The following is a 71,037-nucleotide window of genomic DNA, read 5'->3' on the forward strand; positions in this document are numbered from 1 at the left end:
CATCTTCCCATCTCCATGCTAGAGCCTATATGACATCAGATGTGCATTTACAGGCTTTTAGTGGCAGGAATTTGTGGGCTGTGCAAGCTTGTGCATGACCTACAGTATGTGTTTACAGATGCCATAACTGTGGGAAGAACAGTTGTTTTTGTTGTTGTTGTTTTGAGGAACTGCTGTGTTGATCATGACATTGAGACACAGGTTAGAAAAAAGGCTCAAATGAATTCAATCATTATTTGTTTTAGCATTTTTGTATCAAAAATAATGTGAATGCCCTTTTGATGCACTGTGGCAAGCTATTGCATTGCCTTGCATTAAAATTATTTCTATCTATCTATCTATCTATCTATCTATCTATCTATCTATCTATCTATCTATCTATCTATCTATCTATCTATCTATCTATCTAATTAATTAATCACATTTCATACACAGTGGTAAGACTCTGGATTATCTTAATATAATTATTATGAAATATAATTTAATTTATTAATTTATCTATCACTTTTCTTAGACAGTGCAAGACGTTGCATTGCCTTAACTTCATTTGAATTAATCAATCATTTATTGATCATTATTTATTCAATCATTGATTCACTTTTTAAAAAGATATTATAATTTTTTTATTTCATTATTTTTTCAATCAAATTTCATACACAGTGGAAAGACTTAGAATTGTCTTTAAATATTTCAATTATTTATTCATCAATCAAATTGCATTGGTTATTCAAGGTAAGTAACAGCCATAATAAAGAGGAAAAAAGATACAGGAGTCATTTTTAAGTGATTTAAAAATAATGCATTCATGGATTAAAATTGATACAAAAGGAATAAAAAAAAAATACATAGAAAAATAATATAGTGCTATTAGCAAGGTGCAACATAGTGCTCATGCAGTCACTGAATCCGGATATATTTTTATTATATAATTTATTTATATTTCCCTATCCTGACCATGTATTATCAAGAGGCAGTAGCCTATACCTGTCAATGATCTATCATCTCTGAAGTGCAGTGGAAAGTCAGACAAAACCTCTGTTCATCACACACATGCACACATAGCCACCTACACAATCATAACTGAGTTACTTCATGTCCTGTAAAAATAATCCCCTGTTATCCTGCTATTTATAGATCGCTCCTTCAAACTGACCAATCCCTCATGCTCCTCCCCTTCGCTTGTATGAGGATGATTTTACTATGATTCTTTGGCAGCTTGATAATCCTTCATCGTCGCTCAATTGCTCCATGAACCAGACCAAGACTGAATGTCTGACTCGATGCCTCCAGACAGATGTGGCATCCTCCATGAGGAAATTAAAGCTCAATGAATGAGCGCAGAATTCTCTTGCAGATGCTCAATCGTATGAAATATTCATCACAGAGTGACGCATTTCCAGTGGAACGCACATATTATTCTGGCCTTGGGGCAAATCTTGTCCGATATTTTAAACAGGCACACAATAAAACACGATTTTGGCCTTGGCACAGTCCTAAATATTCTATTTCATCCCCTGGCTGCTTTAAGGTCTCAAGAGCAATTTCTGTGAAGTAGATACTTGTAATAATCTTTCTTACTGTCCAGTTGCATCAACCCAATGTGCACACGGGCCTTTGTTCTGATTCCCCAACAATTAGCTTCAGATAATGAGGTCAGTTGTTCACATTTCTATTTGTGGAGCCTGTGCAAATGTCTTTTCATTTTGTAAGGGAGCGTGTAACACAGGGTGAGATGTAACACCATCAGTTTAACCAACTAGAAATTAGCTACAGCGATGACATCACTATCATACCAGCCTCCTCAGGTGAGAGTAAAAACAGTAGACTCTGGTTTATAAATTAAATTGGATAGCATATTAATGAACATTAAAAGACAGAACCGGCATCTAAATCATATAAATCTGATATATCCACACAAATGTTATCAAATATCATGGCTAACTTTACAGGAAGGTACTTAATTTTTTATATAAGTGTTTTCTTATTATTTTTAATCACAATAACAATGTACAAAATGATATATGTATATATATATATATATATATATATATATATATATATATATATGCCTCCATTTCTTTTACCACAATAACGTCACATACAATATATATATATATATATATATATATATATACATATAGCCTATATCTGTGTGTGTGTGTGTGTGTGTGTGTGTGTGTGTGTGTGTATGTGTATATAATTGTAAATGAACGTTCATGCCTTATTTTTTTTACCACAATAACATGTTATTTAAATTCAATTTTACATCTCATCTCTCTGACAGAAGTAAATCTCTATCTTTCTCTATATATACTGTAGGCCTATATGTATATGCCTCCATAAAAAAATCTATTTTACCACAGTAACTTTAAATTTAAATGAACAAAAAATTTAAATAGGCCTATCCTTTGTTTTTACATCCAACCATTGCACATGATCTATCATAGCCTACTGGAAAAAGAAGCAAAGCTTATGTTTCCAAATGTTTTAAATTTCTCACTATTTTAACCATAACTTTATGCACAACATTTTACATTTATATTTTACATACCCCCCCAACACTCTTTATACTTTAATTTACACAGTTTATGTATTAGTTGTATTTTCTAAACTACTTCAATTCATAGCAGACAAATCACGTCAAAGTTTAAGACGTAGCAGTTAGTTACAGACGTTGAAACTAATCGTTACAACAGTCTCCAGTCTCCCTGACCACTCGATCTGTTGCCCTGCGTCACCGAGGTGCAGAAACAATCCGCGGACCTGCCGCAGCCAATCTGAAGGGTCGTGATGCAACATCACCACATTTCACGCAAATCAGGGGAAGTGGCTGAAATTAAAGTTACCATTTCAACCCCGTACAGTAACCCTCTTAGTGTTGGGGGCGAGTGTGTGTGTGTGTGTGTGGTGGCAGGGTGGGGGTGGTCTCCCTGGTTGCTAAGGGCAACAGGGTGAGATAGATGGAGCCGCAGCTGCGCGTCTGTTAATACCAGCGCTCGACCCTCAACGTCCCCGCGCGCGCAATTCTCCACACACACTCTCTCACTCACTTACTCACACACACACACATACACTGATCTCTCTTCAGTCAAGGCATGAGGATGCGAGCGGGGATTTAGTTTCAGTGTCTTTTCCAGTCTGCAGCAGATTATTACCTTTCCTCTAGCACACGGGACGGATTTACACACGAGGAACAAGGTTTGCAGACTCTTTTCTAAGTTATATTTTTTTTGTTGTATTATTATGAGTATTTCTGTCGTGAAGAACTTCCTTTTGCATTTATGTGCCAAAATACATACGTGTTATTTTGAACGCTTCGCCTATGCAATGCATTTACAATGGATATTATAAGGAAGTGCAGAGATTTATTTGGAAAGGACAATAGGCGCGCAATGACTGCGCCCTGGATTTGAATTCGTAGGAATAGTGAATTTCAGTATTTGGTTCAATGAATCCGTTTCCAGCTTGTCTTGCTTTGTGTTTATGTTTATAAATAATGCCATCTGCTTCACTATTGCGTGTTTTCTCAAGCAACTGTTACGAGTTCATTCATTCATTCATACGATCAACTTCGCCAAACGTGCCAGACTGTCCTCTCGCATATTATCATCAGACGCACTCAAGTGTGAATTTGCTCCCAATTGCTTCCAGTCTGTGGTGTAGGCTATGTGTCAGTGAAATACCTTTTTACAAAGCAAAAGCACTGAATTGGATCCTAACCAGATTTCGAGAATAAAACAAGCATGTCTTTACCACAATAGACACGGAATGCGCGCGCGCTTGTGCGTGTGGCGCGCGGGTTGTTGTTGTTTTCCCGCTGCATGATGATTTCATAATTCCCACATTACACATTTACACGGTGACAGAAGTGTTAGCGGTTACTGGAAGCTTCGTGAATCGAAATATTTTTTAAATGATTCCACTAACTACTGTGAGGTACTATAAATTGGTGATCTGAATCAAGTGAGGTGAATGAGCATTGTTCAGGGTTGTTTTCCAGACACAACAGAAGTAGGATGTCTCCTGGAGTCTTTTCGACGCTTTTTTTTGGCAAATAACGTACTGCTCGTGCAACGCGTCAATTAAAACAACTTGGGTGATGTTGATATCAACTCATTTTTACAAAATGGAGGAGATGGTTAGGGACGCATTAGCAATGCAAATGAGGTTTTGAAGAGCACTGGCACCTGCTGTCTCGAGCATTTGCATTGGCTTTTCCCTCGTTTCTCATTAGAATTATGTTCTACTTCTGCAAAGCAAGGTTTGAGCCCACACTTAGGGCTTTATCGAGGGAGCTTCTCCAAGTCTCCTCTACTGCGTTTGCATAACAAAGGGCAAGGGTTTTGTCCATGAAAAGAGGGGACAAAACCGTCAAGCCTCAATTGTCCCAGTGTCAGTCGGATGGGCAAGCAGGGTCTTGTGCCCCATCAGTAAACAGACTCAGTCACGGCAAAATCCAATTAAGCCATGTTCTTTCCATCAGGCTTTTCACAGGGCAAAGAATATTGCTTCTTTTTATGCTACTGTACTAATTTTACGGTGCATACAGTCATAAGGTTCCTTGAATAAATCAATTATGTAACTATGTCACATGTGGTTTCACCTCTAGCGTTTTAGACCAAATACAACCTAAAATAATTTGAAACTGCAAGTGGATCATTCAGAGGAAGCATTAAATTGCTTTAAGCATCAAGAAAGCCTGACAAAATTTTTCTTTTTTTTTTTTTATCTTAAAAGAATCCTCTGTGTAGAAACAAAACCACCCCCAGTGTTAAGCGATATGAGTTGACCTAGGGTGAAGAGTTTAGAGATTTCTAAGATCTTTCATCATCATATGGGCAATGGCATGTGGACTTATTATTGCGTTTGCCATTTTCACGTCCTTGCATGACAACACATACGTGTGCATTTATGCAATGAGATAAGCTAAATGTCAACAGGAGATGTGGTGTATTCAGCTCAATATCTAAATGAGAGATTTTCTAAAGTACAAGAAAAACTCCAAATAGCCTAAATGGTAAAACACATCAGTGATCGTGTACACTGTGACTCCAAGGTGATTGGAGGCACCTTAAAGACAGCATAAGTTTGTCTAGTACACACTTTATTTTTACCCCATGTAGGACACAATAGTACAACTAAGATACATCAGTTTCAAGCATTAAAAAAAAATAATAATAAAAAAACACATGCTGATTGAAATACATGCAGCCAATTTAAAACTGATTGTTGTGTTTTCTTCTTCTAGCTTTGAAGTCCATCTACTCCATACGGAATATGATGCAGAATTGCCCATTTCTTATGGAAATAATTTGGATAGGAACACTCACAGAGCTGTTGGCTGATCATCAATGAACTCAGTTCCATAAAAGATTCAAGGAAATAAGTATATTTCAACGAGGAAGACCTGATAGTTGGAGTTTTTATTTTCGATATGGCGGCAACCGAGGCTAATGCAGAGCCTGTCCAAGCAGACATCGTTGAGAACAAGGCAGAGGTAGAAACCACAAATCCAGCCTCAGCTTCAACAGAGGAAGCCCCAGCTTCAACAGAGGAAACACAGCCTACTACTGAGGCACTGCCAAGCACAGAGCAACCAGCTGATAGCAAATCCAAGCCAGCCTCTGAGAAAATATGGGACTCTTTTTTAAATAACTTTTGTCTTGGAAAAGTAATGGGAGGGAAGAAAAAGAAGGAGCAGCAGACAGGAGCTGAGGATATTACTGGTGAGGAGCAGGATAAGGTCTCTACCCAGAACGATCAAGGGGATACTGCAGGCCCTAAAGAGCAGGAATCTAGTCAGCCAGCAGAAGCTGGCGAGGCTGCAGCTGATGGGCAGTCTATTGAAAAAGCACCAGAAAATGAGGAGGCTTGCCAAGAGCAAAAGGCATCTGGTGCCAAGCCAAAGCAAGGAGAGAAGTCTAGTGTTAGGGACTTCATCCGCAAGCCTGTTGCTAAAATTTTCTCGCACAAAAGCACAGACAAAAAGGAGGGAACAGAGGCACTCCAAAAACATGGCAAGGTTCGGTCAAAATCACTAGACAGGCTGGAGGATGCTGATGCCAGTACAAATGTTGCAGACCAAACAGAGGAGCCTCCTACTGCAGATGAGCCAGACAAGTCTAACCCCCAGACAACAAAAAATGTGAAGCGCTGGCACTCTTTTAAGAAACTCATGGCTCAGAAAAGTCACAAGAAAAGCACAGACGAGTCCAAGGATGCTGAGGGAGCAGAAGGAACCAGTGCAGATGGAGCAGGAGACAGTGGGACACTGGATTCCACTACAAAGTCAGAGCACTCTGGGCAAAAAAGGTGGAAACTAAAGAGATCCTGGACATTCCAAGGTCTGAAGAGAGATTCATCAGTTGTTGGAATCCACAAACCAAAGGACAAAGACTCTTCAGATGTTAAAGACGAAAATGCCCCAGAGGCTGAACAGGGGACGGAAGATGTAAAGGTAGCCAGTGACGTAGAAACACAGGAGAAGACTAACGCTGAGGGTGAGGAGGAGAAAGGAGCAACTGCTACTTCACAGCATGCAAAATCGGTGGACCAGCATGCAAATGAGATCTGGACCTCTTTCAAAAAACGAGTTATTCCCAAATCAAAGAGGGCAGCTGACTCTGGTGGAGTAGAGGAGGAAGCAGCGGGTGAGCAAGAGCAGACTGATGAACCACAGGCGGGTAAAGACTTAGGCAAGACAGCCAAGGCAAAAAGGACACACTTCAACCGTGCTGTGTCACTAAAGAACTTCATACTGCGAAAGGGGAAAAGCACCAGCATGGACATGGGGGAGGGTACAGCAGCCCAGAAAGATGGAGATGGTACTGGTGAGAGTGAGGCTAAAGACGTGGATGGCCTTGATGATGAAGCTGGGGCAACTGATGACCCACAGACTGGATCAGAGGAGCAGACTGCGGCTCCGAGTGAGAGCAATAATGAAGCTCAGGTGGCAGGCGAACACAAGAGTTCTGATGGAGAGGAGATGTCCCACACTAGTGCACCATCTGGTCAGCCATCAGACAAGTCTCACGTAGCAAATCCAGCACCAGAGGGTGGAGGCCAGACAGAGCCAAAAGCCAATGGTGAGAATGGATGCTCGGATGCTACATCAGAGGACACCGCAGCACACAATCATGAAGCAACAACCCAGAATGATGTGAAGGATGAGGAGACCAACCAGGAGACCATAGACTCTAGTGGGAAAACTTGTCCGAAGGATGGGAAGATCCTGAATCAAGACGGGAAGTGCGATACTGTCAATGCAGTTGCCCAAAGCGGTGAGTGTGAAGCTTCAATTGACTCGAGAGATCTACAGCAAAATGGAAATGACAAAGCAGAGTCTAAAGTAGGAGTAGGTACTAGTGTTGAGGTAGAGACTGGGGGGGATGGGGCCCCTCAATGTAAAGGGGCCCTTTCTGGGTCACTGAGAACCAATACAGATGCACAAGAGGAGGCCTTGAAGAGGATGTTATATGAGGTTGCAGCTTCCATTGTTCGTGCAGTGGTATCCTCAGCCACTGAACAGTTAGCCAAGGAGAAGGACGTTCTGGACAGTAGTTTGAAGTGTTTCCAGTCTGAGAACAATAGCAGTTACACAGACATTGACATCAGTTACTGTCACAGAGAAGTTGCTTTAAATAAGGGATCTCTGTATTGATTCTTGGCGATCCTGAGCACCTTCATCTGTGTTTGTGGGAACAAGTTTTGGTGTTGTAGACACGTCAAAAATATACTGCTACACTCCATAACCCTTTTAAAACATTGTGAATTTTAGGTTCAGTGAATTCTAAGGAAGATACAGGTGCTTTAATTGAGCTGTTGTGAAGTTATCCAAAGTAGCAATTTGTGTATTCTCAAAAAGTATTCTATACATAAAGTAATTTATTTAAGGAAAGATTACAGCATGAAACCACTAATAATTGAGTGTTTTTGAGGTAGAGGTTTTTCACAATCCTGTCAGATGCAGTTGTGTACCGTTTGCCGTTCTGTATTATAAAGTTGACAATTTATATTGGTGAATCTAATTGAACCTCTTCTCTGTGACAAAAATGTGTGTATAATTAATGAAAATTTTAAATGTAGAAATATATTGTAATATATTCTGAAATCTCTTCTGTTATCATTTACCAGAAAAAAAGGCGGGAAACGTGTGACGCCACACAAAGAGGATTAGATCTGCATGGGATTCGTTCAGCGAGGAGCTTTGCCCCCCCTCCCCCCAAAATATGGAGTAATCACATGTTTACGCCACAATTCACCATGGTGAGAGATGCAATCCACATAGTTTAAAAAAAATCTTAAAAAGCAATAATTCAGAATCATCAATCAGTGCAGTTCTTGCTACCATTACATTATTGTAAATGTTTTGCCTGTCTACTAGTGAGATTTTATATTGTCATAAATGACATTCCTTTGAAATGTTAATCTCAGTGATCACAAAGTACCGTGATCATAAAGACTGTTAGTTTTATATTAATTGCCATTCTGTTTGTAGTTTTCCTTTGACTAGATATATGTGATACAGACACATTTGAAATAACAGCCCGCCAGACTGCCCCTGAATTGTGAATTCAATATGGAATGTGCTCTAATCTCTGTGTTTTTGTTTTTAGACTATTATCTTGTGTACATGAATAAACCACCATTAAACATTAAGTACTTCTCTGTTTTTTTTTTTTTTTTTTTTGCAGATTATGCCATCATTGACAAATTTTAGAAAATGCTGACTAATAACAGATTAACTGGGTTTGCCATTTGGGGCAGTTGGGGCAATAGACTCAGCTAATGCAAATCAATGGAGAGAATGTTTAGTTTCTCTCCAAAAATACTGCTTCACAAATAGTGCATAATTTGCATCTTGGAAATGGGAACACACATTACATAAAACCCCTAATATGAACACTGTATTATGGCAAATGTCAATTTATATTGGATTACTTTTTAACTGTAATTTAATGTCCTACTCTATCCCCTTGATATTTGTATTGAGCTCAGGTGATTACGATCAATGTACCATCCTTGACAACCATCACACTGTCAACTATTTACACTAAATCATGCTATTAGAATGTTAACTGCAGCTTAACAGAAATCCTAGCAACAGGTTTGGTGCAGCATTCCCTATAGCTCACAGTGGGGTCAGGGTTAATGAAGAATCGTGTGGAAGTATTAACACGTAATGAGCTGAATTGGACAGGGACAAAACAGGATAGAGATGTTGAGACTGTACTGGTAAGTGCGTGAAATGGACAATCTGCATGACAGACTTTTGAATGTGGCTTTGAGAAGAAATCAATACCTATCGACAGCACGACCCGGGTGGACTTTACAGACTTAGCATATGTAGTCAAAGCATTAAGTCTCTTATTACATATCAAGAAGGGTCAATAACTTTTTACTGTTTGTTTTAGTATAAAAATACTTTTATTTACAACAAGCATTTGCATATGCTGCTAAATATACTGTGGCCAGCAGTTTAACTGCCAAAAAAAGATGAATTTGAATCAATTGGGGGAAAAAAAACCCACCTCCGCCCTTTGTTTTAGACAGTGTTGACAGACAAAACTCTTGCAACCTCATTTTCCCTCGTCATCTAACTGTACCCAGGCGAGTGTCTATTAACTATGACACAGAGCATTAAAAACTCACGTCAGATAAATCCATTGAAAGGCAATCTGCTTAATGGTGCACAGGCCTACAAGATGACACTTAATGGCCACTTTTACTGAAAATACCACCAGGTCAGAGAGGTACTGTTAATTTGTTAAAGCATACTGACGAATTAAAGAAAACCAGAAGAGAGAGCTTTTATCTTACATGTTTTCCCATCTTTATGTAATTAATAAGAGGATTGTTGTGCAAAAGCCTCTTAGTGAAAGAGCACAATGCACAAACTAATGTGTTTTAATCAGATTTTGTACTGTAGATATGTAAACAACAGTCAAAGGCAATTTACAGTTAGGACTTAAGAAACTCTTACACCATATAATCTGAGAAAATATAAATACAAACAGGTGATTAAAAATAAAACAAATGTCCTTTAGTGCATTACCCTCATCATCCCACATATTTACAGACATTGCTTATGAAAAGCTCATGTTTTGGGATAAAGCAGTTGTGCATTGTCATACACACGTTATGTACACATTACAAAAGATCTTCACAGATCTACTCCATTTTGGACATCTCAAATTTTGTAGTCATGATCTCCTGAGGAAGAAAAAAGAAAGAAAAAAATCATGAAAGGAAATAATCATTTAAACTGAATGAAAGTGAGTCATTTAAAAAAAAATGCTGTGCAATACAATGAAATTCCTAAAATAACCTATCAAATAAAAACCTATCAAAATCCTGCCTTTTTTGTAGTATGTAATCTCTGATCTCCTCTTTTAAGAGATTTGTCCACATTGGCTGCTGTTCAATACATGAACACATCCAATGTTAGCTTAAGTGAGCTCTCATTAGTCAGACAAAACCTCCAAAGCCTCAGCGCTCCTTTTGTTCCAAGCAGAAAGAAAACAACTGACAGAGAGGGAGCAGGGTAAACACTGTGACGTGACAGGCTGAGCTCTTTCTGCTCTACTTGGGAAGCTGAAATGGTGCCCACTGCTGGCCAATCAGAATATGAGACACTTACCTCGTCTGAGTCTAGCAGTGGTGGCAGTGCGCTGCAAAACAAAGAGAAGGACACGTCAATGACACGGCAGAGATTGCAAGTAGCTTTAGAGGCAAACTGATGACATGTTTGGGTGTACAAGTAATCAGTGACATACTGAATAATTCTATAGCGCTAATATCTATTTATCATTCTAACTATAATTTCTATACACATATGACTCCCTGAACTTACACATCAGCCATTGATGAGGGAATGTTCTCCTCGACCCATTTGAGATCTTCATCCTGGATGGAATAGAAAACAAATTTACCATGAGGTGAAGGCCTTGACATCACCAAAAATATGCAGCATATTTGAAAATACACAACAATAAGCAATTGTTTCCACACAATATGGTGTTTTTTTTTAATGTAAACAGCATGTCTAATCCTTCATAAGGCATTCTTATATATGGCAATACAACATGCTTATTTTCATGAAACAATTAAATTCGTTATGCCAAGTATTGTTATGAATTACCACTTTGCCGGGTTTTGCACTCCCATTGGTCTCTGGTTTCATCCCTCTCATTTTCACACCCTCTGTGAATTCAAGTTTAACTGGTTAGAACCGGCTAAACGCAGTCAAATGAAAGCACAGCAAACAAAGGCCGATAACCAGATCTGCAGACTTGATGGGAAGCATTCAAGAGTGCTGATGAAATGTAAACTGCATGTTTTTAAGTTGGCATGAAATGGAAAAATAGCCCTATTTTCTAAATGCACATTATAGATCTTATTGTAAACATTTCTCTATGTATATGTTTATTAAAAAAACTGACCTAGTAATTTTTTTTGTCAAATGACATAATTTGTCATAACTTCATAGCCAATCATTTAGTTTGTTTAAACCCATCCCTGCAAGCTTATGTACATCTGCCTCTACTTTTGAGCGCAACACCCACATCTCAACATCTAATCATCAACTGTGACAATTCTGTTTCATCACGACTTTAAATCAAATATATCCTATTTAGTAGAGAACGAAAGGCAGCTTGTGAAGATCCCATGTGCAGAATTATTTCTCCATCATCTTTAAATACAGGCCACTACTTCTGTCTCAAACCTGCTAATTTTTTAATTAAGACTCTTACCGAAGGCTTCATTCATTAGCTGCTCCTCTTCTTCCTCACTAATCTCATCCACCAGTGGACTGAAGGCATACCTGAAGGGTTCAGAAGGACAAGGATTGACAATCTTGTTTCTACTATTTAACGGAGTGGGGTTGACACATGGGTAGAGGTGAAGTGCTTTACCTCTGGTTGTTGGCTGACGGCCTCCATAAGAACATGATAACAAGCAGGATACTAGAGAACAGGAAGCGCCAGAAGGCATCATCTATCCATAGCTCTCTCCAGTCCTACAAGAGTAGTTGTGAAGGCAAGGAGGTGTCATTAAAAGTATATGGGTTTAACTAAAAACAGATGACATATTACATATAAAAAGAGATGGTTTACAGATTGGCACTTGGATAACTTGAAAGTCTTCGTTGTCCACACAATAAATATAACAGAAGCTGAAAGAGAAGCAGAATTTCATTTTGAGAGCATGTGGCAAAAAAAGAAAGCAAAATCACTATATGGAAACACTTTATTTCAAAAGTTTGTGCCAAGTAAGATTTTTAGGTTACACTTTATTTTAAGGTGTCCTTCTTACAGTGTAATTATACATTCAAGTACTGAGTAATAATAATTAAATACATGTACTTACTATATGGTTAGGATTAGGGTTTTTGCTTAGGGTTACTTGCATGCAATTATGCATAATTTATTGTTATTATAATAGTAAAAGGCATCTCTTTTGCTACCCAAGGGTGCATTTATTAGATCATTAATATTGTTTGTTTGTTTATAGTTACCAGCTATAACGGCTATATTCATGGCGATGAAAAAAAAATAAAATAAAAAAAAATAAAAAAACAGTTTTCAGATAAAAATTCTAAAACTAGTTTCACTTCACTGAAAGAAAATCTTTTATTATTAATACAGTAAAACAATAATATTAGGAAATATTATTACCATTTAAAATAACTCTTTTCTATTTTAACGTTTTAAAATGTAATTTATTCCTGTGATGGCAAAACTGAATAATCAGTAGTTATTACTCCAGTCTTCCGTGTCACATGATCCTACAGAAATCATTCTAATATACAGATTTGGTGCTCAAAAAGCATTTCATCTTATTATCCATATTGAAAACGGTTGCGTTGCTCAATACTTTTGGGGAAAACTAAATTTTTCTAAGGATTCTTTGATGAATAGAAAGTTAAAAATAACAGTATTTATTAAGAAATAGAAATCTTTTGTCTTACTGACCCCAAACTTTTGAACGGTAGTGCATCAGTAAGGAAATATCAGTGCTTGCAAGTTTTCAGTAAAATGATAGTTCAGTTTAAGGTTGTGAGTATTTATTAAAGGGTTGTAAACCAGGGAAATATAGCAAGCGCTCTCTCCACCTTCAAGACTGAGCCCTGAGCAAGCACTGAATTGAATGCTCCCCAATTACGGCTCACTTTGCACTTTGGATGGGTTTAAATCATGTAACCCAGATGTTTGACACAGACCAATCATAATTCAGTATGCGAAAATTACACAGATATTAATCACTGGCAGTTTCAATGCAGTACTGTAATCCTGTCAAAGACACTTTGCACAATAATTTAGTAGTGTGACGCATATGCTCACCAATGACAGCGAATATGAGAGTGTTGGTGAAGTGTCGGTAAAGGGACAGCTTGACCACATTTCTCCTCAGCCGAAGGAGCTTCATCGTCAGTCCTAGCTTCATCGTCTGGGCCAGGCTAATGAAGATGTGACTGATTGTCAAGGACTATATCTGATCACTAGGGCTCAGCGACTTCCTGTTCATACACAATCTAATGCAAACAGTTTACTTTGCAGTAAAAAAAAAAAAGAAACATGAAACAGAAAATGTAGAGAACTGCATAGAGTCTTCCTGACTGTAAACATGCACAGGTTTGCCCTTTTAGGTGTCCTCAAGCTTTATGAGTACAGAAAATCCCAGAAATCGCAAAGGAGAACAAAAAGAGGGGTGATCAACATCCCACATATGCAGGGCCACTGTTACACAACCCATTAAGAGAGAAAGAGGGACACACACAAACAGCAATGGAGAAACGTAGGATATCCACCAGCAGAGGGTAGAGTCGAGAACAGCCAAGGGGATGGCAGCCAGCAACACCAGGTCATCTTCAGCCTGGCAGAACAATATAGGGGGAAGAGAGAGGGAAAGACAGAGAGAGCCAGGGAAAGAAAGAGAAGAGCAGCACCATCACACACCACCATCAGAGGGACCTACAAAGGGCTGGGCGATTGCCTATTTATGATATTCAGTACCTGACTATTTATGTATTTGCTCTGATACGGCTTGAAACTGTGACCTTTATTTATTTATTTGATAACTTGTTATGGTTATGGCAAAGGTGAATTTTCAGCAGCCATTATTCCAGTCTTAAGTGTCACATGAAATCATTTTAATATGCTGATTTGGTGCTCAATAAACATTTCATAATAATATCAATGTTTAAAAGTTGTGCTGATTATTTTTGTAGAAACTTTTTTTTTCAGGATTCTTTGACGAATAAAAACTTGAAACATTTTTTTTTTCATCCCAAATGTCTGAACAGTAATGTATGCAAACATTACTATTACTAAAACAATAATATTTTCCTATTTTTAAGTGAATCGTTGAATCAAAATTGATGTACAGTTAAACTGATTAACAGAAATGAACAGATCTTACGAACTATTGTAATGATACATTTTTCACCTCCAAACAGTGTTAAAACACCTACTATTGTGCTTAATATTGCAACCAGAAACAAATACATCTTGATATTTATTACATCGCCTAGCCCTAGTACTGACACATTGCAAAACCATAATCACCATTCAGCCCAACAAAGGTAGATCATGCTACTATCTTTGAGGCAAGACTGAAAAAAGATATTTCACAAAGCATTATCCCAGCTGCACACCACCATCACATGAGCCAACAAAACAGAGAAGAGCACAAATTTCATAACGAGGCTTCCTAAAAAGAACTGAACAGAGTGAACTGTATGCACTTGTAACTGGGAAAAAAAAAAAAAAAACCTTTAGAAGCTGGATCTACCCAGTTCAATCTACTTTCTTTTCCATTTATCTGTCCCAATCTACACCATGCAGAAGTCACTGTAATAACAGCACAAAATGAACACAGAGTCTTAACAGATGATCGACTTGTGAAAGGATATCCACCATACAATACAAGAATCAATGAGGGCCATAACAATGTCACAAAGCAGCCTGCTTGAACCACCGTGCTCCTGCGAGAGAGAAACATTAAGCTTCACGTGATGTTTGGTGTAGCATCATCATTACGTTAAATTAGGAGGTTTGTCACAAAGGTGGACATGTTTCTCCACTGGTCACTATTTTTCATTTTTAGCTAAATTGTGTTCAGTTTCAGCTGTGAGACTCTCCTTACCGTGTTGACTCTCAGTACACCTTCTATGATGGAGAAGATAAGGTAGAGCAGTCCTACCCCCACCACCCTGTGCAGCAACGCTCCTAGTCTTGGTCTGCAGCAAAAAGGCGGAGTTATTGAAAGAGAAATGTACAAATCTATGCTGAAGATTACTTTTATAGCAAATGCTGTTATCAAATGTATTAAAGTAATTTTATTACAATTTAAAATAACTTTCTATTTAAAAATATTTTTCAGAATTACTCCAGTCTTCAGTGTCACATCAGTGAACTATCAGGAATCATTGTAATATGCTGACATTTTTCAGTATTAATTGTCGATGTTAAAACGTTTTTTGGATTTTTTTTAACAATGTAGTAACAAAGTGTAACTTTAGATCAATTTAAGTAATTCTTGCTTTATAAAAGTATAACTTAGACCAGATTTATATTACTGCCTCAATATATTACTGCTTCAAAGCAACTTACTTGACTATGCCATATCCAAGGCTAGCAATGATGACCAGCACTCGAGCCAGGGTTCTTTTTACAGCTGAAAGCACCTCAGCAAACACCACTGCACCATGAACTGCACATACAAATAATGCACCATAATGACTACATTCACTATAGTAACCTTATCAATGTTCAACAGCAAATTTACACAATCAATCTCATCAAACATATGCCTGGATTTATTATTATAATGGACCACAATACCATACTGTACATGAAAACAGTTTGCCTTTGTGTTAACCATAAAGCAGCTTTATTTTTACATTTACTAGATTATTAGATATGATTATATAGTTATTAAACAGCCCTCATTTTTCTTCACAATGTGCATGACCTATAAACAGAGCTGGGTAGTAACTAATTACATGTAATCTGGATTGCATCATCAGATTCCAAAAATTAATTACATGTAATTAGATTAAATCTGAATATACCTGTCATCAGACTACAGTAACTTTTTTTTATTGACTGCATGATTACATATTATTCACACAATAGCAATAAATTATTCATAATTTATTGATTCTCCTTAATTCCTCTTTTTTATTTTTTAAATGTTCCTTTCTAAAATAGCCTGCTGCTTATATACATTCAGAAAGTCTTCCAGTTTTATGGATTTGTAAGTCATTAGTCAGGTTTGAACACTGGATTTACAAAAATCATATCAGGTTTAAGAAGTGTTTCAACATTGCATCAACCACTCATGAACACGTAAATTTTTATTTGAATTACCATTACGTTATTAAATGACGTATTAGTATTTAGAGGGCTTTTGTTTTTGAAACCCTTTTAAATGCACACATTCATTTCATTTCTTATTTACATGTAATTTAGGCATTCTAAACTATTTTTGTCATATGAACATCTTTCACCTAACATATTTACTTGAAGTATTTTAAAATAAATATTAAATAATGAAGTAACACATTTGCACGTTCATGGTTCTCTAGCATTGGTTAACGGTCACATGGCATGCAAGTGTTTTATTTTGATTGACGTTATTTCAAAATGACTAATTTTTTTTTTTTTATGATTTAATTATTAGCTTTTCATTAAACTCACAATGCCCCTGCAGTTCATTTACTACCCACAGTTTGAGAAACCTTGATGTAATGTAATGTTTAATGCACTTTATGTTGTTCAATTACAACGAATGGAATATATTTTCTTACCCTTTGTATTTTTATATCAATATAGTACAAGATTATCCTATTCAAATCAATAAACCAAGTTAGATCAAGAATGAGTTAGGTCAAAAGTAATCTAAAAGTAGTCTCTTTATATTTCCTAAAATTTGTAATGTAATTGATAGCCTAACTAACTACAATTTTTGTCATATAATTTGGAATCAGTAACAGACTACAATTTCTAGGTAATCTACCCATCTCTGCCTATAAAATTCTGTAAAAACATATTTTGAGTGCAGTAAGTGATCTCATGTTTAAATGCCAACATTTTATGTTATCTTATGGACATAAAAACATCACATTTCAGCTGCAGACACACAGTGTGGTCTCAGTTCAAGTTATTAACAAATATTTAACGACACATTTTGAAGTTGTGTTACCTGAGTGGCCATCGTAACGGATACTCTGGAACTCTGCATAGTAGACTGCCTTCTCAAGCATGCCCAGGAAGATCACTCCTCCAATCCAAAACTGAATCCGAAGCAGGTCTCTCCAGTAACACGCAGAGAGAGCCAACCACAGCACGCCCATAATCACATAGACGATGCACATCACCATGTAGAACTGAAGACAATGGGCATTGAGAGAAAAATATGAGTGGAAGCTTTATTAATTTATTAAAACCTCCCAAAATGTTGACCAAAATGCTAACACGTTGCTACTGAGCATTCAAGAACTACAGCAATTAGTCAATTAAAAAAGCAAAAACAGAAAAGCAAAAATGTGTACTCACAATCATTAATGGCCATTCAGACGCTGAGATGTATTGATAGGCGCCGTGCATCCTGACCTCCACTGTATAATGTATATTTTTAAAAATTATTATTCAAATATTAAATATATATTAAACTATAAATATTAATGCATTTATAAAATGGGTTAGTAATTGAACATTTTATTCAAAAGGGCCCTTGTTATCAAAGCAGGCTGTTCTCATTCATAAGACATAATAATCGCTTTTTGAGTTCCACAACAGTTTATCACTACATAAACCTCATTATTACAGTTAAGGCATGCTTAATTAAAATCTTACATTTAATGCTTGATTTTATTTCTTTAGCAGGTGGAGGATTTGCCTCAATTTTGATGATGAACATATAGGGGCTGTCTTCCCAGGTTTGTGCCACTGCAGTGTCTGATTTTTGCTACAACAACAAAACATGCATGTAAAAAAAAAAAAGAAAGACACATTAACCTTTTTGTGAATCGTGATTCTTTCTGTGCTTTAATACTCACCGAGGTCTCCACTGATGAAGAGTCTTTGCTTTTTGGAGCACTCGTTGAATTTGTTGCTGCTGCCTGATCATGCAAACATTTGAAACAGAGAACTGCATAAATCTTAACATTGCTGGCAACTTCATACAAGTTACATCATATTACATCATTGCTTTGTTTACAACAAAATGTAGCATCATTTAATAATCATATCAAGGCATTAAAAAGAGTAATTCACCCAAAAATCGAAATCTGTCATTATTTACACACTCTCATTAACATGTAAGTTGCTCTTTTCCATACAGTGAAACTAAATGGTGACTATGACTGCAAAAATGTAAAAAAAAAATAACTATATATTGCTTTTGGTCCTTTTTGAAGCCTGACAGAGAACAGCTCAGATATTCTGCTAAAGATTTCCTTTTGTGTTCTTTAAGAAAAAAAGCATCACATATGTTTAGAGGGTGAATAAATGATGACAGACTTTTTATTTTGAGTAAATATTTGAAAAATATTAAACAGATTATGAACCAACATTTTTTGTCTGCCCTTCTGGCTTCACTGCATCCCTCCTTCTTCTGCCTTGTGAAGTTGGGGTTGGCTGAAACACAAAAGAGCCGACAAAGCTTCCCAAGGTATACAGTAAAGCCTAAGTAAAATTTTGAACTGCGGCAATTTTAAAAATATTTGATGCTTATTTGCATTGGCATTTCTGATTTCACATTTTTCGAAATTTGGCAGAATTCCTTCCACACTGGACTAAATCTAAGCAAGATTAACAGTCTAATAGCTTGACAGCAATACATTTATGAAAGGTGACCCTGGGCACACACACTCAAAACAACCAATGACTGCTTAGACCAGACATTCAAATTAACAGCAAAGTCTGCTGGTTGTTTAAGCTTGGGCTATTTAAGTTAACAATAAAAACAGTGAGAAAACAGAGACAGAATCTGTGTCAGATAATCCGAATGACAAATGAAATACTAATTGACAAGGCTCTTTGGAAAACTGGATTCTGATTGGTCAATCACAGCCTTCTGTGCCGCTGAATTAGACAACTGATTTCCAACATAGAAAGCTGTTCTAGTTTCATATATCACTCTCTTTCTTGTCATATAATCATCTCAAATCAATATTTCATATAACACATTTCATGTGTTAAGTATTAGATTCAATTATGTACTCTATCAACTTTGCACAAGTGGATGACCATATGCACAAGCTACCACTATTTTTGACCCCGCAAAAACCCTGGTTTAAAAGCATCAGTTCAACTCACCTGAGTCCATGACTCCAGCTGTTTAGGATGATCAAAGTCTTTTACTCCAAACTGGGGAGTCCAATCAAAAAGAGAAAAGGAAAAAAAAAGAAAAGAAAAAAGAAAGATCTCTTGGCATTCATGTTAATTTGTCAGACCTGTCTGACCTGACTTTACTACAAGATGTAAACCTACAACTAAATGCAAAGTCTTTATGTTCATTAACACAGTGATAAACTGTACATTCATTCAACAAGTTATGTATGAGAGAGTGAAGATGCCATGTACCTTAATTCCAGGAATATTAGATTCACACTTTATAGGCTCATACTTGTGGTTTATGTAGAATCCATAGCTTCCTTCCCGTGTCGCAGTGGTTCTCTCAAAATAGACTTCTAGTGATTTAGGCTTTTTGAAGAAAAGAGAATAGTGCATATTAAACTGCTATAAATTCAAAAACAGCACTTTTTGGTAAAAATACACTCACATCAAGTCCAAACACTTCGTCGTAGCAAGGAGAACTCCGCAAATACCATGCTATAGTGAGGTTTACAGGAACAGCACACTCTTCAATGTTCACTGAAATATATATAGCATAAGAATACAAATAATAATCAGAGCAGTCAAAGCATGTAATTCGCTGATGCACTGGATTCAATTATTATATAAAGTGATAAATTAAAGAGTGCATATATACGGTAAATAAAATCTATATTTTAATTTACTTACTTTTTTAAATACTACTACTTTTGGCATGTGCATTGTTAGATTTCTGTGTTGTTTTATCGATTACAATTCTTTTGATAAAAAATGTGCTCGTCAGTGTCAGAGAAAACTGAGAGAGAAAAAATACGAGAAAAGAGATAAAGTAAAGAGCATACTCACAATTAATTTCAATAAAAGTATTATTGAACATCGTCTTCGGAAAATAGTAGAACATTGGGCTATCACCTATCTAAAATACACAAAAAGGAGCATTCTTACAATTTGTTAATCTCAGTAGTTACCCTAAAAATAAAATACTTCATGTTCATATATTACACAAGAAATGTATTTGTAACTAATCAAAAGATCAGTATGCAATCAGCTATATTTGGGCAAGACCAGATTAAGAAATCCTGTAGAGCCACTGCTTATAGCTTAGCCTCACCCCTTACTACATATGTTCAATGTAGGCAGTTAACATCATATCCTATTATCGATCCCCGATATATATTCTACACATTCTTCAATTCTATACATTCATTAATAGTGGCTGTTAACCGGTGTTGTGTGTGTAAAGACAATGGAATGTCATGAGACTAGAAGATACAACACGAGCCTCAAGGTTTCACTGCAGGTGGTGATGCACTTACATTATCCACATCCAGGACCCATTTTCCCGGCTCTGATATAGCAGTCACCGGTGGTATTAATACAAACTGAAGAATGACGACAAGCAGTACTACTCTGAATCTTGCCGACACCAATGACTCGGTCGTGGCAGTCGCCATTGTTAAGGCAGCAGGCTACGTTACAACTTTGCGAGCTACACTTCCCTGTGCATTGCTACATCCTGTGCGACGTCACTTTGTGGGCGGGGACGCATAGGCTACAGTTAAGCATAATCTTAAAACAGAAAGAAAAAAAAATACTACAAAAGTAATAAATACTTTTTATATATATATATATGTGTGTGTGTGTGTGTGTGTGTGTGTGTGTGTGTGTGTGTGTGTGTGTGTGTGTGTGTGTGTGTGTGTGATTAAAGTAAATAGATAAAATAAAAGCACTTTTTCGTTGAAGCAAAAACTAAAATTCTCATAAAAGCGAGAAGGGTCTTAAACACTGAATACATTCATTGTTAAATTTCTGTTTTACACCACAAAATAACTGAACGACTACAATGTCCAAATAAATGCATGGTCTCAACATACTTATTACAGAAAGTTCAAGTTCATGCTAGAATTGTGTGCTTTAAAAAATATATTGTTGAATTTGATAATTTATTACTGTTTATAATTCTTTTTATTTATTTATTTATATAACAATAACATATTAAGCGACCATTAGCCTTTTTGGTATTTGTATTGCTTGATTTTTATGTTGGTATTCCAAACTCCAAATGCAATTCTTTTCAGTGTTAATAAAAGATTAGTCAAACTACTGTTACAACATTTAAAATTTACTTTACTCATAAATCTAAAAGTGTTATTCTAAAGAAAAGCATAAAGAAAATTACCTAGGCAAAGCATTGCAGTTTTTTCTTTCACTTCAATTATTTGTCAAATACTGAAGAATATTGAGGATGTAATACAACATTTGTACACTAGGGAGCGCTTGATACGCAGTTTGAAATAGGCATGACATCTTAGCTAGCCTACTAGACAAATTGACGTCTTGACGCAAAACCTCTGCTGTGTTGTTCGTGAAACATCCCTGGTTTTAGGACCCAGAGTTTGACAAATCAGTGAACTGGGTGTGGAGAGCTGCTCTATCCAGAAAGAACGGATCGCCTTAGGGAGACTGTGACACTTGTATCTGTTGAAGTACCTGAGCAGCGGGACTTTTCTTCTTCTGTACCTTTCCGCTAGATCTATTCAGCGTCTTTGTTCCGGTAAGTTCTTATTTTAACGTAGTTTATTTTGAAAACATTGCCCATTTCTTATGTGCGTCAGGATTAAACCACAACGCCCTGTTAAACTTTACATTTACATTTGTTTTTGCAGTAATGTTAGTTAAACTAAGACAGCAGCATAAACGTCATGTTTTCGTATAAACCCAAATAACGTTTTAGGCCTGTAGCGTGCTGACAGTTATAATGCAGGAAGTGCAAAAACCATGGTTACCGCAGGTAAACACCATAAATAGTTTATGTATATATATATATATATATATATATATATATATATATATATATATATATATATATATATATAATTTACTTTTTTTAACTACTAGGTAATGAAAAAAATAGTTTTGTAGTGAGCTGACTGTCACAGCTGTTGGTCTGTGTGTATCTACTGCAGAATAAAACATTGTATAATCATATGTCCAATCATTTTGTTTAGAGTGCTCAAGATGTTTTTGGCCAACAAACTTATTAAAGGGTTAATAGATGTTGTCAGGTAAGTCTGTACTCTCACTACTGCACGTCCTAAGAAAAACAAATACATTTTCAACAATTCATCAGTGATGATATCTTTTTTCTTTTTCTTTTCACAGCAACGTCGACCAGTTTATTCCTTCTGATCCTGTGAGTTTGCATATTCCTATATTTATTTGTTTATTTAATATTTTTCATTGTGTTGAATGGTTGAGGTTGTGCCATGTCATTAAGCACTTTGGCGAATCCAGGAAGTCAAATACAGTGGTCGATAGATTTCTTACCTTGAAGAAGTTTAATGCACTTCTCACCATTCTTAACTTGTCTGCTCTTCCAGCCTCCTCCTAGAAGACCACTCGCTTACACAAACCAGAATGAAACCGATGAAGAGAGGCAGTTTCGGAGGGTGTTTCAGCAACTTGCAGGGGATGTGAGTAAACCTGCCACGGCCACAGACCTTTTATCTCTTCTTTCTGATGTTGTTTTTAATTTCCATTTTATTGCAGTGTCTGATGAAGTTTAAACAGTCTGAATTCATTCAGCAGCCTAATTCACTTTTAGGAAATTTTTATGTTTATCAGTCTCTTATTTTTGGGAGATTAAATATTATTTTCTATGATCTGGGTCTTAATGTACTTTCCCATACCTCTTTAATGATCCCATTACCTGCATACAAAGGTCCATCGAGGTATTTGCGTCTGACTTCAGTTTTACTAATCAGACACTTCAACACTTTCGTCACATGTTCTGGTTTCAACCCAGAACCTTCCACAGGCATTGCCTACATTGCTTTGCTCCACCCAGCAAGGCTTTCCCTCTGTTTTCAGAAAAGTCTATTGTCATTATACAGGCTTGTATATGTTATTCAGAGTTACTGATCTTCAAAGAGAAAAGACTGGTGTGGTTACACCAGGCAAAACTAGTCCAGGGGCAAGAAGTATGACTGGATCTTCCTCTTTTTCACATTCCTGCCATTGTGAAGTAGACTGTCCCGATGGATTTGGTTTGTGTTGAGTCATAGAGGGGCGTGGAAACCTGCTTTACTGCAGTATTGGATTCATTAGATGTGGGAGTGCTCTTTAAAGTTAAATAGAGCACTCTTTCCTTTTTACACTAATGGAAAATTGCTGTCACAACATGATTAGTATTAGAGATATCATGCAAGTGATTTTCCCTGTCACACAATGGTTTGCACCGTAATATAAAACAGTGGTTCTCAAGCTTTTTGACACACAGACCCAAACTGTACCATTATGACAACACTGTTTGTTTTCAAATTTTATTAGTTGATGTATTAAATTAAATAATTCAGTTTGTGATTCTATAATATTCCACATTTAGTTATGGGGAAATACATATTTTACATCTTGATATTTTGTGTGTGTGTATTCAGCATTTTAATTCATTTATTAAATTAATTACAATTATTAAAACACATTCAGTGTTTCTGGTAGTTAGAATGAAGCTTGCACTTCTCATGGTATTGCTTCCTTATGATAAATCGCTTGTATTCGTCATTTGTAAACATCTGCTAAATTAATAAATGTGATTTTTTTTTAAGTCATCCCATCTCATTGCCCCCAGGTTTGAGAACTACTGTTATAAAATACATATTTTAAATGCATGTCCATGTTCTGTCTCAGTGTTTTAGACATTGCTCTCTATAAACGTTTTGACTTTTTTAATCCATGTCCTCTTATCATAGGACATGGAGGTGAGCCCTAATGAACTGATGGGCATCCTTAACAAGATTATTTCCAAACGTGAGTTTCTTCAACATATATTGATGACACAAATGAGTCATTATGTAAAATATTCTAATAAGATGATCTCTGGTTTTCACCTCTAGATGGCGATCTGAAGACAGATGGTTTCACTATTGAGTCCTGCAGAAGCATGGTGGCAGTAATGGATGTATCCTTCAATATAATCATGTTAACAGAAAGATGCTGATTATTACATTTTATGAATACTGTATGTCGCTTTTGCCTTAACTATCTGCTCTCAGAGTGACAGTACTGGAAAACTGGGATTTGAAGAGTTTAAGTATCTTTGGAATAACATCAAGAGGTGGCAGGTAAAAACATTGCTCATTTAATACTTTTTATACTGGGGGACTATTTTGTCTCAACTAACTATGAATATCAAGATTTTAATAATGAGTTTGCAACCTGATTTTGTTTAATCCAGGGCATTTACAAGAATTTCGATGCCGATCACTCTGGTGTGATTGGGTCTGATGAGCTACCTGGAGCTTTTAAAGCAGCAGGTGAGTAGTGTTGTCAGTACTGAAATGGTTGCAGTTTGCATTACTACTTTCAAAAGCATGTGTGTGTGTGTGTGTGTGTTTTATTTCAGTATTGTGGAAAAATACTAGTATATTTACCAGTCATTATTCTGAGTCGGCAAGTCAGATTGGAATAGAATATAGTTTGTTGGGTCTAATTCATAATTTCCCATCCCTCCATTAGGGTTCCCACTGAATGACCAGCTTTTCCAGTTGATCGTCAGGCGATATAGTGATGAAAAGGGCAACATGGACTTTGACAATTACATCGGGTGTCTTGTGCGCCTGGATGCTATGTGTCGTATGTTGACAGATTGTTTTGCCATCTTAATTCTTTTATCACAGACTTATTATATTTTTAGTTTCAGCATGAATCGCCTCAATGTTTTTTTTTCGTTTTTTTTTTTTACAGGTGCCTTCAAGACACTTGATAAAGACAACAATGGCACCATTAAAGTCGACATTCAAGAGGTACTGTATGTGAGCTATAATTTAAGACCACAAAGAAACAATAAATTAGCTCATATATGACTCTCTTTTGTTTTTTTTTTCACAGTGGTTGCAGCTGACAATGTACTCCTGAATATAAAAGAATATACTTCGCCATCAAGATTATATTCTTTTGACAGTTCCTCTTTGTGGCCTGTCATTGTCAAATGCCTTTGTTTTAACTGACATAATTATTTGTTTCATTGTTAGCTATGACAGCATGATCATACTGTGTCTTTACACTAGGTGGCAGCTTTGTTGTAACGCTTGTTTGGATCCTTAGAGGTTCGGTGTGTGCCATATTTCCATATTTTATTCCATGCCATTGTGCCCTTTTCATATATGCCATGGTTTTATCATTTTATAAAGAGCATTCAACCAAAGTTTAAAAACCATGTTCAGAATAGAATAGTTTTAGAATAGATAATAGCTATTAAGGACATTCCAGAGCCATGTTATTTAATCACTGAGAATGAGTCAGCTTTCCGTTTTGCAGAGTTATTATGCTGATGCTCAAATAAACGTTATTTGTTTTGCACATACAAAGCAGATCTCCAGTCATTACGTGTGCAAACCATAGACTGTATAAAAATAGGCGCAAACACTGGTTGCTCTAAGCAACAAGTTTCACGCATCAGGGGCTGAAGTAGAAAATGACTGACAGTCACAACAGCCAATTAAAATCCCCAGCGCAAGACGATAAATACAAAAATAATAACCAATCGGCTGCACAAAGGGGCGTGGCCTCCGTGTTACCTGTGATGAAGACAACTGCCTGCTCGCGCTGAGTAGATGATGCTGAAATCAGATCGATGAGCAAACACAGGTGTTGAGCGCGAGGGTGAACAAGGGCTTTGTCTTTGCGCCATCCTCAGGGAAAATAACGCTTAAGCGTGTACCTGCTGTCATACAGTAAGTAGTTTATATATTTTTTGAAAAATAAACTTTAGGTAATTTTTGTAACCTAACTTACTGAAAAGTATATCAGAGAATATGGCGTCTGTTACTGCCGGGCTTTAATGTTGCGCTGGGATGCTATTTGTTTTATGGTTATTTTCATCACTCCTGTAGTTTTTTCTGATATGATTACTAGGTTGCAGATAGATGCGAAGGCAAATAATAACATACTCATCAGAGAGTTTCTAAAAAAAAGGCCTACAGCTACATAATTTAAAATGAAATGTATTCTATAAATACTTAATGTAATTGACATTATATTAGGCTATAAGAAGGTGTAAATCAAATGTTTTGTTTGGTGAGATTATTATTATTATTATCCTGTGTTATTACAGCTCATGAAGTCAAAATTGCTTTTAAAAGGCTGGTTTTGTTGCTGGACTTACAAGCAAATTAAAAAAGTAGGCTATTTTCTGCTTTGATTTGGTCTGTCTGTTGTGTTTGGACATCAGTGTCTCATCACTGAACAAATGAAATCCTCTCATTAAGTCCATGTCCACCTGTGGTTTTAAACCCACAGGCAAACCAGTCCAATAAATTATACAGTAAGGTGCTGTGCCCCAGGGAATGCTGCAAGATGAATAAATCTTGCTCTTTTCAAGGGACTCATTTGATGTTTTCAGGTATTAAATGTTGATGATCAGTCAAGGTTTGTTCTGCCTTCTTGGTATAATGCAAATCAAATCAAATAACAGTAAATGGTTTATAGACAAATCAATAATGAAAAACATGAAAAGAGATGTTTTTTTATTTTATTATTTTTTTAAGTCCATCATAACTTGGTGCAATAAATTCCACTCAATTTAGGCTAATGCTTCTAACTTGAATCTAATCATACAGTCTTCACTGACAATTTGTGTGCATTAACCATTTCATTGGTTTACCCCCAAAATAGGTTCCTGGGTTTGATGCCATTTGTTTCTCAACTGATTGAAACAAACTGATCCAGAAACTGCATTACTGCATTTCATAATAATTTGCCATCTAAAAAATAATTATGAACCTATGAACTTTAAAATTTTTGTTTAATGGTGATATTGACATAACCCCTCCCTCGTCCTGAACCACAAGCAGTATGAACTTTAATAAGTGATCTGGTAAAGGTGAGAGCCCACCATTTCTTGTTATTATAGATGTTATCCATATGCCATGACATGATTTATTGGTACACATGTGATCAGAGGTTTCTTACAAGCTGTACATCTGCTTGTTGCTATAGTAAACCAGACAATAGTTAAATTTAATTTAATTTAATTAAAACCAATTAAAACGAGAAAAGGATTGTGTGGAGTGTCATTTGGGGTGATTTTATATCCTGCTGATATAAACGTTCACCTTAAAATCAAAGGACTATAAATAAGTTTGTAATATACTTATTAATATGTTTCTGGTGTTGTGGTGTCTCTTAGTTGTTCAGAGTGGAATATAATAACCGTAAAAACATAAACCTCATAAAACTTTTTAAAATCAATATGGAATTAAAGGGAAAGTTATTGTGTTGGTGTGGAACAGTTGTACTTTTAAAGGAAAAGTTCACCCAAAAATTTAAATTTGGTGAAAATGTACTCACCCTCAGGCCATTCAAGATGTAGATGAGTTTGTTTCTTTGTTCGAACAGATTTGGAGAAATTTAGCATTACATCACTTGCTCACCAATGGAGCCTCAACAGTGAATGGGTACCATCAGGATGAGAGTCCAAACGTCTGATAAAAACATTACAATAATCCACAAGTAATCCACACGACTCCAGTCCACCACTTAACATCTTATGAAGTAAAAATCTTTCTGTCTGTAAGAAACAAATTCCTAATTAAAGTTAAATTTAACATTAAATTGCCGCTTCTGGCCAAAATACCAGTCCATAATCTGTAATAATGCTTCTTCCAGTGAAAAGTTCATCCCCTGTTTTAGCCTAAACCAAGGGTTTGAAGATTAAAGGGTGTTGATTAGGGCTGTCAAATTTTTTTAGAATTTAGAATATTCATAGAATAAAAAAAATAAAAAATAAAAAATCCACATTCGAATGCAAAACCGTTATCATAAAAATACCATATGATGTTTGCAGATATTTAACAAACATGCTAAGTCAACATACTTGTTTATCAGAAAATTAATGCTACAGTTAGTTATTCTCCTTTGAAAATGTGCATTCTGTGCGGAATCTCGGACTATGTTTTGGTTTGTGAAACCCGCCCACTGCTAGTTTACCCAATTGTATTTCAGCATACTGGGTTGCCAGTTGGTTGAAAACACAGTGTATTTCATTTTATTCATCGTCAACTGCACTCGTTCCTGTTTGTGTCCTCAATCTGGCAACCTGCGTCAAGTCTGAGGAGGAGGGTCCGGGTGAAAAAAACCCATACCCTCTCCAATATTTTGAATTTGGACTGCAATACCTAGTTCAACCACTCTGTGTCAATCCTACATACAGCACCTTTAATGCTTTTGTTATTAGCCTATCCTGTTGAACCCACTAGATGCAGCCCTGCTACGTTGTTCATTCAATATATTGTGGAAAACGGGAGCATCAGTGTGGAGAAAATGTTGTTTACGTAAAAACTGAAACCAAACCGTTCACACAAAAGCATATTTATCACATTTTCTTGAGGGACATCCATCAGCGTTGCACTCGCGTCTCGCACAAGAGAGCGGCATGTTTAGAAACCCGTGTAAAATTAAAGTTAAACTTTTAAAAAACATGTCTCAAGACTTTATTGCGGTTTTTACCCATCCCACTGTATCTCACGTTTTTAAATGTAGAAAGTAGCCTACTCTTTGTGATTGTTTTTCGGTCCTTTGTATTAAACAATACATACATGCATGGTGCTGTTTTTTTCTAATTGTTTAAGCAACTTAATTAATTATATATGGTTTATAAACATTATTTTAAACATTATGAAGTTTTATTCCCCAAAGATAGCCGTGTTATTTTATTACGCATTGAAGAAAAGTGCTTCATATTTTGCGTGATGCTCCCTCTTGTGGCCTCAGGAGAGAAGCCAAAAGCTCCCCCCCCAACTGAAATTATGCCTTTTAAATTCGAATATAATTATAATTTCCATTATACATCATATTTCAGATTTTTCCCTGTGCACATGTATCATGAAGATGCCTCAAAGGATGCAGAATAATTAACTAGCCTCATTGCTTTGTTTCAAATGCCTGCTGCTGTTTTTCTTTAGTAACGAAATAAAGGTGCAAGACATTGTGACAATTTAAACACACCCTCTAAACATTGTAGGCTCAAGGACTGGTTAAGGTTTGTTGAGATATATAATTTTCCAGCCTTTGTTCAGGATACATCCTAATTCTGAGATGCACCTAGCAATTAATAAATGATTATTTTGGTCTTGCACAAGGGGGTCTGATTTTATGCAACACATCAGCTGTGCCGTTTCTTCTCCGTTGTACCAGACCAATTATTGCTGTCAATCTGAGGCATGCTGAGCTTATAAAGCCTTTGCTCTAAGAATAACCGCGTCCCTCGACCTGTCCTCCCCTGCTGCAGTTCTCAGCTAGGATGGCTGCTGACTCCACCATGAGATCTGAAGTGGAGGAGCTTCAGAGGAGGGCCAATCAGGTGACAGATGAGGTAATGCTGCTAACAATCACCAAAGTAGCAAAGTTTAACATTGGTTTGCATTGATTTGCGTGGGTCTTCAGCTGATGGTGTGTTTTTCTGTCCTGTTTTGATGAGACTGCTCATCAACAGGCCTACAGTGATGACATCAAACATTTTCCATTCTCAGTTATTCCCATGGTACATAACAGCCAGGATGATGACGCTAAACACATTATATATGCATCTGCAGTATTATTATGATTCCCACTGTGACGAAGTCAGGTAAATTGTAAATGAAGCCATTATTCATTGCCAGATTTTCCACTGGGTGTTATGTAATGGATAATGTACACTCCATCGGTCTTTATCGCAAAATAAACCCTGGCAGGGTGATCTGGACCCTGACGCAGAGCGCTTATTACACAGCTACTCACCTAGTAAAGAAATATTTGCACATAAAAGAATGGTTTGAAATTGTTTTGTAATTCCACCTCTGGGGCTACATTGTTGTTTTCTGCTAATTAAAAAAAAATCCAATGCAGTATACAAAACAAATGGCCTAGAAACAATATTACATGATATTAAAATACTGAGGTTCTCTGTGGAAATTTTCACTTCAATCGATAACTTTGTTTTATACAGAGTTATAAATGTGTTCTTTTTAGTCACTGTTGTGTTTTGAATTTTTACCTCCGACAGTCCCTTGAGATCACTAGAAACATGAGGCTTCTGCTGGAGGAGGTGAGTGATCTTTATTCATAACAACATGTATAATATATTTAATAATTGTAATTACCTCATCCTGTGTTGTTGAACAGTTGTTAGTGATGATGTCAAATTAGTGTGTATCTCATGGGACAGATTCAGCCTGAGACCCAACAAAAACCTGGGATCTAAGAAATAAACCAAAAATGTTATTCTAGTTAACTAAGCCTAGAACCATAAAACAACCATTTTTGTTACTTAAAATGAAATATTTCATATATATATATATAAATATATATATTAGGGCTGTCAAATGATTAATCACATGTGGTGTCAAATTTGTGGTGTCTTGTTTACATAATATATTTGTGCGTATACTGTGAATATTTATTATGTATATATAAATACAAACACATGCATGTATATATTTAAGAAAAATATGTTATGTTATTTTTTAAATATATTTATATATAACATAAAATATAAGAATATGAAAATATAAATGTATATACATGTAAATATTTTCTAAATATATAATTTATGTGTGTGTATTTATATATACATAATAAATATACCCTGTACACATACATATATTATGTAAACAAAACTTTTATTTTGGATGTGATTAATCGTGATTAATCATTTGACAGCCCTAATATATATATATATATATATATATATATATATTTTAATTTTTTTTTATATAGTTACAAAGTTAGATATTTTTTTTTTTATTAAGGAAGAATTTTTTTTTTATGAATTAAACAATATAGACAAGACACAAAAACTAATAAAAATGACAAAAAAAACGTTACAACTGTAACTACAATTAAACACAGAAAATATATAAAAAACAAATTAAAAACAGTAACTATTATAGAATCTTGAAGAAAAACGAGGAAAAAACTATGATTCTGCAATATTTCAAATTGTGCTGATAATATAATTTGTTTTGATTTGTTTTTAGGGAAAATGCTAAATTCACTAGTAATCTCAGTTGTATACCTCACTGTTCAAACAATCAAACAAATCTGTAATTCTTCAATAAAACATAATTTAAAATAAATGTGATGATTATTTATTGCTGAGCACCCTTTTCTTAAATTGGCCTTTTTTTCATTCATGCAAGAAATGTATAAATTGCCTACTTTAATGTGCACTCATACTAAATTATTTTCAATTCTTCAACAGAGTAAAGATGCAGGGATCAGGACACTTGTTATGCTGGATGAGCAAGGAGGTAATGAATTATCTTCATGCACTTTGTATAAATAGAGATAAAATGTACAGCAGCTAAACAATCAACTAATTACTTGCAAATGCATCATTAGTTGTTCTTTTATCCTGTTGCATCTGTAAGACAGGTAGCTATTATCTTTATGCTAATGATACAGAATATGCACAAGATGATGGAGTACAGACCGCGCGTTCTTCATCTTTTGTTATTTACTCATCCTTTCAGTATGACATATATAAATACAGCCATATATGATTCGGTACATATGGAAATATATACCCTCTGTGTGTTTTTGTGTGCATGCTTGCATATTTCCCCTTTCAATTCCCCTTCCCCCTGCCTTCTACTCCTTTCCCCATCTCCTTCGCATGGGCAGAACAACTGGACCGCATAGAAGAGGGTCTGGATCACATCAACAAGGACATGAAGGAGGCTGAGAAAAATCTCACTGACATGGCCAGGTGTTGTGGTCTGTGCATCTGGCCATGTACAAAGTAGGTCTCCTTCCAGACACCTGAGCCATGGCTGCTTGGTGGTCCATGATGTCACCTCTCTGCCCATGCCTCTGTCCCACTGATAACCTGTCCTGCTGTGATGTTGCTACATGTTAGTCTTTGGCTGTTTTGTGAGCAGAGGTTCATGCAGGACTCCATGTAAATATTTGAAATGAAGATAAATGTTATGTAACTTGTGCTCACATAACAAATGCAGTGTTTGTAGATATTAATAAAATTTTTTTTTTAGTTCATATCTTTCCATTTCGCTTGTCATTTGGAGCTAGAGCTACCATGGATGTTTAGTCGCTTATGGGTGTTTGGCGCTTCTTGCTGAGAAAACGGTTGTTGTTTGTTAGTTTTTTTTTTATCTCGTCTCCATACTTTAACCCCTGAAACTTCCATACTCTGTGATCCCACCTTCCGTCATCCAGAGCAGCTTGAGCGGATTGAGGAAGGGCTGGACCAGATCAACCAGGACATGAAGGAAGCTGAGAAAAACCTAACAGATCTTGGCAAATGTTGCGGTCTGTGCTCCTGTGATAAGTATGTGATGTTTGGAGGGGCTTGGCTTGTAGTTGCTTGCATGAAAATCATTTTGCGCCAGTAATTGCTTGTGTGAACTCAAGAAATCACAGGAAGCTGGTTGGATGTATTGTCTTTTTTTATATTGTTCATATATTATATATTATATATTATATATATATATATATATATATATATATATATATATATATATTATATATATATATATATATATATATATATATATATATATATATATATATATATATATATATCTATATATATATATATATATATATATATATATATATATATATATATATTATATATATAATTGAGATTCAACACATTAGAATGATTTCTAAAGTGTCATGTCACACTGAAGACTGGAGTAATGGCTGGTGAAAATTCAGCTTGGCCATCACAGAAATAAATTACATTTCAAAATACATCAAAATATAAAACTGTTATTTTAAATTGTAATAACATTTGACAGTATTACTGTTTTTACTTTATCAAATATATGTAGCATAGTGAGCATAAAAGACTTTCAAAAATATTTTTAAAAATCGTAATTATTCCAGAACTGACTGGTAGCGTGTATAAATTTATATTGCTCTATATAAGAAATGTTTTGAAAGGAACAATACCTTTAAAAAAATTTAAATATCAAAAATATGCAACCTCGCTGGTCTTTAACATCAAACTACAGTAATGCAACTCATGACTTAAATTACTTAACTATTGCCAGACAAACAACCAAATAATGTACTGTGATTTGTGTGGTTCATTTAAAACAGATGCAACACCAACTGTACCTGTGTGTTCAGAGTCAGTGTTGAATCCCCTTCTAACAATTTCGGCAGTTACAGCCTACTGGTATGACAACTGGTATGACTTATCTTCTCAACTTTGTCTTTCTCATATGGTTTCTCTCAGACTAAAGGACTTTGAAGCAAGTGGGGCGTATAAGAAGGTTTGGGGTAATAACCAGGATGGAGTGGTGTCTAGCCAGCCCTCTTCCCGAGTAATGGATGAGAGAGAGAAAATGACCATGAGCGGTGGATATATTAGAAGGTGCCAGAACTTTTGGCTTCTCATCCATAAATTGACTACCATTTCAAAGCAATCGCTCAGATTTAAAATAAAGAAATAAACATACCTTTAATACTTTTTTGAGCAAGTATGCATTTATTGATTATATGTGACAGTAAATACATTATTTATGTTCTTTAGAACCTTACAATTCCATGTTTTTGAACACATAGAATGAAGTTTCTATAGGTTCTAAGTTTCTATATGACCCTGAATTCTGCTAATGGCTACTAAGAATCACAGGAATTAATTGAATAATATTAAAATAGAAAAACAGTTGTTTTAATTTGTGATTATATTTTACAACATGACTGTATTTTTGTTCAAATAGTTGCAGCCTTGGTGAGCAAAAGAAAGTTCTTTCAAAACATTTAAAAAATCTTAGCACCCCCGAACTTTTGAACAGTGTATAAGCAATCACTTGTCTTTGATAGAGTGACAAACGATGCAATGGAGGATGAAATGGAGGAAAACTTGGCACAGGTCAGCAGTATCCTTGGCAACCTCAGAAGCATGGCACTTGACATGGGCAATGAAATCGACACTCAGAACATCCAGATCGAACGCATTCAGAGCAAGGTCAGTGTTTGGAAGGGGTTCAGAAACATCTGTTCTACAAAGAGCAGCTGAACATTTTAATATTAACCTTTTTTTTTTTTTTTTTGCAGGCCATGGTCAATGAATCCCGCATCAATGAGGCCAATCAGAGGGCCACAAAGCTAATATCAAGATAAAAACATGGGATTTTCCTTTGAAACATTTACAGTCTTCTAGGAAAATGTGTGCACATTGGATACAAATTATTAAGCTGTTTATATTTTAAATTACTATTTACAGAACTTGGATTATTGCCTACTGATATGACTATATGATATTATTATGTTCCAACAACAGCTCTTAAATTGAATGAATGTTATTATACTGTCTCTAGTCTGTGCTGTAATTGTAATTCAAGCGTGTATTGTACAGTATAGGCTATAACGACACATCTTAATTTTTTTTTAAGCCTGCAGAACACTTTTCATAGCTGATAAAAGCTCACTATTCAGACAAAGCAGTGTCTTAAAGTTGTATTGGTAAATGTAATTTCTTTGTATACATTGAGTAGCTTTTTAAAAAGTAAATCCAGTTTAAAAGGTCAAGGGTTTGTTTCAAGACGGACACATTTTTATTAGTTTTTTTTTCTGCTATACATGGGCCACTTGCTTAGATTCTTCAAATAATCTTTCTTCTATTTTATTTTATTTTCAAAATAAAACAAAATTGATATTTTTCAGGTAATCATTTATTTTATTTCAAACCTGTGACTTTTTTTTTCTGTGGAGCAAATGATAACTGGCAACTTAGTCACCATTCACTTTGATTTAGTCTTTTTTGGCACAATAAGACTGAAGGTTACTCAGTGTGGGACATTCTCCTAACTAAGTAAAACAAAGTCAGCCAACTGTGAGTCGAAAAAAAACATGAAGGTGAATAAATGACACTTCATTTTGGGGTGAACTGTCCCTTTAAGCTGTGGGACAAATCTCTACGTAGCTTTTTTTTTCCGACTCATGCACGCATATCTGAGGAACTCACTACACCCACCTAGCGGCTGCTACAAAAAATTACAATGCCACTCCCCACGTCTGAAGCAACTCTGAAGCAGAACCTCAAAATGGTGGCGTTTTGTTGTATGGCCACCTCATTACAAAACTAAATGATGGTGAACATTCAACGAATACTCAAACATTTAATTTCATTTTGCTGCCTTCCGAACTTCTGCTTGATAGCCTATATTCCTATGATCCTCAAGAAGATGCAACTGATAGCGACCTGGGGTCCACAGATGAACAATAGTTGCAACACAATCCAATGTTTCTCCTTCAATCGCTTCAGTGTAAAGGCCTAAATTAATTCCAGCATGTGTAAGCCTACTGTGAGGAATAGCCCCTTTGTGATTTGTGTCGTTAATTGCTTTATTTTAACCATTTTATAATGTTAGTTGCTTACACATTCTCTTTAGTAGACATAAATATATTAATATGTACAGTATAGCACAAATCTTTGAAGTATAGCATATGTTTTTTTTAATACAGTTTTTATAAATTATACAAACAGGGCGCAGATCTTTTGAGCGATATATTTCATTAACGTGAACAGGAAATCGTGGAGTACAAATATTTGGATTATTTTATATGTTTTTTTTTTTATTTATATATATATATATATATATATAACAGAGATTGCACTCTAAGCGATATATTTCATTAACGTGAACAGGAAATCGTGGAAATAGTAGTATTTAGCTTATTATCTATCTAGCCGAATATTTTACAGCTGAGCATAACCAGAAAAATATATATATATATATATGCCTGTTTTAAATCTCAGTGTACAAATTTCAGACCAGGAATTCACTTTTTAATTTTTTTTTTATTATTATTTATTATTATTATTATAACTATTGGGACTGTAGCTTCGAAAGTCTCCAAACACCACAAAATAGCACATTAGACTGGAAAAAACGCGTACAAAATCCGCAAATATTTTTACGCGATATTTTTAACTTGTATGTGAATAAAAGGCGACTTAAATTTACTTTTATTTAATTGCAAGTTGGACATTTCCATGCTTATACTGGGCCCCAGGGTTTGCATGTACAGTTAGAACTGCTTCCACGCAGGCATAGGGAAGGATTACTATAGAATGTTGGCGAACTATCGTTGTGGAGGGGGAAAAACACGTAGAGCTGAGTCTGCGCGACGCAGGGGATCACTGCCTACGAAGTTTATCGGGCAAGACTACGCCGACAAATCCTAGGACGCATTCGGCCGCACTGTAGGTAATTACCACTCAATCTATCGCTAATATCAAGAGCAATAAAGTTGATCGCCATTCAAACGTACGCAGTTTCGATTTGACTCCAAATTGGTTCGTAAACGCGTCTACGAAATGCGTGCGTAGTCCATTTTTTCTACGACAGGCTAACGACAAACAAATTACAAATCCGTTTGCGTTTCCTGGAGGAATATTTGCTTATTACGATATCTGAATCTATCTTCACGCGGTCGATTGAATACTGTACGCGAGATTTTTGAGAAATGGCAGATTTGCACGCTCGAGACAAATGCTGTATGTCCGTGATGGCGCTCGCTCGATTCTCTGTGTTCCTATTGCTCTCTGACGATTAGGCAGGAAAACAACAAAGAAGCAGGAAGCATATGGGCACACCGGCGAGGCGGTGTGAGATCACGCCGCAATTAGTTGTAACAGTTAATTTAAAGTAAAAGGATCCTAGAAAAATAGGATTCTGTGCTTTGCCCAAATAATCTCTGTCTGTGCCTGTTCTGTCCTTTTAAAGCGCAGAACAGAAGCAACATTCATCACATGACCATAATAAATCAGAGGGACAGTAAGTTTATTGTACAACACAATTAGCACACACACACACACACACACACACACATATATATATATATATATATATATATATATAAACATGCATGTATACAATGCTAATTGTATATACTGTATAATATTTATGTATAATTAAAAGAAAATATTAAAATATATAGAGTATTTTAATACAATTAATATTTTAACTCCGCATCAAGAAGCCAAATATGAGGAATTAAGAACAGGTTAGTTGTATTTAATTAGTGTGTCACATCCGTTTTCTTCTTTGCTGAGTAGGTTGAAGAGAATGATGTTGAAAGCTTCTGGATGAATTTCACTTTTGATTTTAAATTTGTATCTTTTATTATTTCAGCCATATAATTCATCAAGCCTTCTGATGGATGAAGTGTAGAAGCCCTGTTTGATTTAGTTGATTAGTTTTGAAGAGCAGAGGAAGAAGGATGTCAGAGTTCATGCCATACCCTTACAGAGGGCCCGGAGGTGCTTTGATGCGCTTCAAGAAAAGAAAGTCACGTTTCACATTCCAGGAGGTTGAACTGCTGCTCAGTGAGGTGCAGAATAAACGGCATATTCTGGTTGGTAAGTCAAACCTTTTTATTTTCATATCACAAGATTCAATAGGATGTGAAATTATGTAAATTATGCTTTGCATATGTGAGGGATAATAGTTAAATGAACTCACGATTTGAACAGGAAAGTTCAACCGGGGCATTTCGAAGGATCTGAAAAACCGCACATGGGCAGATGTGACGGCACGTATCAATGAGGTCAGTGAGTGTCATCGAGAAATTATTGAAGTCATTAAGAAATGGGCAGACCTCAAATGCGACACCAAGCGGAGGGTGGCTGCCATGAGGGCATCGGGAGCCACGGCCGCCCAAATCGCACAAGAGCTGTCGCCTATAGAAACTATGGTGCACCAGATCCTTCAGATGTCTAACCCTAACAAAAATGTGAGCAGTTTGGCAAATGATGACCAAATGGATGACGAAGACGAGGACATTCCAGGTCTCTCTGAGATACCACACAGCTTCTCTCACATGGCAAATGGCAGGCCTCATTCGTTTGCTTTGCCAATGCCACCTCCCTTCCACACTAGTATCCCAGGCAAGAGTGATACAGAGCTTCCTGCACACATGATGTTCGGTGGTGAGTTCCATTTTTATTTTATTTTTAAATGAGGTAGGTGATTCATTACTGAGTGTTTGAATGTTCAAAATATATTAAATTTGTTACTTTTATTGTATTGATAGATTCATCAGTGCCTCTAATAGATGTCCAGACTGACACATCAGAAAAGGAAGGTAAGAAACAATGCAGAGAGAATGCAGATGGTTTTTTTAATAAATTTTTTTTATTTTTTTTTTTAAATTTTATTCTTTTTTTATAATCTTGTTAAAAAATATAGTCACTTTACATTGGGTGACGTGAATACCTTTTATGATGTTTTTTTTTTTTTTTTTTTTTGTGTGTGAAAGTGTTTTTTTGTGTCAAATTTGTAATGTTTGTGGTTGTTTATTCTTTATTTTGTGTTATATATTTGATTTTTAGGTTGTTATTTTTCATTAAAACTTTTTTTATTAATATTGGAAAATATTGTATTTGGGACAATAGATGATTAATATTTATTTGATTATTGCTTTTTTACATTTATAAAAAATGTAATATTTAAAAAACTCAACTTAATTATCTCATAAAAATATTTGAAAAAAAAAAACTTTTACCTCAAGGTATGTAGATTATACCTTGAAAAATACACACACACAAATTTTAATATATATATATATATATATATATATATATATATATATATATGTGTGTGTCTATATGTATATATATATATATATATATATATATATATATATATATATATATATATATATATATATATATAATATATATATAAAAAAGTTTATACAATTTTTATGTGATGTTTAGTGATGCTTACACAAAGTGACCACAAAGTGACATTTTTAGTTTAAAAAAATTAAATCTTGCTGAAATTGATATTGTTTTTGTTAATGTGGTCATTGTTTTTTTTATGGGGTTTATTGGGTGATGTTTAACTGAAATGTGTGTTGGCAGTGTGTGAACACAACCACCCTATAATGATAAAAAACCTTTTTTTTTTTATCTACTGAAATCTTTACCCCTTTCTCAAGTCGAGTCGATCTCGGATACCTGTCTGTGTGATGTCACAAAGACGGGCCCCTCCCACGATAGTTTGATTGACACTAGTGTTTCAGCACAGACTGGACTGGTGTCTTGTCTTAGACCGGCCCTGAGTTAGCTGTCATCAGTCTGCCATTGTTTCACCGCCGAGCAGATGTAGACAAGAATGACTCCTAAGCGATTGAGGTGTTCTGTTGTTGGATGTAATAATGAACATAGAAGCCGACATCTGAGCCGCTGAAGACACCGTGGATTACATTTGCGGGGTCAGCAGAGCTCATTAACATTTAAAGCAAAATGCTACAAAACTGCGTGCTCTGAAAATAGCTGTTTTTGATGGTAAAAAAGGTGTTTTTTACACTACCATTGAGAAATTTTAACCAAACTATAGCCCTGTTTGCACGGGATTAGTATTACATGGTGACCTCCAGTAATTTGTAATAATTGCAGAGGTTGTATGCGAATCAGCCATATGTGTAATTTGTAAAGTAAAAATTCCCCCGCAAAAGACCTACCATATTTCGCCGAACACAGAGGTCCTGTGATAATATTAGTCACGTGCTAATCTCTGTGATTTGGCCTGGATTTGGGCGGGTCGTATATCATTTTTCGAGGTTTTTGTTTCCTGTGCGCCTTTTTATCCATTTTTCGCAAAGAATGGAGCTGTGTTGGAGTGTTTAATAGTATTTTGGGTGCTGTCATATTCACTACACCATTCAGTTTGCAGAAAGAGAAAGCTGAAAAGGTTTTGAGGTTAATGTGTTACAAATAAATCATTTATAAAGCTTGAGATATTATTTTAATCTGGTGAAATATAAATGACACAGCGAAAGAAACTATATAATTATTTTTTTTTAAAATCCATCTGAACCATAGAACAGGACTCTCAAAGCCTTGACATCCGGGTATCTGGGAGATAAGTCAGTAAATTCGAGTAAAATCACAGGCTTCGCTTATCCCGTGCGAATGCACCACATGAAATTCAGATGTGGGAGGTTAATTTCAAAATCACACAAGGTCACTAGATAATACTAATCCTGTGCAAATAGGGCTTATGTTACAGACTTTTCACTAAGAACCTAAAGAATCATATAAACTTGTGGAAAATGGGCATCCGATGACCCCTTTAATTGACCGTAATGTTTCATGTATCCATTTTATATAATAAACATCTCCTAAGTTCTCTTTCAAATATGATGTTAATGTCTAAAATTAACATGTTTCTTATCCTTCCAGGCAGTAACATGCAGTTTATTGAACCAAGAAGCCAACCAAGCCAGAATCCTATTGGTATTAAAGGATTCCTCAGCCATCCTATTGCTGAGAAGAGCCATGTTCGAGAAAAACCTAATCACAACACAACATTTAACGGCCCCTCATCTGCCAGTATCCCAACATTTCTTGCACCTTCTGCAGTGGCTGCCTCATCGTCACGTTCCGCTCCTGCTCGGCTCCCTCCCCAACCTGCTCCTGTGGAGCCTCGCAGTCTGCAGGAACGTTTATCCCAGAGTGCCTCGCTCAGCCTGCAGGAACAGCAGGCCACCACACTCCTGATAGGGTCGCTGTCTCGCTCACTCGAGTCACTCGCGGAGTCAGTGCAGAGATTGGTCCACACCCAGCAGCAGTTTTCACGCGACACCTTACAGCTGCAGCGTGACACACTCCACGTCCTGCGTGACTTCTCCTCCAACGCCTTGACTCTCCTGCAGGACAAGGTCAATGGCCATCCGTAGCTCTATCCACAGCTGCATTTGGGAGCAAGTTACACAAACAGTGAATGCTGATAGCAAAGAAAATACAATAAGCTTGAGGATATAGTGACACTAGAGTTTATGGCAATCTCTGAAAATGTTTTAAGAGTTATAGAGCTGACAGGACTAAAAGATTTCCCTATTTATAACATAATAACCAAAATAAGAAGCACTAGAATCTAAAACAGGTTCTTTGTAGAGTTCCTTGTATGTACCGACTGAATATTTTCAGTAGATGGCTGGGTCTCATAGACTGTTGGACCAATTGTGTGCTGTTTTACAGGTAATTTAAAAGGGCAAAAATTATTTAAAAATTGATTGGTAATTTAATATAATTATATTTGTGGTGCTTTTTAACATATTGCAAAGTGGCCATTAAATTGGCTGCTTTTAATTTATGTAATCTGATTATTATTTGATTTTTCTTTATTTAGCTTTGTTATTCTGATGGTTTTCCATGTTTAACTTTTAAATCGGTTTCTGGCTGACACGTTACTTATCAGATCTGCTGTATATGTTTATGTTCTTTTAGCCAGGTGCATTATCTGTTTTAAGTTGTTTCTCTTAACTTGAATTTCCAAAGACTCATTATTGTGTTTTATTCTTCCTCCAGATGTGATTTAAAATTCTGATTGAAGGCACATTATCTTAGCTGTAGCTCCGATGGACCTGTGAAAAAAATGTCTCCTGCTTTAAAACCCAATGTAAAGGAAGGAAATAAAACATATAAATTTAAATATTATTTAAAATGATACTAATTTTTAACTGAGCTGCTTTTCTTCCTTCAGATTAAAGGAATAATTTACCCGGAAATGATCATTTGCTGATGATTTTCTCAACCTCAGACCATCTAAATTGTAGATTAATTTATTTCTTCATTGGAACTGACATTGAGAAATTTAGCATTATATAACTTGCTCACCAGTGAATCCTCTGCAGTAAATGGGTGCCGTCAGAATGAGAATCCAAATAGCAGATAAAACATCACAATAATCCACACGACTCCAGTCAATCAATCAATTTCCTGTGAACTAATCTTTTAAGTGTGACAGAAAATCAGGACAAAGGGTTATGGCTACCATATGTAGTTTTATGTCTGTTCAGTAGCACAGCAATCATTATCAGGAAATACAGAACATTCAAATTGTTATACAGCATGGGCTAGTGAAACCTGCAATTGTATGATGGTTAAACAGCTCATCACAAATTTTTATCTAACATGTTAAACTCAAAGTAACAACTCATGAAAGTTTATGAAGAGACAAAGGTTTATATAATGGTTTGTCAAAAGATGAGAAAAAAAGAGCTCAAGTTGCTTATGAGATTATGACTAAACGTTTATTCTTGAATTTGCATTCTCAACACTGATCTCTGGCAAGAGGAATACAAAAATATCCACTAGATGTCTCTCTTGCACTTTTGTTTCCAAGTGTAGAACAGGTTGTTCAAAAAATTATTTTTTTTTATGAACCTTGTCACATAATTTAGTCACATAATACATACTAGGAGGACCAAGTTTACCACCCGCAAAAAATAAAATTTGAAGAATAAATTGTAATAAAATTCTACTCAATTACAAATGAACAAATAGAGCAATAAAAACATTTTAAAATGTAGTAAAACATAATTTAAGTAATATGTATTAAAAGATACTATAGGAATATTAAGATTTTAAGGAAAGGCAATCCTGACTGAAACTGTGCCATCTTGTGGTCTCCCCTAATAAATGGCCATGTTTCTCCTTATTTTCACAATCCTCTTCATCTGTTAGATGGTCTGCGGAATCCTCAGGGTATTTCGAACAACGATATGAAGATGTTGGCATGGAGAGAAATAGTTTAAAGTCTAGAATATACTAAAAAATTTCATGCACCTCATACAAATAGTTGTCATCTTTATTTCATTTTTTTTTTTGCCATGGTCTTAGGTTTATCTGGATTTAACATGCAGTAAAGTTTAATCAACAGATTTATGAAAGCGCCATCTGCCTCATAAAATGGGTAAATAGTCAGTAATTAAACAATTAAACAAAGTATGTACATAAAGTACCCTTACTCAAGATGTCAAAAACATTTGGCATTTTTTTACCGTTCACCTGGCCTATTTTGAACATTTTAAAGAGCCATTATTTTCAAATTAAAATCATACAGTGGTTATAAGAAGGATTGTAAACATGTTTTTAGTTAGTTTCAGTAATTTCAAAAAAAAAAAAAAAATTAAAAATATATTTAATATTTTATTTATGGTGATTGGCGAGTTTACAGTTTCCAGCAACCCTGTAAAGGTAATTCATACACATATTATAATTCATCAGTTGCACTGCAAAGTTATATTGGTGATACATTATAAACTAAAGTATTATTTGTATACTTACATATTTGGCTTTGATTTCACCAGCCATCATGCCATGCTCAGATGTCTGTGTAATTCACATTTTCTCTTTAAAATAAAATTGAAAATAAAATATAAATAAATACATAAACACATAATTAACAGTATACATTATATACTACATAAATTACAGTACTGATGAAAGGTTTGGGCTCAATTTTCCAATGTTTTTTTTTTAAGGAACATTGCTTTTTCATTATTGCAAAAAGTTCCTATTTCAAATAAATGCTGTTCTTTTGAACTTTCTATACAACAAAGGAACCAGAAAAAAAGTATCACAGTTTCCACAGAAATATTAAACTGTTTTCAGAATTAATATCAAATTGATCAAAATTTGAATATGATAATACAGAAAACATTTATTCTAAATTACTGTTTTAAATGTACTATTTTACTGTCTTTTTAAATTTTTGAACAATAGTGTACTTATTTTGGTGTAATACATTTAACAAGTTAATGATATTTATCAAATCAACAACAAAATTACGGTTCAGGTTCAACATGAGGTTGCACAAGTTTAAAATATCACTATGTACAGAACAGTGAGTACCTCATGCCATTCCAGCGTCTTTACAGGAAGAGCCAGGTGACAGAGCGGACAGGTGCTTATCTTATCCAGGTCCATGTCAATGTTTCTGTCTCTCTTCACCTTGTGCAATGATGAGAAGGAGAAATCTGCAGCGTCTGGAGTGCTATTTCCAGGATTGGGGTTGTCATCCTCTTCCTCTGAGTCATCATCCTCGGCGTCTACAAACTGTAAGGACTGTTTGCAAAGCAGCTGGTAAAAAAAAAATAACCAAAAGATCTGAGGTGTTAAAAATAGATTTTCATAATCACATATTATAACTACATATTCTTATTTATTGACACATTTTACCTTGTGTTCCTTCAGCTTCTCTGAGGGAATGTATTTCAGACAGCTCTGACACTGCAGCATAGACTGCTCTGAAGATAACAGATATGCCAAATGCCAGTATTTTACAATCACAGTTTGTCTGAATACCTTAAAATATGCAGAACCTGGCAATACTAAGACTTGTAACATATCTATAATGTTTCAGACTGATCATGTCATTGACTAACCATCTGTGTCAGAAGTATCATCCTCAGGGACAAGGTCTTTTAATGTTGTGGGGGCGGAATTAGAGCAGATCTGAGCGTGATCAAGCTGGTCCTTCAGTTTAACGTACCGGCCACAGTCAGAGCAGCGCTCCGTGCGACTCCCACAGGACACTTTGTGCTCTTTTAGATTGCTCAGAGGAAGCTTAAGCTGACAAAACTCACAGATCTGTGGCCTCTCAGTGCACTCATCTTTCTGTAAACAAGGAGAGATAGAAACAACAAAGGAATAAGTGTGAAAACACTCTAAGAGAGAGCAGCCTCAGACTTAACATTTTCACAGTACGAGATTGAATACTCACCTCATGATCCAACAGATGCCTTCGTTCCATCTTTTTATTGCACATCTTACATTTTATCTGTGAGACATAATGAAAAATGAGACCACTGACATGGTTTCTCAGAGGGGGAGATTACAGTGATGAGTAATAAGCATGTCAAGTCGAAAACGTTTAGCTGGAAAATTCATCCCAAATAATCTTTTGTGACATAAAGGGACAAGGGCCTGTAAAAAGCAGCAAAGTGTTAACCAGTGTTGAGTGGTGGGGTGGTGACCTCTGTGTGCTGTTCGGTTTTATGCTGCTCCAGTTGATCTCGAGGCACAGTTTCATCGCAGTCAGGGCATACACACAGAAACCTCTTACAGTGTGGTTCGTGCAGGTCATAGTTTGACTTCGCCACCTCTTTCTTGCTGCATGCAAACATTGGAGAGACTCTTTACAGAGACTGGAGAATGGAAAAGGTGTTATGACACTACAATGTTATGGTACTTCAAGGAACAGTTCCCCCGAAAATTTTAATTCTGCAATTATTTACACACCAGCATGCTGTTCCAATCCTTTATGATTTAGTTTTTTCTGTGGAACACAAAATATGTTTGCAAAATATCAATATCCTGGTCACTCTTTTCCATATAATGAATCCAGAGGGACTGGAGATGTAAAAAAATAAATTAAATAAGTAGACTTTCGTCATGGGCCTTTGGGAGTTCATAATAGAAGCAGCTAATAGTCTAACTCTAATTAGTAAACGAATCATTGAATCAATGAATCGCTTGATTAGTTCACAAAAAGGGTCTCAGTGTCCCACACAGGTTAAAAGAGCTGGAGGAGAAGAGTAGCTATTTAAAGACTTACATCGGGGTGTAATATCACTTGAGGAGACTTGAAATATAGAGCACGAGTCGTATGGAGTTCTTCTATGACACTTGTACGCGCGTTTGCGGTATTTTACATTAAAAAAAAAAAAAAAAAAACCTTCACTATTATATAAAGTGGCCAGGCTAACCTTGTAAAATCCACTTGCTGTGTTCCCCTAAGAAAGAAAGTCACAAGGGTTTGGAAGGACATGCACGTGAGTAGTAAATGATGCTAGAAATGTTGTTTGAAATATTCATATAACCTGACTGTTATGTAGCAACAGGCTTCAGCCCGAGAGCGTTTAAGTCACAAGGTAATAAATAGCTAGCGTTAAAACCTTTCACCAATGTATCAATACAGCTGAATATCAGTGATTCAAATGTAAAATGTAAATGTAATCCGTCGCCATGTTACAGCCACAGCTGGTCCCATAGTTTCACTTTGTTTAAATTAGGTTATCGACAACAAGGTAATAGTCATTATTGTTGAGAAGGCCTATTGTTGATTAAGTAGAATATGTTTTTGTTTTCGATATTTTGTTGTTGCTGAATACTGTAGTAGGAATATTATTTTTTGTTGGTGTTATTATAGTCGAAGAATTTTTTGTTTTTTTTTTACATGCGTTGGCAGTGAACACAGATAGACGTCTTACCGAAACTCTGTGCGCTAGTATAATTAGGCTACATTATAAAACACTTACCAGTGAGTACATAAAATCAGTTCCTCTTCGTCCATAGCTAGAGTGAGATGACTGGGTTACTGTGTTGGGGTTGATATTTTCTCTTACCCTAAACAGAAAGTGAAACAGAAACTTAAGGTGTCGTAAATAAGTGTTTCTTATTGCCAAACCTCTGTTGCTAACTCCTAGTAGGCTAACCACTTATCTATAATAGAGAACAATTCAGTTCACGACGTCATGAAATTTATATTAGATTTATATAGATCAGTGATAGTAACACAATCCTGTTTTTAGCTATAGGCCTATATGTGTTTGTGTGTGTGTGTGTGTGTGTGTGTGTGTGTGTGTATATATATGGTTCATTATTGTACTGTAGGGTGCATTAGGGGATGCTTTTTAAAGAAATTATACTTTTATTGTGCAAGGACACATTAAACCAATCAAAGTGACATTTGAAACAATTCTATTTCAAATAAATGCAGTTCTTATGAACTTTCTATTCAACAAAGAAACCTAAAAACTGATATCATGATTTCTACAAAAATATTGAGCAGCACAACTGTTTTCAACAGTGATCATAAGAAATGTTACCTGAGCACCAAATCATTATATTAGAATGATTTCTGAAGGATCATGTGACGCTGTAGTCTAGAGTAACGACTTCTGAAAATTCAGCTTTGTCACAACAGGAGTAAATTACACTTTAAAATATATTAAAATCATTTTTTTTAAATTGCAAAAATATTACACAGTATTACCTCATACTGTGTTTTTTTAATTAAGCAAACAGTCTTGATGAGCATAAGATAAAATTATTTTAAAAAGCACTGACCCAACTTTTGAACAATATGGATTGGCGGGGTATGTTTCATACATGACTGTATCTAAACAATTTTATACTATGCTATTTTGCGGTTAGATGTATTCATTTATTTTATATTATTTGCCAAACTGATGCTATGAGGAAAGCAAATTCCAGTCTTGTGTTTACCTGTATTTAAACTACACATTTTACCTTCTCAAGTGAAGTAGTTTACTCATTTACAATGTATATGCATTAGTATGGATCAGTTCATGATGTTCAGCTTTGTATCTCCTCTGGATGATTATTGCTCAACTCACATATGCTGTCACTTTAGTCGAACCATTAGGAGTCTGACAAACTTCTGGATGGATGTCTCTCATTGGCCCCATTAGCAGATACTCACTTATTGACTCTCCAGTTCAAGATTTTATTGAGCTGTTAGTTTTGGAAAAATTTTCTCTAAATAATTGAACAAGGCTTTTGTGTCAAGGCCTCAGAGACATCAGCAGCTAATGGATGTTTGTCAGCAGAAGCAGCAGAGAAGCAGACAGCTGTGTCACGCCAGGGGAATCACAGTAATTACGGTATTGAATTTTGCATTTTCACTCTTGCCGCAGATGGGTGTGGACAGGGAAGTTTACACAGACCGGTTCATTCTCTAATTCCTGAGTGGGTCATCTGTCGCCTGCAATCTCTGATCAGAATTGTGATCAGCATTAGACCTGCTGTGGCCAAATACACACAGGGGTAATCTGGCCTGATGTTGTTATACATAAACCAGTGAGTAATTATAGTGTAAGATTGTACGCTGCAGGCCTGGACTGCACACTTTGTGTGTGTGTGTGTGTGTGTGTCTCTTGTTATATAATATTAAAGTTCACAGTTCCTCACTCCACCATTTCGACCAGCCAACAAAGAGCAAAGCAAATGACAGGGACGTTAGCATCAATTCAACAGTCAAAGAGTGAGGAGTTCTAGTCTTACATCCTTAAAGGGATAGTTCACACAATAATGAAAATTCTGTCATTAATTACTCACCCTCATGTCGTCATCACGCCGGATCTGGGTCAGCGCCGGTGCCACTGCACGCTTGTGTCATGGTACTGCCGTGAACGCGCATCCACAAGAGATGCAGTAGAGATGAAAATGTGGAACAAACTGGTTATTTTTATTTTTTTTTTTACGCAAAAAAGTATTCTTGTAGCATCGTAACGTTACAGTTGAACCACTGATGATGTCACATGGACTACTTCGTCGATCATCTTGGTACTTTTCTGTGTCTTGATCTTGTAAGGACCCTTGTTGTCTATGCGAGGGTCTGAAAGCTCTCAGATTTCAACAAAAAATTCTTAAATTATGTTCTGAAGATGAAGTCTTTCGGGTTTGGAACGACATGAGGGTGAGTAATTAATGACAGCATTTTCATTTTTGGGTGAACTATCCCTTTAATCTCTCACCACCTCTTCTTTCGCCCCCCTTGGTGATTATATTAGTTTCTGATCTCTTTAGAGTTTTATTGCACTAGATCAAATTGCTTTTATAAGCACATTGGAGACAACTGAGTTGTGAGTCCAAAAAAGAATGAAACTAAATATTGTTTTATTGCACTGCAGACCAATGTTACAACAATTTCATAAAATGACCTTGGGATTGGTTTCAATGTTATTTTGAGATCGTTATTAGGAGGATGTATATTATGCTTCTTATATTACATTTTATGACAATCACCTTTCATTTATCCTATTTTAGTAATAAGACATTATTTGTTTAACACTTATTGGCCTGGTTTCACAGACAGGGCTTAGACTAAACCAGGATTAGGCCATAGATCAATTGGGACTTTTAAGTAATTTTTCATAACCGTGCCTTTGAAAACACATTACCGGTGTGCCTCCTGAGCCAATACAAAGGCACTGATATATTTTAAGATCAGTCAGTGCAAGTTTCTTTCAGCTGACACAGCCCAGACTTACATTTTAGTCTGGGACTAGGTTTAAGCCTGGTCTGTGAAACCGGGGGATTATAAAATAAATTCAAAGTAAAAAGCTCAAAGTGATTTACAGTAAAAAGAAAAACACAACAATAAGCAGAGTAGTTACTGTTATACTTTATAATTTATTAATTTTTAATTTATTTGTATAGTGCTTTTCACAATACCAATCGTTGCAAAGCAGCTGTCACACTACGCTGTTCAGGGAGCACGCTGGAGGCACAAGGAAACATTTAATAAAGGAAACACTGGGAATAATCCACAACAGAAGCTTGAGCAACAATCATAAAAAAACAAGTAGACCCGAGAAACAGTGAACGCATAGGCAGAGACTTAAATACAAAGGATAATTGGGGAAACACATGTGAATAGGATCATAATCAAACTAAACGAGGACAGGAACATGACCAAATAAGGAAAAACCGGAACAGAAATTGGCAAAACAGATCCATAATCCTGATAGCAGCTTTAAAGAAAATATTAGGTTTGTACATTACATTTAGGAGTGGGTTATTAGTGGTGACTATGGCAGAAATGTACAGTAAGAATCATGCAGTTATACAAATTACATCTAATCAAACAGACATTATTAACTGCAATGATTATATGTTGCGATTAAACTTAGTGATTGCGATTAAACATTGTGATTTAAGCAGAATTTGGTAGTTTTATATGTTGTTCTAGGGTTAGCATCATCTGAGATCTCCTGGGGGGTTGGCATCATCTCTTCTCAGGTGTTCGGTCATCTAGGTTCTTCGAAAGGGTTGGATCCAGATTAAAGTTTGTGTAATTCCTAGTTGCCTCAAGAATGCAATCCCATGGCAGAAACAGAGAAGCAGATAGAGACTAAATTAGCGTAGCTGCTGATCCAACCAAGCAAAGATTATGTGTTAAACCCAAGCAAAAGAATGAAAATGAGCATTTGACCAGATATAGCTGAAGTACACAGTTACGAGATACATTATGTGAATTATTGGCTAAAAAGATGTGTCTTTATACTAGATTTAAACAGAGAGAGTGTGTCTGAACCCTGAAAGTTATCAGGAAGGCTATTCCAGAGTTTGGGAGCCAAATATGTAAAAGCTCTACCTCCTTTAGTGGACTTTGATATCCTAGAAGGTACTACCAAGAGTCCAGAGTTTTGCGACCCTAGAGAGCGTGATGGATTGTAGCGTGATAGAAGACTAGTTAGGTACGCAGGAGCTAGATTGTTAAGGGCCTTATTAAGTAAGTAGGAATATTTTGTAACTGATGCGGAACTTAATAGGTAGTCAGTGCAGAGACTTTAAAATTGGGGTAATATGATCATATTTTCTTGACCTGGTAAGGACTCTAGCAGCTGCATTTTGGACTGCCTGTAGCTTGTTTATTGAAGATAATATTAATTGTTTTTTTGGCATGTACATTTAAATTAAACTACAAGCTGATGGATTTCTTTTCAGAGAGAAGTCACACCTCTAGCTGGCTCTCAGGTGTTGCAGTGCCATATGCTCATTTTCAATTCCTGTCAAATCTATAGTCATATGATTGCATGGAACAGAACGGGTTGATAAAATGCAAAACCTTATTTGAAAATGGGGTTGTTTTCGGATTAATGCTATATATACATATGTTTATCCAACCAAACTGGCATAACACCAAAGAACATTTCCAAAGAGGGTTACCAAGGCAACCCCAGAAAGTGCACCAATTAGAAGGCGCAATGGCTCTCAAACACTAAAATGCCAAGAGATTGAAGGAGATGGAGACAACAGCTCTAAACAAACAGACAAATGAAAGAACTAGGCAATGTTCAACAGGCACTTTTAGTGCAAGACTTGAAGTTGTGCACAGAGGATACAGTTTTCTTGCCCAGGTTGTGACGTTTCCACAAAACTCATCAGATATGTCATGTATCCCTTCATGTCTATGATGTACCACTTGTGAATCCAGATTATTGATGTTCCTCCAGTACGTGCGAGTGAGAGTTTATGTGAGTGGACATTGATCTGATTGGATCCCAGTGGTGGCCGACCGCATTGACCACATGCTGTTCTAATGGCCAGTGAGGCACATGTGTGTGCATGTGAAATGTGTGTGTGTATGTATATATATATACATATATATATCAGAATACTTGCATATATTTCACTGTGCATATTAATTTATACTTGCATATATAGCATATCTCAACTGCTTGATCGTTTGCATCATTGCATATGTATAATATGTAAATGTATAGTATATTATCTAAAAGCTTTAATATACTAAATGAAACTATTCGGCATGAGTACATTACGATGTTATAAACATTAACATCATTATTTTCTTTAAGGATAGCTTTGAAACAGTATTGTGAAAAGTTGATAAAAAAATACATTTACACAGAAATTTCAATAGCAAAAAACAGTTATAAAATTAATGTTTTTATATTTTTATTTATGATTTTATAATAAATTACAAATGCGTAGTATATTTTGTCATGAAAGGCTGGTATGATGCTTTAATGCTGCATTGCATTAGCACTTGAACAATATAATAGTACCATTGGTTATTGGCTGATATTAGATATTTTGTATTCAGCACTAGCTGATATTGAATATTTCACTGTGCATATTAATTTAAAGTTAATTCTTTAAAAATACTGATTTGGTAACTCTATTAAATGTCATTTTTAGCTATCTTTATTTTAGAATGAAAAAAAGTTCATCTTGTGCATTATAATTTTAAGATGCCTATTCATTTATAGCATATAAAATAATTTATTTAAATTTTAGTGATTTCTTTAAATGTAATTATATAATGCAGAATTTGGTTATACTTTATTTTAAGGTCCATTCTCGCTATTAACAAACCATTAACTACAACTTTTGCCTCAACAAACTCCTAATTTGCTGCTTATCAATAGTTAGTTAGGTCGTTGTTAAATTTAGGTATCTGGTGGGATTAGGGATGTAAGAATACATCTTCATGTAGAATATGTGCTTTATAAGTACTAATAAACAGCAAATATGTTAATAAAAGAAGACATCAGCAACTAGTTAATAGTCAGAATTGGTCCCAATACTAACGTGTTACCCAGAATTTTAATATCAGCCATCTAACATGATAAATTATTATCGGTATTGACTAAATTTTAATATTGGTGATCTCTAATTAACACAGAGCAAAGCAGCATCACAGTCACCTTTGACACTAGAGCCTTAAATCTGTTGAAGATGTCATAAATCTGTTGAATTCTGCATGCATTTAAATGGAAATTTCAACAGAGGTGCATTTTTGCACGAGTTATTAATGCTTTATGCTTTTCAAGCCACAAATGAGTGTGTCTGTGCCATAAATCTTCTGTAAGTATGGCTTTTGAGGCTCTATCCAATTTTACATTTGAGAAATGATCCACACCCCCTCACAAGCCCGTCACGTATTCAATGCCATAGCAACTACTACAACTAACTACTACCTGCATTCTTACACACACATACACTCTCTCTCTCTCATGCTCTCTCTCCTCACGATTCGCTCACATTCTCTCATCTTTTTCCCTCCCTCCACTGTTTTGTTCTCTCTCTCTCTCTCTCTCTCTCTCTCTCTCTCTCTCTCTATCTATTTCTCTGAGCGATTCTCTGTCCTCACTTGTGTTGAACCAGTCGTTTCATGCAGCACTGCTGTGTTTACTCAGTCCTATGAGCCACTGATGGCAGATTCAAGGTAAGGTGATGTTTTAATAGATATTCAAGTGCATGATGGACGAGAGAGTAAAGCGTATTTCCCGCAGATGTTTGTCACACTATTGGACAGCAGCGTGTGGGTTTGAATGGGATCCGACTAAACTGTTGCTGTACATCTCAGGGTGTGTTTGTATTTGCATCCGTTTTCTTACTAGCTGTTTTTGGGAGCCATACGTCATGCCCATGAGTTGCATCAGGCTCCCTAAACTAATTTAGAGTTTTAAACTGACACATTTTCTCTCAAAAAGTCCTAAACCACAAACATGTGATATTAAAACAAGTCAGCTATCTAAATGAATAGCTTGTTTTTGGCTTGTGTGTATGTGTGTGTTGCTTTAGTGACTCATTCCCTTAGTGTATGCCATTGTTTGTGGGAGCCAAAGGGATATTTTCAGCAAGATGGCTTAATTTTTAGAAATAAATAAAGTATGTGGATGATGCACGAGTCATTCTGCATGGGTTGTGTGGGATTTGGTAAGCAAAGAGTTATCATAAATCATAAAGAGCCTTGTATATTGACACAATGAAAGGGACTGCATCAAATATGTAAAACAGTGTTAGCATAATTTATACACAGTTTAAATATATACACAGTCAAATTTCCTTGTGGTTGTACCAGGAAAGGAAATATGATCTTGGGTTTAACATGACAGAACATTCTGCTGAACAACTGCGGCTATTATTGCAACCTGTAGCTTGAGCTGCTGCTGAGAGTAATTTTTGTTTGATTACTGGGATGCACATAGAGTGGTAAATGGACCATATGTTCCTGTCCTCTACAGTGCAAGAGTGTCACGATGCACAGTTCACCTTTACGCCATAATTACGTCTTATGTGGGTTCTGCCGTGCATATCAGCCTCATCTGCTCTCTCTGTTGTTCTTTCTGTCCTTTTCCTTCCATTATTTGGATACTCATCCGATCATTTCTCCATCGCTCATTTTCTCACTTTCTATCAAGTCTCTTTCGCTGTCTTCCCCCCCTGCGGTCTCTCATTAGTTTGCTTCCTCCCACTCCGTACCTCTGTTCTGTACCTGCCCTCTCTTGATTTGCTAAGGGGAATGAGTGATGAGCAGAAGCTTAAATGGAGAATGAGTCACTGTAGTGGCAGGAGTGAAAGGTGATAATTCTACTTCTCTTCTCTTCTCTTCTCTTCTCTTCTCTTCTCTTCTCTTCTCTTCTTCTCTTCTCTCTTCTTCTCTTCTCTCTTCTCTTCCCCTTCTCTTCTCCTTCTCTCTTCCTCTCCTTCTCTTCCTCTTCTCTGTATCTTCTCTCGCCGCCCTTCTCTTCTCTTCTCTTCTCTTCTCTTCTCTTCTCTTCTCTTCTCTCGCCTAGTGTCTTGTTGTCATCTTGTCTCATTTGTTTCCTGTTTCTTCTCTTTTTCTCACTTTTCTTTTTTCTTACCTGTTTTGTTTTGTTTTGTTTTGTCTCATCTCTTCTCTTCCAATCTAGTCTCTTTTCACAGTGTCTTGTCTCATCTCTTCTCATATGTTGCATGGTTTCCTCCTCTTTTGTTTTGTTTTCTTTTATATCTCATCTCATTCTTTTTTTCCATTTTGTTTTGTATTGTTTCTTTTTCTTTTTTATTATTTTGTATTTCATTTCCTTTCTTTTTGATCTCTTCTCTTCTTTCATTTTTCATATAATTTGTGTTTACATGATCTTAAGTAATTTTTTACTCTTTTCTTTTCTTGTTTTGTTCTGTCTCTTTTTATTTTTATTCTTCTGTTTTGTTTCCCTTCTTTTTATCTCTTCTCTTCTTTCATCTAGTCTTTGTTTTGTTTTTTGTTTTGTTTTGTGTCTCACCCTCATTGTGCTCACCTCATCTAATGCCAATTATTTACTCACCTCTTCTTGTTTCATCTCATTTTGTTTGTTTTGTTTTCATCTGGTCTCTTTTCTTTTGCCTCTTATTTTGCCTAATTTCTTTTCTTCTAAGCACTACTTTGTGTCTCATCCTATTTTCTTGTCTTTTCTCTTCTTGTCCCAACTCTTGATCTTGGTCTCTTCTTGCCTAGTTTCTTCTGTCTTGTTTCATCTTCATCTTCATCTTCATCTTCTTTCTGATCTTCTGTTCTCTTTTCTTGCATCTCTTTGCCTCTCATCTCTACACTGTCATTTTGTCACTGCTTTCTGGTCTCATCTTTTTCTCTGTCTCATCTTTGTCTTTTTTCTTCTCATCTTTCTTATACTTTCTCGTTTTGTTACGTTTCATTTTGTCTCATTTCATCTCTTCTCAGGTAAGTTTTACAAGGAAAGAAAGGTGTAAAAAGGAAAGAGAAAGAACATCAGCCAATTCATCAAGATTGTCAAATGACAACATGAGTGAGGCTTATAAACTACATACCACAGAGCTGTGCTGTCCATCCCTCTCTGTAAGCTCAAAAGATAAGGTAGTGCGTGAAGAGCTAGAAGCATTGCAGAAACAAGCATTTATTTCTGTGTGTGCATGAACACATATGTGGATGTGTTTGATGTGCCGGTTGGTTGGGTGTAAACGGGTTGCAGGCTGTGAGTGGGTGTAGTAGCTGAGCTCTATGTCATGGCTATTAAAATCCTCTCGCACACCACGGAGACGGGTGAGAGAGTGGCGTCCATCGCTAATGAGTGGATCAGAGACAGAGTCAAGCACGGGAATACAAAATGTGTGACGGCCTTGTGAGAGAGAGAAGTTAAGGATGAGGTTGAAGAGAGGACAACATAGGGGAGGAACAGAGTGTTAAGCGTGTTAACACCAGCACCAACACCAACAGAGTGTTAACACCCCCAAAGGTTTTATGGAGAAGTGAAAGGAAAAAATTATGAGATGGAATAAAAGCAAAGCAGAATATGTTGTCCTGATTTCAGGTTTTGGTGGCTTGATTCCAGAGACAGATAAGGGGAAGCCCAGCCAGTAGATCTAATGAGCCAGATCGTGTGAGCGCTGTCTGTGAGTGATACGACCCCCTCTCTACCCACTAATCTAATGAGAGAGCATGCCGTTCATTTTGCTGCAGTGCTGGAAAACAGCCCCATCAGTCAGTCTTGGCTCAGGGCTGCTGGAGCCCACAAAACACTGTCTTCAGTCCATTAGGTTGGGCACAATCATGCCAAGCGCCTCACTTAAACTGTTCAACACAACTGCAACATATGCTGCACAATCCAGTGACTGCAAAATGCAGAATTCCAGAATGAAAGTCTAGCGTCTTCTGGTGTAATGGTTAAAAGATCCTGTGCCTTCCTGTAGCTCAAACAGTAGCATAATGCTACCAACATGAATGTTATGTGTTCGATTCCCAGAGAAATCAAAAACTGATAAAATGTGTACATGCGATGTATAGTTTCTTTGGTTAAAAGTATCTTCTAAATGTATAATTCTTAACGTTATATTTGTGGTGCGGACTTCCCTATTCTCCTAGAATTAGAATGATTATTAAAACTTTATAGTTGTTGTAGTTCTCATTATAGTAAGCATCCTCAGTGTGAATGAGCCTTTAGGCAATGTTGAGTTTTCAACCTCACAACTTGACACAGTTACAGCCAATCTGAATATATTACATTGGACTGGCTGGCTGGTTAGGATAAAAAGTCATAGTTAAACGTTCTTGAACTATCAACTTATCACTATGCAATTCAATATGGTTCATGTAGATAGTTTGCTTTTATTTTTTATGTTCCAGACAGACAGCAAATCATTCATTTTCTTAAGTAGCTTCTGATTTCTAACACCTTGGTCTCCATAGTGTTGTGATGAGAGAATGCACTTGAGAAACAGTTTAGACAGGAGAAATCAGTCTACATATAAAATATTTGTCACAAATTTCTGAATAATTACTTTCTACATAAAACACTTTCTAAATAATTAAAGTATAGTGCATCTACCAATAAGAATATATAAATAAACCGTTTTTACCAATGCAGATACTGTATGTTAGAAACAATGCATCGTGATACAAATGCCAACTTTTATCTGATGCACACTTTTTTAAATTGATGCATCACATTGTTAACTTTTATGTAGATGCACCATTGCGAATTGGTGAATCTTACCATCCCTATACTATGAACCAATCACTGGCCCTAGTTTTAGGGGTTGGGTTTAATTGGTTTATTTAAACTACTGTTTAAGAAATTAATTATTTTATTCAGCAAGGAAACATTGAATTGATCAAAAGTGGAAGTAAAGACTTTACATTGTTACAAAGTATTGATCAAATAAATGCAGCCTTGGTAATTGGAAGAGACGATCAAAAACACAATAATTTTTTTTTTGATGAATTCAGACATTTAAATGGTAGTGTAGTACTTGGGTAAATCATATTGTGTGATTTTTTTTTTTTTTTTTTTTTTTTTTTTTTTTTTTTTTTTTTTTTTTTTTTTTAAGGTTGCTATTGGTGGTTTGACTTTTAAAATACATGCATTAATCATTTCTTTGCATAACCGTGCCTTTGAAATGGCTAATTATGTCCACGCCTTCTGGTGAAATTTAGCATCATTGCATTTCTCATTGAGTTTTACATTTACTCTTATTGGACTGCGTTGAATCGCAATCACATGTAGAAGGTCTTTTGGTTTATTTTTGCATCATTGCATTTCTCATTGAGTGCGTTAAAGGACATACGCCTTCTGGTGAAATTTAGCATCATTGCATTTCTTGTTGTTTTTTAAGTTTGTTATTTTTGGATTGGGTTGGTTTGTAATAGAGTGGTATTTTACATTGGTGGTTTAAAGTTTTTTTTCTTTTTATAAGGTATGATTAACCTTGGGTTTATTGCAGTGCTGGCGCTAAGCCTAAGGCTGCTTTTCCTCTTTCCTCCCTTCTCTCTCGCTCTCTCTCTCATCACTCATTCACAACATGTACGCCCTTCACTCTTCTTTATCAGAGAAGAAATATTGCTGTGTCTCTATAGAGAGGAAAAAGCAAACTGCTGGGGTGGTCACTGCTCAGTATAGGGCTAGATGCAGTACACACACACACAAATTTTGCAGAACGTTTCTACTTAAGAATTTCATGTTTAATTCAGTGCTGTTTCTTTGTAATGCCTTGTGAAATTTACTACCAATTTCTTCACCCATTTTTTTTCCAGTCTGGATGAGATATATATATATATATAAACTGAGGGTAAAATAGCCTGTTAATCTACACTCACCCTAATTTGTTCTGTTGATACATGCTCATTTAATTTATTTTTACTAACGCTCACATCTTTAAAAACACTAATTATTTTAGTAACACTGTTAATTGTAATCTTTAGAGAATCTCAAAATGAATATCCGTTATTCATACCGTACATTATAATGTTAAAATTTTTTTCAACAACTGATTTTAGTTTTAGTGTTTAATTTTGTCAAAATAATACAGTATAATACTAAATGGCTGAACATAATTTAAAGATCAAACAAGTTTTTTCATTTAATGTTTCTTTAACTATTTCATTTACTGTCATGCACAAACTCTGTGTTGCATAAATGTGTCAATAATGAGACAGTCGAGGATTCAGTAGATCGGGGAACAGGCTATTTCAACCCACGCTGAGTCATCGCTTTATGAGCTTCTGACTTCATGCCGCGGGGGACGGCCTTGAATTTGTCACTTGCTGACAGCCAGCATTCTGTCTGCCATGACGCTACAGCTGTTAGCTGGGGTCAGATGCACTTAGATAGATCACATCTGTCATATTCGTGTGTGAGTGTGGCTGCCTGTATGTGTGTGCGTGTGTGAACAAATCTTTTTTTAATCAGTGCCTGTGACCCACCATGAAACATCTCACCCGTTCCATTCGTTACGAATCACAAAGCCGGTGAGGAAAGTTCAAGTGATACTTGTCTGATTACCTCATATATTGATATTCCGCCATGGCCAGCATTAATCATTATTGAAGCGGATGTTAATGCAAGGGTGCCGGAGAGAAGTGCATGCCCACAGCGCTCATGATTTGCCCTCTCTTTATTTTAAAAAGCTCTCCAGCTGTCTAGGGAATGAGGAAATAAAAATGAATGATTTCAAGCTGTTACATCTATTTTCATTAGCAAAATGCATCACTACTATACAAAATGCGTTGTGTTCTATGAGCAACACTGATGAATAGAGAGGTGTGCTTTGAGTTAAGCATCATGCGTCATGTGTTTGATAGTGTTTTGATGTGTAGACACTGCCATATTTGTGTTATACTAGTTTAAAATTGACTTGATGTGTTTAACAACAAGTGTCCAAAATTGTGGACTGTGAATTGTGGGAAGTAACACATTGAATTAAACAATGAATTTTGATATCAAAAGCAATTTCACACAAGCAGGAGTGATATTGGACTAAATATTAGATGTTTAAACTTGTGTGAACTTCAAGGGAAATGGCATCATGAAATCCACTAAAAATCACCTTGGGACCAATTGGTTAAAAGTCATTACATTAATGGCTTTGTATTTCCTGTGCTACTACTTTGCTGGAAATAATGAGTAGCTGGTGTGACCTAAAAAGCCACACACAGACACATTTATACAGTATAGAGGGAGGTGAAGTGGAGAAGGGTGGGTGGATAGGGCGGGGAAACAGGTAGGAGGAGGCATTAGTTTGCTCCCCTCTTGTCCCTTACTTTTGCCCCTGTTGGCCTCCCCTAAAAGATTGGAGAGAGATGAGAAGTCTTCTGTCCATCACTGACAACGAAAGAGAAAGAAAGTGGCGTGGTCAGCATGTACAGGCGAAAAAGAAGTGTGTCATTTGGGGGCTTTGGATGGTAGGATACTTTTTTTTGTTTCCTTCTCAAACTAATACGTGCTTCAGTAAAGTATAGTTGAGCTCAGTGCATTTGAGTTCATTTAAGTTATAAAATGAATTTTTTTTTTTCTGCTAATAGAAAACCCTGCATATAATCCTTCAGATATGTATGATTTTACTTGCTTTCTAGGAAGATGGCAAATTGCACATTGTCATATTTCCTTTTTCATAATACATTTCAGAGATTTCAATTTAGATATTTTTCAAGATATTTTGGGAGAGTGCAGCATCAGGCAAGGCAAAAGTTTCCATCTAGTAAAAGATATTAGTTTTAGATTTTTTCTTTAATTTATTTTTAATATATCTTTTAAAGCGTCTGCAGTCTTTATAAAAGGTGAAAATCAACTTGTATTGATCTTAAGCTGACGTTTTCTTTACAAGGCCAAAAAATTAAAAAGAAATAGAAAATAGTTTCAGTTGGTGTCAGGCTTATTTCGTAATGCGTAATAGAGATTTATTTTTAGAAAAGACCGTTTGATTAGAAAACAGCAGACATGTACATTTACAAATATACAGTATATATATAAATAAATCACAAACTATGCATCTATTTCTCATGGAGCTACATCTAACTATTTATCATCTATTGTTATTTTTTTCTACCTATGACATATCAAACTTTTTCACTTTTTCTTCTAACAACCCAATTATTATTATTTGTAATATTATTTTGACATACCAGAATGTGTTTTCTGCTTCAGGTCTTCAAACAGGTGCAGTATGAGTTATTCACAACATTTTCAATAAATGAACTCTGCGAAACGTAGAATCTGAGGGAATAATCTATAGACTTGAAGCTGAATAATAGATAAAAAAATTGAAATGGTGGAGGGAAATAAGGAGATGATTGTATGGGGCCAAATGTAATTTTATGAAAGAGAATGAGTGTTCCATTTATCTTAAATTAACAGAAACTGACACTAACCTTTAGCATCACCTCCTTATATTTTAATGCAGCTGCAGTCCATCATGAGCATGCAGACTGTTGTGGTTTTAATGATGTTCTGATAGTGACGGGCAGCAACAAAGCTTGCCATACCTGACAATACACACTGATTAGATGACTGCGTCACGACTGGGACCGTGACGATACTGGCTTTCATATCTCACACCTTTACTTGAAACAGCCTCACTGACTGCACTGAGTTTAATATGAATTTCATTGTAGAGAGCATGTTTCGATGAGACATATAATCAAAACCCAATCAAATAAAAAATCTTGCAGAACTGGTTTCTTTTCGCCTTTTGTTGTGAGGGTCGCTGGCTTGGTTTATTAATGTACACATTTATCTACATTTAGTTGCTTCAGCTACAGGTTGATAGATAGGGAAGCTAATTTAAGGCACATGGACTGTTTTCTAGAGAAAATGAAAAAGTCAACTCCTCTTTTATATTCTAATCCAGTTGTGTGTGTTGTGGGTTAAAGGTGAATGATTGACAGTTGACCCTGTGACTGGAATAGAACATTGCAGTTTCATCATTGGGCTGTAAGTGTTCACACATTCAAATGGGCAAAATGTTAGAAATGTCCTCAGTCTATGCAAATGGTTCTCTGAAACTCCTCAGGGATATGTTGATGTAGTTCTGAAATGTTTTTTTGCGTGTGAAACAGAAATATAAACACTTTCTTCATGGTGCTGGCGAATTACCAGCGTGTGTTTGGCTCACCGCTCATTTAACTGAAATGATAAACCTCATGCTGTTCTCCACATCAGGCCTAATGGTAGTAATAAGGCCTCGGTAGAATTAGAAAAAACTCAAGAAATTAGAACAGAGAAACAAATTGAACACAACTAGACTTATCCTTTTAAGATCATGTAGTCAGACCATTTCAGCAGATCTGCATGCACAATAAATATTTTGTACTCTCACAAAGTGGATTTGAATTAGAATAAAACAGAATAAAATAGTAATTTTATTTTATTTCATATATCAACTTATTATAATAGCTGATTATTATAATAGTACTCCTGCCTAAGCACTACAGCTTGTGTTTAATGCATGTTTGCTAACTTGGAAATTACAGCTTTGTAATGTTTCAAGATGTAGTTGTAGTTTACCTAAAATTCGGACATCATTACTTCCCAGTCGTCTTGTTCTAAACCCATATGACAGGCTTTCTTCAGTGAGACTCGAAAGCAGATTTTGAAAGAACATCATGAGAGCTAAGAGCACTTTTCTCCCCAAAGGTTTTAGTAAATAATGACACAAATTTAAGTCTATTTCTTACACAAATCTGTCATATAACTTGAGAAGACTTAGATATAGTAAATGAGTCTTGCAAACCACTTTTATGATACTTGTATTGCGCTTTTTTTGTCATTTTTGGAGCTTGATACCCCTAATAAGCATCACTCACATTTGAAATTTTGAAATAAAATAATGACAATTAAATAAATTATGGCAGAATTAGGCCAAATGATTAAAAAAAACATTTTGTGACTTTTTTATTATTAGAATTGGCCGTAAAATACTTTTGACAATTTATTGGATTTTTAACAGAGTTTATGGCTTATTTATTATAAAAAATGCAGCATTCCCATTTGTCTGGAATATGCTATGAATTTTCAGCTTCAAAATCAGGTTCAAGTGTTCACATGGCATGCATCTAATTGTCAGCTGTTTTTTTTTTTTTTTTTTTTTTTGTCGTTGATTTTGGTCTTTTATTTATTTTTTTAAATTTAATAATTTTCTTTCTCTTTCTTTTTCCCTCCTGCTCTGCAGGATTGACAAGTCCGGCATTGCCACCCTGAGAGCCCGGTGAGTCTCTCTGTGTGTGTGTGTGTGTGTGTGTGTTGAAAAATCTCGATCCATCTAAATGGCAAAAATCATAATGCCACACCTTATTATTCAATCAATACACCATTGATCCAGCAATCATTTCACTCTCCGTGCCCATTCTAATTCGACTTTGTGGGAAGTCTTTGGTGTGAGATCTTCACACATGTCTGTTCTGTATGACCTTCTCAACCTTCAAGTTTCCATCAGCCTGTCTGTCGGGGAGGGACGGGGATGAAAGAGAGGTGAGCGGAGGAGTGGAGGCAATAATCGTGAGCTCGGTATAGACAGAAACGGATGGACATCAAAGTCCCCCGCTGTGGAGTAGCACAGGTGGCCCTTGTGTATGTGTGTGTTTGTGTGTGCGCGAGGACATGCTCACATTTATATATGTTCAGATCTTGTCACAAAAATGTATTTTTGTGTTCTATTCTGTGTGTTTTGCAGTCGTGAATAACAATCCCTGATGTCGCTGCTTACTATTTATATTGGTATCCATGGAAATGAGTTTACAAAGCCAGGACCTTTAAAAAGTGTGTGTGTGTGTATGTGTGTAAGAACAGGTCGGTGTGTCTGGGTTGGTTGTCTATGTAACGCTCTGCTTTGCGGGGCAGAATCTAACTAATGATTTCCACTCCTCCATCGCATCTGCAACTACAAAGTGAATGGTCGGCGCTCTTCACCTGAAGGACAGGGCCACATTAGAGGAACGGCATAATCAGGCCCTGTGTGTGTGCCTGTTTATGCAGGTGCTTTTGTTTATGTAATAAAGCTTAGTGTTATGTGACTATGCTTTAGAAATGGAAGGACGGAGAGGGAGAGACAGGAATAGAGAGACCGAAAGGGAGAGAGCAGCATATTTTGGGTGCACCTCTCACCGCTTAAGATGCCTCGCAAAATCTGGTGAGTTTTTCTGGGATTTGTTTATGGTTTTCCAAAGGTTTCTGCTGAGTTTTGAGTATTTTGTGTTGCGTTTGAATTTTTTTTTAGCACTTGTGCAATTCAGCGTGTTTTCAGCGGGTCTGTTTTTATAATATTATAGATAGATACGGTAGATATGCATTAAATTAATCAAAAGTGATGGGAAAGACATGTATAAACAAATGCTGCTCTTTTGAACTTTCCATTCATCAATGGATCCTGAGAAAAGTATCAGTTTCAACAAAAATATTGATAATAGGAAATGTTTCTTGAAAATCAATTCATGATGTGACATCAGATCATGTAAAACTGAAGACTGGAGCAATGGCTGCCGAAAATTCAGCTTTGCCAACACAGGATTAAATTTAAAATATATTAAAATATAAACTTTTTTTCATTGTAAAAATATATATTTTTTAAATTATTGTTCTTTTTCTTTTGTTTAATAGACTTCTTAAAAAAAATTACCAATCCTAAACTTTTTGAACTGTACTCTGTATTAAAGTTTATAATAATAATAATAATAATAATAATAATTTTGTATTTTAATTTATATTCAAATGTTATATTTATATTATAGAAAGTTTATAATGTAATAAATTATATAAAACATGTAAATGAGAAATATCAGTTTTTAACCATTGTTTTCAGGAAGATCACCGGGGAAGTGATTTGTATCTTTATGAGAGACCTAATGGAGATCTCACTAGGTAGTATGAATTTTGTTTCAGATGTTTTTCTCAAATCTCCTCAGAAATAACATAGGCTGTTGACACAGTAAGAGCTGTAAAATTAATGTGGATTGCATATAGGATAGATAATTTCATCTTGGAAGAATCTTGGCAGACTATTCTGGCAAGTAACCTAAGCACACCATATAACATTCTTGAAATCTTTTCTGAATCTCTAGAGGAGACATTTTAATTAAGTTAAAAGTCTCCAATTTATCTCTATTTAAGCTTCTAGCTACTGTACCTAGGAGATTCACTTGAGATATTGAAGTTTATCAATAATTGTATCTTTCCTGTAAGAAGGTATATTTCCATTTTCAATGCAGTTTTGATCAGTATGATTGTCCTTTTTTTTTTTTTTTTTTTTTTTTTTTTTTATAAATGTACAGGGGAGAAATGGAAACGGGGGAAAAACAAGTTTAAGCCATAAAAGCCCAGTTTAACAGAATTAAGTTGTATTAGATTGCTGTCTTAATACAGGACTGGAGGTAAATCGTCTGACACCTGAATGAGACACCGCCTAAAGAGCTGTTTTCAGCTGTCACAAGCAATCACATCCCCACTACTGTGATTTAATTATCTCCCTCCATAACGATCTTATATTGGACTCAACAGCCTGTTCTACATGGGTGCTGTGAATGGCTGACAGCGGTGACATTAAGTGACTCTGAAAGACTGTTGTCCTTTATCTATAAACTAATTTGGTAGTGGGTCAGCAGCCTGCTCTTGAAACCTTCTGCTTTTGAGTCTAGACTTGATACGGGCTGTTTAGATGGAAAAGACCACTGGGAGCACTCAGACTGTGTTGTTACTGTGTGTGTATCATGGGAGTATGGGACTGAGCTGCTGTAGGGGCTGATCTGAGATCAGTTTGACTGCTCTTCTGGGATGGCACTGTGTCTCCAGCCACATCTGCAGCTGTCTCAATTATGCCCGTAGTCCTACAGGAGGCAATTAGAGGCATAGACCCACAATTACCCATTACACTGAACAGAGACGGAGAGCAACAACATGCATGACTCCAGATGATATGGAGATGAGTTTTTCTCTCGTAAGAAAATGTTAAATGTCAAGGAGCATACCTTTCCTTCTGCTCTGACCTTCTGCTATATTTTTCTTTTCATATTTAATGCAACATTTTAATGAGCATACCTATCAATCATTTATTCATGGACATGTACACAAATCTCACTTGTTTGACTCAAAAGTTTCTATGAATTTAAAATCTATTTACTAAAATGTTTTGTGTCTAGTGGCCAACTTTGACCTTGTTGTAGGGATTTATAAAAAACAGGGTTAACTTAATTTGCATGCACTTGCATAAAATTTTGATAATAGGTTTCACTGAGCTTGTTTGGCACTAGAGGGCAGTAGAGATGCAGGTATTATGCAGGGTTTGTTTTAGTAGTTGTCCTCCAGAGGGCAATGTTCTCGAATGTTTCTGCTTCTTTCAGGAGGGCATTGTTTATATTTGTTAATATACTTTTTTCCAAGGTGACTTGAAGCGTGCATGGTCTGCGTTTTATCAGTATGTGTGTACACTGGGAATTGAACCCATGGCATGACCATTACATTTTATTATTATTATTATTATTATTATTATTATCAATAATAATAATAATAATACTTAAAAATAAAATCATATTTAGCTATTGGTTAACATTATACATATTGTGACATAAGTGACATCAGTTAAAAAAGGAAAGTTGTTTTAGAGTTTGTTTGGATTAGATGAATTGTTCACAATAAGACTATGTACATAAAGAGTGTAAATATTGTCAGTTTTGATTGTTTGGTTATTTGCAATCATAACAGTGCCATCTCACTGTCTTTATTTTTAATGCGTGTCTTTATGAAAGAGGGTAACTTCATATGTGGGTGTTGAGGAATAAGGCTCAGCTTGTTGACAGCGTGACAGTCTCGTGGGCTACGGTCATGACAATGGAGTAGCAATAGAGACAGCAGAACATTCCAGCCGATGAGAGCACTTGTTGCCATGAGAAAGATAAACATGACGAAAGCTTCATTGTTCATCATTAGCTATGAAACACCTGGTGCTGATTGACAGCACTGAAGTTTGGCTCTGGGATATTTTGGTTCAGCTGTTATGGATGACACTGGCATTTGGCATGGTTTCGGCCGGGACAGCTTGTGTTATTGTTATTAGACCCACAGCCACAGATGCTTCATGATTATCACCAACTGTAGAATTATTATTTCTCTTCACCTACTTTTCCCTCTCTCTCTCACACAAACACACATCAGCTGCCAAAATCTGTCCGAGAAGGCGTGCAGTGTTGCGGACTCTTGTATGACTACTTCTCCTCCACAAATCTGTCTTCAGAAGCAGCTGCCCTCGTCTCCTGACAAATATTTACTACTCTGTCTGCCCCCATTGCAGCATTCTGACAGCTTTGATAAGGGCGCCATCTGGCAGCTTGATTTTAATGGGGCTTTTTAAGGGCCATAAAGAAGCAGAGAGCCCACTGGGAGGATGGCTCATGCTCCTCTCCTGTCTGAAGAGGTGGGTAACAGAGACCTCCGGTGGGCCAGAGCGAAGTTCTTGAAAGGAGCGTTTAGCTTTGGTCCTCTTAGTATGTCTTTTTCACCTTGATTGATTTCACATAAGGGCCGAATGTCCTTGAGATGTGGCGGGTTAAAGTGATATTGGATGAATAAATCCATATAACGATTCTGGGATGTGACACTCACCGGGTGAACTGTCAGTCAGCATTTGTTTTGAATTCATCTCGGTGGCCCTAAGTCTCCCATGATGTCCTGTTATCCACATATCCGTTCAAACTCAAGCATAAACGAGCTGATGTCCCAAAGCCTAGAGACTTTCTGCTCTGACCTTCTGCTATGTTTTTCTTTTCATATTTAATGCAACATATTAATGAGCATATCTATCAATCATTTATTTATGGACATGTACACAAATCTCACTTGTTTCACTCAAAAGTTTCTATGAATTTAGAATCTCCTCAGAAATAAAGTTTTGGCCCTATTATAACTATTATGTAATTTAACTGTACAAAGTAAATTACTGTAGTTTGACAATATGTTTACATCCCGTTTTGTTTACATTATTGTTATTATTATTATTAGGTAATTTAACCATACAAAGTAAATAAGTTTGTTTCCATTAATTATTATTATTATTATTAATTGTCACTTAAATGTACAAAGCACTACTACTACTACTAAATTACTCAGTTTATTGCAGGATAGTACTTGATTTGAGGCATTGAGAATTTTAGACATTGATATTGTAAAAAGTGTACTTTTGTATTTGTTTTGAATTCATCTCTGTGGCCCCAAGTCTCATGTGACATCCAGTTATCCACATATCTGTCGAAAACTTGAGGGCAAATGAGCTGACGTTCCAAAGCCTGGAGATTACTGCATATACAGTGTGTAGAAAATGAAAAACCACCTCAGTGACATGAAGGATAAGCGTGTCAAGGACTCTTTTTATTGACTGAAGTGGTGACAGGCAGCTTGAAAAAATGAATTTTAATGAGAATGTGCTGGGCAGCGGTGCTACTGGAAGAGTTTAGGATCTGAAAGGGATCAGGGTGAGAAAGAAGAATAAAGATACAGAGGAGGGACGGTGGATCATCACACACACACATATACAGGTGCATCTCAATAAATTAGAATGTTGTGGAAAAGTTCATTTATTTCAGTAATTCAACTCAAATTGTGAAACTTGTGTATTAAATAAATTCAATGCACACAGACTGAAGTAGTTTAAGTCTTTGGTTCTTTTTATTGTGATTACTTTGGCTCACATTTAACAAAAACCCACCAATTCACTATCTCAACAAATTAGAATATGGTGACATGCCAATCAGCTAATCAACTCAAAACACCTAGTGGTCCAAAGTCCTCTTTTTAGATGAGAGCAAGTTTTGTATTTTATTTGGAAACCAAGGTCCTAGAGTCTGGAGGAAGCCTGGAGAAGCTCATAGCCCAAGTTGCTTGAAGTCCAGTGTTATGTTTCCACAGTCTGTGATGATTTGGGGTGCAATGTCATCTGCTGGTGTTGGTCCATTGTGTTTTTTGAAAACCAAAGTCACTGCACCTGTTTACCAAGAAACTTTGGAGATCTTCATGCTTCCTTCTGCTGACCAGCTTTTTGAAGATGCTGATTTCATTTCCCAGCAGGATTTGGCACCTGCCCACACTGCCAAAAGCACCAAAAGTTGGTTAAATGACCATGGTGTTGGTGTGTTTGACCGGCCAGCAAACTCACCAGACCTGAACCCCAAAGAGAATCTATGAGGTATTGTCAAGAGGAAAATGAGTAACAAGAGACCAAAAAATGCAGATGAGCTGAAGGCCACTGTCAAAGAAACCTGGGCTTCCATACCACCTCAGCAGTGCCACAAACTGATCACATCCATGCCACGCCGAATTGAGGCAGTAATTAAAGCAAAATGAGCCCCTACCAAGTATTGAGTACATGTACAGTAAATTAACATATTTTTCAGAAGGCCAACAATTCACTAAAAATGTTTTTTTTATTGGTCTTATGAAGTATTCTAATTTGTTGAGATAGCGAATTGGTGGGTTTTTGTTAAATGTGAGCCAAAATCATCACAATTAAAAGAACCAAAGACTTAAATTAGATTAGCCTGTGTGCATTGAATTTATTTAATACATGAGTTGCACAATTTGAGTTAAATTACTGAAATAAATGAACTTTTCCATTATTGAGATGCACCTATATATATACAGTACATATATATATATATATATATATATATATATATATATATATATATATATATATATATATATATATATATATATACAGTACATATATATATATATATATATATATGATGAATATTTTGTGACACTTTATTTTAACCCACAATGCTGCAGTTACAGCAGGGGCTAACTGACTAATTTTTACTTCTTGTGACCACCAGCTTTCTGCTCAGTAAATAAGGAAAAGGTGATGTTCTCTTTTTTATTTTTTAAAACTAATGAGAACAGCTGTGTCACTTGCACAGCAGGTCTGATGTCCTTCACCATGTTTCCATCTAGGCGTTTATTCTGCATCAGAGAATGCTGGAAAATGATATTAATGAGAGATCATCTAAATGTAAAAACAGATATCCAATATCCAATTACATATCTAATATGGGCTGATACTGACAAATGAAAAAAACTGTAATACTGGCCAATAACCAATATGGCATTGTGCATCTCCACTTGGATGTTCTCACATGCATTTCCATCTGAGCATTGCCTATTCTGTGGGTGCCATTAAAGCACAGGCATGGTGCCATCAACAGCAGAAGGGTTGAGAACACAAGACCAGGTTGTATGAAGGCTAAAACATGCCTCTTTTCAATGAGACACACGCCACAAAGGATATGCCCAAAATTTCGATCATATTTGCTAAATTGACTCTGACCTCTGTTGTCCTCTTCTTCCTTTTCTCTTTGTTCCTGTTCTCCGGACCTCTCTCGCTCTGTCTTTTTACATAAGATATGCATGAAAAGAAGACCTGCAGCTGGATTTTGTTTGCCTCCTATCTGCACTCATGAATAACTTGAGAGAGATTTATTAAAACTAAGGCTGGCTACTGCTTTTTGTATGAGTCACAGATGAGAGAGAGAGAAAAAATCAGTTTGTTTGCTTGTGGATGTCTCGTTTGTAGCTATTATTGCCGTTTTACCTGTTGCTTTTCTTCATAGGAACCTCACAGCTGTGGTACTGGTATATTAGACTGTATATCATATCAGTCGCATGGTATTTACTCATCTCCTATCAGTCTATTCTGTTGTTCTTCCTCTCCTCCAGAAAGTAAACACCCTTCTCTGAGGCGAATCAGGCCAGGGACTAAACAATTGTCAGACCAAGCTTTGTCAACCCTCTCCACAAACAGAAGGAAGGGACCAAATTGATTTATGACTCAAATTAAATAAATGACATTTGCAGCAGAAGAGGAAGAAAGGGTTTGGGAGGAGGAGGGGGAGAAGGAGAGGTGGGGGATCTGTCTGGGTCTGGTTGACTGGACACATCATGGCGGAGCAAAAAAAAAAAAGGGATGTTCTGTCTGGCTGAGAGAAAAGCATACAGGAAACGATGGAAGAAGAGTGGAAAAGTATTGGACAGAGATTAGATGCAGAAGTCTTTTTAAATCTGTGCATTCACTGAAAGAATCTTATTTTCATAGAGCGCTGTGGAACAATGGTGCACTCCGTGTCTCTTGAGCCAAATTAATCAGAGATGATAACCTGCTTTTCCAGCACGGAAGGGCAGCTAAGCAATTAGTCGCTGCATAAAGATGAGAAAACGTCAGTCGTTGTGCATCTCAGAGACCATCTTTTATATATGCGCCAAATTTTTATAAATGAATTCACAGCAGATTGATTTCAGTGCCAGGCTTTGCTCTTTGTCTTTGAAAAAATTATTGAAATTTTGAATCGTTGAGACAGTTATTTGCTTAAAATTAATATCAGATCAAAATTGTCTGTTTATACTCATTGCACGTGTTTCTGCTTTTATTTTAAAAGATTCATGAGTGTACAAAGGCTGTGCCAAAGTAAAATTGTCTTTCTTTGTCTTCTTTGTGATTTTAAATTAATGCACTTCCTCTAAAATGACTGTTTGTACACTGACATCACTAATGACATATATGATAATCTTAATTATAGGGATGCACTGATAATTATGTTTTGTTTTATAGAATATTACTTTTTATAAATATTGTTAATTAATTAAGTTCATATATTTATATTAATTGTTAAAATTGTATTTTGTGTGAAAAAGTAAAATACACAAAAATGAATTAAATATATAAATAAAAAATAAATTCTATTAAATAATAATTAAGTAATTTTTTTTTTAAATATTACAGGTAAATTTAGACATATAGTGTACACTTCTGTTCCAGTTTAGGACTGGAAAGTTTTTAATGCTTTTGAAGAAGTCTTATTCTCAC

The 71,037-nt window shown here is 35.9% G+C and overlaps 6 protein-coding genes across 14 annotated transcripts; 4 read left to right on the top strand and 2 right to left on the bottom strand.

The window, feature by feature from the left end:
- Nucleotides 1-2,929: 2,929 nt before the first annotated feature.
- On the top strand, nt 2,930-8,658 carry LOC122139828 (ankyrin repeat domain-containing protein 11-like). The gene is made up of 3 exons (XM_042739681.1): nt 2,930-3,198; nt 5,249-7,280; nt 8,134-8,658. Exons 2-3 carry the CDS (start codon nt 5,435-5,437, stop codon nt 8,154-8,156), a joined length of 1,869 nt encoding a protein of 622 aa, XP_042595615.1. The 5' UTR covers nt 2,930-3,198; nt 5,249-5,434; the 3' UTR covers nt 8,157-8,658.
- A 749-nt stretch (nt 8,659-9,407) lies between these two features.
- Nucleotides 9,408-20,874, bottom strand: LOC109103159 (transmembrane protein 87A-like). 2 transcript variants are annotated; one of them, XM_019116514.2, is made up of 21 exons: nt 20,660-20,874; nt 20,190-20,259; nt 19,792-19,883; nt 19,593-19,712; nt 19,326-19,376; nt 18,579-18,644; nt 18,065-18,127; nt 17,862-17,973; nt 17,562-17,623; nt 17,209-17,392; nt 15,615-15,714; nt 15,148-15,241; nt 13,807-13,875; nt 13,344-13,470; nt 12,117-12,175; nt 11,916-12,019; nt 11,754-11,824; nt 11,141-11,202; nt 10,853-10,905; nt 10,640-10,670; nt 9,408-10,212 (listed from the first exon to the last, which is right to left on the bottom strand). In XM_019116514.2, exons 1-21 carry the CDS (start codon nt 20,795-20,797, stop codon nt 10,171-10,173), a joined length of 1,770 nt encoding a protein of 589 aa, XP_018972059.2. In that variant the 5' UTR covers nt 20,798-20,874; the 3' UTR covers nt 9,408-10,170. The 2 variants fall into 2 exon arrangements, with proteins under 2 accessions (XP_018972059.2, XP_018972057.2); XM_019116512.2 differs by lacking the exon at nt 13,807-13,875 and adding an exon at nt 14,915-14,986 and having other exon boundaries at nt 20,660-20,873.
- A 781-nt stretch (nt 20,875-21,655) lies between these two features.
- Nucleotides 21,656-25,708, top strand: LOC109103167 (calpain small subunit 1-like). The gene is made up of 11 exons (XM_019116523.2): nt 21,656-21,897; nt 22,352-22,408; nt 22,506-22,536; nt 22,724-22,816; nt 24,092-24,149; nt 24,236-24,300; nt 24,395-24,463; nt 24,577-24,655; nt 24,858-24,974; nt 25,086-25,144; nt 25,230-25,708. Exons 2-11 carry the CDS (start codon nt 22,362-22,364, stop codon nt 25,254-25,256), a joined length of 645 nt encoding a protein of 214 aa, XP_018972068.1. The 5' UTR covers nt 21,656-21,897; nt 22,352-22,361; the 3' UTR covers nt 25,257-25,708.
- A 148-nt stretch (nt 25,709-25,856) lies between these two features.
- Nucleotides 25,857-35,035, top strand: LOC109103168 (synaptosomal-associated protein 25-like). Of its 5 annotated transcripts, none has more exons than XM_042739685.1 (9): nt 25,857-26,074; nt 29,629-29,712; nt 29,870-29,964; nt 30,382-30,423; nt 31,579-31,627; nt 32,001-32,118; nt 33,583-33,720; nt 34,173-34,317; nt 34,407-35,025. In XM_042739685.1, exons 4-9 carry the CDS (start codon nt 30,403-30,405, stop codon nt 34,470-34,472), a joined length of 537 nt encoding a protein of 178 aa, XP_042595619.1. In that variant the 5' UTR covers nt 25,857-26,074; nt 29,629-29,712; nt 29,870-29,964; nt 30,382-30,402; the 3' UTR covers nt 34,473-35,025. The 5 variants fall into 5 exon arrangements, with proteins under 5 accessions (XP_042595619.1, XP_042595620.1, XP_042595618.1 ...); XM_042739686.1 differs by lacking the exon at nt 32,001-32,118 and adding an exon at nt 32,553-32,664; XM_042739684.1 differs by lacking the exon at nt 29,870-29,964 and having other exon boundaries at nt 29,535-29,712; nt 34,407-35,035.
- A 1,205-nt stretch (nt 35,036-36,240) lies between these two features.
- LOC109103179 (myb-related transcription factor, partner of profilin-like) lies at nt 36,241-41,802 on the top strand. 3 transcript variants are annotated; one of them, XM_019116536.2, is made up of 5 exons: nt 36,241-36,558; nt 37,490-37,716; nt 37,831-38,286; nt 38,391-38,441; nt 40,546-41,802. In XM_019116536.2, the coding sequence occupies exons 2-5, from the start codon at nt 37,578-37,580 to the stop codon at nt 41,040-41,042; spliced, it is 1,143 nt and encodes a 380-aa protein (XP_018972081.1). In that variant the 5' UTR covers nt 36,241-36,558; nt 37,490-37,577; the 3' UTR covers nt 41,043-41,802. The 3 variants fall into 3 exon arrangements, with proteins under 3 accessions (XP_018972081.1, XP_018972080.1, XP_042595624.1); XM_019116535.2 differs by having other exon boundaries at nt 36,243-36,562; XM_042739690.1 differs by lacking the exon at nt 36,241-36,558 and adding an exon at nt 36,587-37,132.
- Nucleotides 41,803-42,376: 574 nt separating this feature from the next.
- On the bottom strand, nt 42,377-46,596 carry LOC109103184 (XIAP-associated factor 1-like). Of its 2 annotated transcripts, none has more exons than XM_042739692.1 (8): nt 46,410-46,596; nt 45,126-45,261; nt 44,873-44,929; nt 44,535-44,766; nt 44,329-44,396; nt 44,002-44,229; nt 43,435-43,499; nt 42,377-42,836 (listed from the first exon to the last, which is right to left on the bottom strand). In XM_042739692.1, the coding sequence occupies exons 1-7, from the start codon at nt 46,442-46,444 to the stop codon at nt 43,461-43,463; spliced, it is 795 nt and encodes a 264-aa protein (XP_042595626.1). In that variant the 5' UTR covers nt 46,445-46,596; the 3' UTR covers nt 42,377-42,836; nt 43,435-43,460. The 2 variants fall into 2 exon arrangements, with proteins under 2 accessions (XP_042595626.1, XP_042595625.1); XM_042739691.1 differs by having other exon boundaries at nt 42,377-43,336; nt 46,410-46,593.
- Nucleotides 46,597-71,037: the final 24,441 nt, after the last annotated feature.

This window comes from Cyprinus carpio, chromosome B15 (assembly GCF_018340385.1).
Source record: "Cyprinus carpio isolate SPL01 chromosome B15, ASM1834038v1, whole genome shotgun sequence".
In the NCBI taxonomy this organism is placed as follows: domain Eukaryota; kingdom Metazoa; phylum Chordata; class Actinopteri; order Cypriniformes; family Cyprinidae; genus Cyprinus; species Cyprinus carpio.

Coding starts and splice junctions, on each gene's coding strand:
- LOC122139828 (XM_042739681.1), top strand. CDS start 5,435: ATGGCGGCAACCGAGGCTAATGCAGAGCCTGTCCAAGCAGACATCGTT. Junction 7,281..8,133: donor CAATGCAGTTGCCCAAAGCG/GTGAGTGTGAAG, acceptor ATCATTTACCAG/AAAAAAAGGCGGGAAACGTG.
- LOC109103159 (XM_019116512.2), bottom strand. CDS start 20,797: ATGGCGACTGCCACGACCGAGTCATTGGTGTCGGCAAGATTCAGAGTA. Junction 17,393..17,561: donor CTGAATGGCCATTAATGATT/GTGAGTACACAT, acceptor CATTGTCTTCAG/TTCTACATGGTGATGTGCAT. Junction 11,203..11,753: donor GCTAATGAATGAAGCCTTCG/GTAAGAGTCTTA, acceptor TTGAATTCACAG/AGGGTGTGAAAATGAGAGGG.
- LOC109103167 (XM_019116523.2), top strand. CDS start 22,362: ATGTTTTTGGCCAACAAACTTATTAAAGGGTTAATAGATGTTGTCAG. Junction 22,817..24,091: donor TTCAGCAACTTGCAGGGGAT/GTGAGTAAACCT, acceptor CTCTTATCATAG/GACATGGAGGTGAGCCCTAA. Junction 24,975..25,085: donor GCGCCTGGATGCTATGTGTC/GTATGTTGACAG, acceptor TTTTTTTTACAG/GTGCCTTCAAGACACTTGAT.
- LOC109103168 (XM_042739684.1), top strand. CDS start 29,641: ATGGCTGCTGACTCCACCATGAGATCTGAAGTGGAGGAGCTTCAGAGG. Junction 29,713..30,381: donor CCAATCAGGTGACAGATGAG/GTAATGCTGCTA, acceptor TACCTCCGACAG/TCCCTTGAGATCACTAGAAA. Junction 30,424..31,578: donor TGAGGCTTCTGCTGGAGGAG/GTGAGTGATCTT, acceptor ATTCTTCAACAG/AGTAAAGATGCAGGGATCAG.
- LOC109103179 (XM_019116536.2), top strand. CDS start 37,578: ATGTCAGAGTTCATGCCATACCCTTACAGAGGGCCCGGAGGTGCTTTG. Junction 38,287..38,390: donor TGCACACATGATGTTCGGTG/GTGAGTTCCATT, acceptor TTGTATTGATAG/ATTCATCAGTGCCTCTAATA. Junction 38,442..40,545: donor TGACACATCAGAAAAGGAAG/GTAAGAAACAAT, acceptor TTATCCTTCCAG/GCAGTAACATGCAGTTTATT.
- LOC109103184 (XM_042739692.1), bottom strand. CDS start 46,444: ATGGACGAAGAGGAACTGATTTTATGTACTCACTG. Junction 44,767..44,872: donor GGCATCTGTTGGATCATGAG/GTGAGTATTCAA, acceptor CCTTGTTTACAG/AAAGATGAGTGCACTGAGAG. Junction 43,500..44,001: donor AGACGCTGGAATGGCATGAG/GTACTCACTGTT, acceptor TTTATTTTAAAG/AGAAAATGTGAATTACACAG.